Source organism: Papaver somniferum, chromosome 2, assembly GCF_003573695.1.
Source record: "Papaver somniferum cultivar HN1 chromosome 2, ASM357369v1, whole genome shotgun sequence".
Taxonomy (NCBI): Eukaryota; Viridiplantae; Streptophyta; class Magnoliopsida; order Ranunculales; family Papaveraceae; genus Papaver; species Papaver somniferum.
The window spans coordinates 29044276-29116364 of record NC_039359.1 but is presented as its reverse complement, the minus strand read 5'-3'; the positions used below and the strand labels follow the sequence as shown (position 1 = coordinate 29116364).

General features: G+C 36.8%; 3 protein-coding genes across 3 annotated transcripts; 2 read left to right on the top strand and 1 right to left on the bottom strand.

Moving 5' to 3' along the window:
- The first annotated feature begins 14382 nt into the window (after window positions 1-14382).
- Window positions 14383-51841, top strand: LOC113350794 (F-box/kelch-repeat protein At3g06240-like). Its single transcript, XM_026594913.1, has 4 exons — window positions 14383-14454; window positions 14523-14676; window positions 50382-50491; window positions 50654-51841. The coding sequence occupies exons 1-4, from the start codon at window positions 14383-14385 to the stop codon at window positions 51839-51841; spliced, it is 1524 nt and encodes a 507-aa protein (XP_026450698.1).
- Window positions 51842-52348: 507 nt separating this feature from the next.
- Window positions 52349-53386, top strand: LOC113350793 (F-box/kelch-repeat protein At3g06240-like). The gene has a single exon (XM_026594912.1). It carries the CDS (start codon window positions 52349-52351, stop codon window positions 53384-53386), a length of 1038 nt encoding a protein of 345 aa, XP_026450697.1.
- A 4801-nt stretch (window positions 53387-58187) lies between these two features.
- On the bottom strand, window positions 58188-61738 carry LOC113347232 (rRNA-processing protein efg1-like). Its single transcript, XM_026590845.1, has 8 exons — window positions 61419-61738; window positions 61151-61283; window positions 60917-61041; window positions 60575-60713; window positions 59828-59918; window positions 59235-59385; window positions 58696-59152; window positions 58188-58578 (listed from the first exon to the last, which is right to left on the bottom strand). Exons 1-7 carry the CDS (start codon window positions 61590-61592, stop codon window positions 58697-58699), a joined length of 1269 nt encoding a protein of 422 aa, XP_026446630.1. The 5' UTR covers window positions 61593-61738; the 3' UTR covers window positions 58188-58578; window position 58696.
- Between the last annotated feature and the right edge of the window lie 10351 nt (window positions 61739-72089).

Genomic DNA, 72089 nt, shown 5'->3' with positions numbered 1-72089 from the left:
ATGTTGAATCTTGGACGACAATTAGATTAAGCCTTAGGCTGAGTTCTACGGAGCTTCACGGTCCAAGCTTGTAGCTCAGCGGTTTCCCATCAACTCCACTAAGGAGGAACTCACATGGGTTTAATCCTCACAGTAAAAATTTGTATTACGGTAGTTGTATAGTTGGGTTTGGCGAGTTGAGTTTGGCAGTGGGACCAGTTCGACTGTCTGGTTAGGGTTGGGGTCGGGGCACGGTTTTTTCATATAAAAAAAAAAAACTATGGAGCTTCAAATCAAGATCCACGTTACCTTGAATTAGGTCGGGATGTCATGGTGTTGAGGTTTGAAAAAACATGAAATTATATAACATAAGAGCGTGGAACGGTTTAGCAAAAAATAAAAAATGGACCCAACATTAGACAACTGCTTGACCAGGAAATTTTAATTGACGCGCTAAACCATTTAGCGCGATACTAAAAATGCATATAAAAGAACTCGGTTTTCCTTCTTCCTGTTCGTTCCAAATCCTTTTTCTTTTCTTTCATAAAATCACAAAGATTAATTTTGTGAGATTTTTATCAATCTGTAATAAGGGTTTATTGTTCTTGTTATTGTGAAGATATATGTATGTATTTATTTATTTGGTTTCCAACCATAAATGGTTTTGAGGTAAGGTTTTGAAGCAATTCTCATTTTAATCGAATTTTAGTATTTTTATTTATGTTTTGATTCTGTTTTGCAAGAACATTATGAACATGAATGATTGTGTTGTATATAATGAACATATCTTAAATAACACTGTGAATTACATTGATTAAATAATAATGAAGTTGATAATTTGATGCAATGATAATATTAAGATTACATTGATGGGCATATAAAATATTTGTCCAAATTATTTTAAGTTCACCGTGGAGGATCTATTAAGAAGATACATGCAAGAGAAGTTTGTTATCTATCTTGGATTCGACGATGATACGGCGCGTAAGTTGTGTTATTGTATCCATTGGTGGAATAAGAAGCATTATTTACACCAACAAGTCCCAGTTGTCTTGAAGAATAAAGAACGCATTTGGAGAAATCATGGTGATTCAGATGAAAGGATCATGTAAGACTACTTCAATGTCATTTGTACTTATGGACCGAAGAAGTTTAAATGTCGGTTAGATTTGCCTCGCCTCCTACTTATGCATGTTTTAGACAAAGTCAATGATGTTGATCCAGAATTCCACAACAGAGAGATGCTGCTATGATCCAGGTCACACTCCTCACATGAAGATGTTTGTCGTGATGAAGTATTTATGTAAAGGTAATGATTATGTTCGTAAGCGTGCACCAACTATTTATAATTACGTGAGGAAGTTTATAGGGGCAGTTAATTGGAGGTTCAATGCAAGATGCATGAGTCTACTAACTACTAAATATTGTCAAACGATTATTGAGAGATAATGAAAGTCGTAATTTTTTTGGAATGCACTGGTCATATAGGAATTGTCCAACTGATCAAGTAGTCCATCCCGTGGGATAACAGGTATACCCATGGGGTATATTTATAAGATTACACATATTCAAAATGGAGCACCCTCGTGTAGGAATTACCATGCTCCAACTAATCGGAAATTTCATCTTTTTAAAAGATACTAAAAGGCAAAGATAAAGGATATAGGGCTAGTTGTGTCTAAATTTGTGCACCCCCGAAAATCGGGTTGCATATTTTGGCTACTCATATTAGTTGAAAAACTTTCAAAAACTGCTTTATCTTTTTACTTTGTTATTTCAGTTTCTTTCCCAAAAAAAACGGAAAAAACAATTACAACACATAATATTTGCACGATTCCCAGAGTTTTTTTTTCCTTATTCAAGTCTCTCCCAAAACTCAGTTGAGAGCTCAATAATCACTTATCTTGAAAGATATTAGCTTGAATCTAAACAGGTTTTCATCTGGCGGTGAATATTGAATGCTTTATTACGAAGATAACATTGATTGCAAACCCTGATTTGAAAACTATATAAAGGAGAACTCTAGCAACTGGGAAACCGATTCCCCACATCTCCTATGTGATACTAGTTGAGACTAGAGTCGATTCTCCTTTAAACTAGGTTTCTCTAAAACCATTATAGGTTAACGACTCAAAGACTTCATTGGGATTCTGAAGTCAGACCCCACTATTTTCTCTGTAGTTGCGTATTTTGATCTTACTTTGTTCTATCGTATTGGGTATTATCCTCTCTAAGATTTGCTCGAGATTTAATCTCTGATAGGTAAGATAAAAAGTAGTCACAAACATCTTCGTCTCATCGTTTGTGATTCCACAATATCTTGTTGCGCTACCATACGGTTAAGATCATTGTTAGGTGATTGATATTATTAGGCTGTTCTTCAGGAATATAAGTCCGGTGTATCAGTTCACCTTGATTTATCAAAAGACGGAACAAAAACTCGTAGGTATTTCTGTGGGAGACAGATTTATCTATTCAATAGACTTTTTTGTGTGAGACAGATTTGTTTATCAAGTCTTCGACTTTGGGTCGTAGCAACTCTTAGTTGTGGGTGAGATCAGCTAAGGGAATCAAGTGCATAGATTCCTGCTGGGATTCATAGGCGTAAGGAACGCCACTGTACCTTAATCAATGTGAGATTGGTTAGGGATCAACTACATTCCAGTCTGAAGTTAACTTGTATTATGCTAGAGTCTGTAGCGTCTTAATACAGTGTGGTGTTCAAATCTGGACTAAGTCCCGGGGGTTTTCTTCATTTTCGGTTTCCTCGTTAACAAAACTTCTGGTGTCTGTGTTATTTTTTTTCCGCATTATATTTTCAATATAACTGAAATATCACAGGTTGTGCATAGTTCAATCAATTAGATAATCCAACCTTTGATTGTTGATATAAATTGATTGACACTTGAACATTGGTCTTTTGTACCGTTCAAGTTGTTTTTCATAATAATCAGGCTCGCGGATTTCTACCTGTTTGATTTGCTAATTACATTGAGAAACAGAGATACAACTCTTGGATGTATTTCCATTGAATTGAGTCTGACTGTCTAGTTGATTCTCTTGGAATTATATTGGATTTTGTCCATACAGATTGCCTAAACGAAATATTGAGTGTGGTTGTTAGACCCCCGATTTTTTAGTAGTGTAGTAGGAAATCATGGTGTTAGAAGGAGATAGTCATGTCATTATTCATAATAACTAGCAAATTATTAATTTTATCAATGACTGCAAAATTGAAGGAACAACGGATTTAAAGAACAAATTCTTGAATCAAAACAGTTGGGGAAGGGTATATATTTTCAATCACTTGAGACCCATGCTCAGACTAATAAAGGTTTCTTATAATTTGTGTATGGATTCTTTAATTGATCAGTTAATTGAACAATGATTTTTAGTTAGCACAAGATATGTTTTTTTTTTAATACTAACGCGTTGGAAGTGCTTTCTCCAAAATATATACCAAAATAAAGAAAAGAAATTATTAACAAGTAGGTTAATTTGTTCATTCAATATCCTTCAAGTTAATAACTAGGAGGGTATAAATTTTATGAATTCATTAAATTTTGCGCCTATTGGGTTAATAAATTTTAAAGGATGGGCTGAACTCTTTTCAAGGATTAACCAAAGATGACGACGGTAGAGATTACAAATGAATCAAAAACATTAATATATTAATATACAAAGATCACAAATGAACCAGAAGATCATTTGTTCTGATTTCAATAACAATCACAGGAAAACAATCAAAATTTAAAAAGTTTTTTTTCACCATAATTAAATCCCAAACCTTCTATGAAAACATAAGCCTGATATATTAATATATCGAAATCCTTGACCAAGGAATTATAGGTGAAGGAGATCGAGGTCTGAAACGGAAAGGGATAGAGTTCTTAGTCGAGTTTTGAGGGAGAAGTTAATAACATCGAGAATCATGCGCATAATATGTGGTGTATTTTTCTTTTTGAAGATATATAGCAAAAATAAAGTAGAAAAGTTTTTGAGCGAGAAAATAAGCCCACGTCGGCTAGATAAGGTGATTCTTGAATCTTTATCAACCAATAGGGAAAGCTGGAATGTGCAACCCGGTTTGTAGGAGGTGCACAAATTTTAACTCGGGAGAACTTTGGGGGGTCTTAGGTTAAATTTGCACTAATTAGGCCCCGGTGTTATCTTTGGAAAAAACATGAATTTAATATAATCATGAAAGCGTGCATATTAATTTATAATATGTGTGTGGAATATGAATATCGTGATGAAGAATAAAGGTGCTCACAGAACTAGAAGCAAAACCTATTTGGTACTTGCCTCTGAATTATTGTGCAACCCCAGTCGACGGAAGAAACCCCAATCATTTACTGACCCAGCATTAGCTAATCAACATCCGACAAATACTTCTTGGACTGATGTGCTTTTAAATATCATTAACCTCTTGAACTTTCCTTTGCCACCTCATATATGCTTCCGTTGGATTCATCTTGTGCTTTGTAATCAATCTATTAATCTTATTTAAAACAAAATTAACATGGAGTGAGTTTACCCAAGAAAGGCATCAGCATGCTTGTTACGAAAAAGAGGTGGGAGTCAATACATGACCAACAACTCCCAAATTTATATTTGTGGAAATGTTAATAAGACATTTATAGCGGGATAAGGTGTTAGTTGAAGGTGCATCAAGGTAAAATTAACCTCTAAGCTAGAAAGCTTAGTCGACAAAGAAGAATTGATGCGAAAGCATTATTAGGCCATGTTGGATACCCGAGAAGCTTCATGATGCGTTGGCATCATTTGTGATGGGTTTCTGAACTTCGAATGTATCGTTTTGATGTATTACGAAAGAAGGATTAATGAGGCACGATTTTATGCATCTCCTATGAATGCCCCTTGGTCTATATGTATTAGCCTTTCCTTGGCCTTTAGCCTCACAGCACGAGTTGGTTTTGGTGGCTAGTTCCGAATGTGATGAACTACGTTATTTGCTTCATCTTTTCATCCTGCGGGTAAGGTATAGACGTAGGAAGCCACAATTATACGCATTTATGGTACATCACCTTTGGTAAGTCATACCATATGTCTCGGCAATACGAGGAAATAGGTGATTGTTTCCACACTTGGTGAGGAAGATGCAGTCTGTTAATTGGATGTTCATACTACCTATCAAGTTATTTTATATTGGCATACACCAATTGCGGATTTGGAAAAGCTTAGGAAAGGAAGTTAAACGAATTGAATACTCTATTTGCATCATAGGAATAGTGCACGACATGAATGACATGTGCCTGGATGTTGCACCTTTTGCATGAGCAAGATAAAACATGCATTTATAGTGTGGAGCTACATATAAAAACTATGTATAAAGCATCATGCTTGCAAAAGCATGATTGAAATGGCGAATCAACGTGCATTTTCCTGGTGAAAAGCATAGTTTTATAGCCCAATTAGTGGCGCATCGGGAAGTTTTGGCATGGAAAATTTTCGGTCTTCCACACTTACTTTTGGCTTTGATAAAATAAAAAGAGATAACGACCACCAAGGTTTGGATCAGGCCGAGGCACAGAACTAACAAGGATTTTGTTTTTTCATACAAACTTACCCTAACAATAACGATGGTTGTTGTTGCGAGGGACCAGTTTGTTGCTAGCCAGTAGTTTAAAAGAATCATGTATTGAAGACCAAAGTAAAATGCAGATGTGGATAGTAAAGACATATATCCGCTAACCTAAATACTCTGATGAATAACGTCAAACATTTGTTTCTATATTCGATTTAAAAATATTTTCGTCAAATGTGTGATGATACAAAGATGTGCTCGGAATAACTAGGTAATATCTTTATTGCATTATCGTTCGTTCGGTGAAAGTATTGCTAATTGTCCTTCTAAATCTTTATCTTCCTTGGTCACTCCCTTTTTTAAATTGATACTCCAACGTTTCAGATACATAATTGCTTCTAAAGTATGTATCAAATTCTCGAGACAAAGGCGGTCTAGATCCATATGCCTCCTAAGAATAAAATTGTCCAGTTATCACTCCCCGTTGCCATGTGTATTGCAAAATCTGCATTGCAAAATCCATGGAGGTTAAGCCCATTTGTCCAAATTGTCGTCGACTGCTCTCAGAGCAAGACATAATCCCTGCCCCACCGTATCCGAAACTAAACGCATTCAGTTGAAACAACTAAAAGAAGATTCATCAAGGAAGGCGATGGTGTTTTCTCAATTCCCCAAGATGTACCTCTAGTACAGAAAAGGATATAAGTAACGAATGAAGTCTTTTATAAACATGGTTTATCACGGTTTTCATTTGTTATTCGAACCGTTATTTATTTGGTGTGACTCTTTATAAATGAAAACTAGAGAATGTTATTAAGCATGACGAAAAAAGTTTGTGACTTAGAGTCACATACAAAATCTGTTATTAAGTATCACAGTTATTGTATGTGGTGTACAATAACAGTTGATGTATGTCATAAAGAAATCACGGTTATTATATGTAAAATATAATAACATATGAAAACCGTCAGTTTCCTGCTACTGATTCAGATTTTGGTGTTCATATTTTGCGAATATGAAATCCGTTCAGATTCAAATTGGTGTATCTGAAATTTGTTCAAATTCATATGCCTGGTATCTAAAATTGATTTTGGAATCTACAAATCATGAATTTCAAACTGAATTTAAAATTAACTTTATTAATTATTATTTTTCAAGAAATAGAGTATATGAATACAAATCGTAAGATAAAATAATAACAACCCAAAGTTACATATTGAACTTTAGCAATGAATACAATTTACTTCACCTTGTCGTTGTAATTCGTTCGCTCTCATACAAGAGTTTCATAAGATGTTGCCCACTTAATCATGTCACCTCTTGAAACATCTACAGATACTCCATCTATCTCGCATTACATAACACTTGCATCTATAAATGCATCAATGTTGCTATCATTTGACAGTTTTTCTCTATCAACATATGCACATGCAACAATTTTTTCCCCAGTACATACCATATGACGAAGGTGCTGTAATGAGCGATTAATTCTTACATATTTACTACCCAAAATATATATTGTTGGTGCTTATTTTGGTATTTATTGTGTTTTTGTAGGTAAATGAATAAAATGGGCTCTTCCAAGAAAATCGGCTAAACTACGATTCCAAGAAGAAAATATGGACTACGGAGTACATGGGCCGTGGATACTTTTGGATCTAAATGGGATAGGCCCAATTTAAGTTAGTGAAGGAGATGATGGGCTGAAGTTGGTTTAAGAAATTAACATGCTCGGGCATTTTGGTCTCGTGGATTTTAGGATGAAGGACTTGATGATTAGTTCTCGAAGGATTTAGGAGGTATCACGTAAAATGAAAAATCCTACTCAATAATTAATGTACGAGGTATGTCGACATGGTGGAGGAAGAAAGGAAACTAAATATCCTTTGCAACTAAAAAAGATTGATTTTGAGCATGAGATCACTATGTGCTCATATAATATTTTCTTTCCCATGAAAATAAAAGCAAGTGGTCGGACATGTGGCGAGTCTTTATTAGATGATATTGTATATTCTTAGACAAGTGGCACACTCCCATTGGACATGACATGTGGAAGAGAATTAAAAAAGGAAGGTTAGATTTTGTTGAAATCTATATATTGATGTCGAGAACAGGAAACTAGGGGAGTTATTGGAGAGTCGGTGAGCCGGTAGCCAGTTTCACAATTTTCTTTTATTTCTTCTATTTAGTTTTCTTTATAATAATGAGGAACTAGACCCATCACTGGGATGACAGAGGAGGCTGTGTTTCGTTCATGTGGTAATAAAAATAATTATTTTATAACTATTTGCATAAAATTTAATTGTTTTATGATTTCTATTAATTATTTGTTATTTTGTTTGATGTCGCATGCTTGGTTTTAATTACTTTTGATGCGTCATGCTCACAACTTACAACTAATGTTTTATGAAATCTACTTTGGCAAAGAATAAAGTTATTGTTTCTTTTGTTTTGAGCTACAAATGTCTAGGTTTAATTTATGAACCCCATGAACATGAAAAGCAGTGGAATCCCGAGTCCCAGTAAATTCTTCATCCCGTGACATATTTTGTATATAATTTCTTATTTTTAGTATTTTTATATTTAAGCCTAGAATCAATTCAACAAATTCCGAGTGAACGACAACCTTCTTACCACTATATAAAATTCGATCAATTTTTGGCGCCGCTGCCGGGGATTTGTTTTTAGGTTTTATTTTATTTGTTCTTTTTTACGCGTTTTGGTATTTTTGTTTGCTTTCAGATTTGGAGCAAGCTAAAGGAAGTGCTGAAAAGAAAGGAAAAACCCAAAAAGGAAAGAAAAGAGAAATCCAAAAAGGAGTGAAGAAGAAGATTTTGTAAATAATTTTATTTTTATTTTTTTAGAAACTGTAATTAAGGTTTTTATTTTTGTAATATTTTATTTTTGGACATTTTTTTCTTCTTTTCTTTTGGAAATTGAACGTTGGACTTTATTTTTAAAACCTTACGGAAGGGTAGTTTTAAATAAACTGTTTGCAGAGAAGGACGGCGATTACGATATCGCCTCGGCCCCTCGGGTTCGTACATGACATAGGAGTCGTGGCTCGAGTCGACTTCAATGGTTCATCCCCCGTCTGGAACGGGAGGTAAGAATTCTAAACACCCGCGAATTCCCTGTCAGCGGGTTTACTGGATGATTTCGTATGCTTATATGTTGAGGACCTGAAATCGGATTTAATTTTATAGTAAAGGGCAAGGCCTGGCCAAATCAAGATAAGGACTCGGATTTCATCATCGTTTCCTTCTTGCGTGCCTTAGGAACACGTAACCTACGCGAACCTAAGCCTTAAAATTTGGACTAGAACGAGATCGATAGGGTAACGAGCTTATTAGGAAAGTCGTTCGGAAAATATTGGTTACTCTTTTGAGCATACTTTGAAGTTCATGATGGTTTCTGTGAGTTGAATACGCCGCCTTTGTAACGCCGGTGAGGCCTTGGGAATCAAAGCTCCATTGAGCTTCCCTCGTCTCTATTCAACTTACTTTAACTCGGATTGATTCCAGAGAGGTTTTCTCAGATTGTAACGAATTCCTTTTCGAAAGAATAAAAGATGGTTTAGAAACAATCTAAGGGAGACATCATGCTTTTTGTTTGATAGATAAAATAGGCTTTTTATGGTCGAGTCAGCCTTCTTTGTGTTTGTTTAGAATTCCCTTGCAGTTAGGATGTCGAACTGGTATAGCCAATACAATGATTATTCGACTGAGCAACATGAATATTATTCTTTTTATGACCATAGTGTGAATAGTGGTTGGGAACACCAAACTTTTGAAGGTTATGGGTCATACCATGGTGAGCCCAATTACTATCCACATGCCCACCGGTCATACGAGCAAGATTCTTATAATTCCTCTCCTCTAGATGAAGCACGTAAGATACTTGAGTCAACGCGTAAGTTACTTGAGTCGACACATAAGTTAGCGGACACAAATGACTTAGTTATGGACGAAAGAACGGTAAAAATGAGTGAAACTTCTTTAGAAGATACCCTCAGGAAGTTAGCTGAGTCAACATGTAAGTTATCCGAGTCACCGCGTGAGTTTGTTGAGTCAACACGTAGGCTTGAATTAGAGACGAAAGAAATAAAAGAACGAATTACTCGTGATTGCCAATACATTCTTTCCTATATCACCCGTGAAAATGAGGATAATTTTTATAATAATCAAGATGAAGAGGTTAGAATTGGTAACACTACTTGTTTAGATGAGGTTCGATCATTTTCATGTTATTATAATGATGATTATGATGAGGATATTATTGATGAAGAACATAAAATATGTAGGCATAGTGATCAGGAATTTGTTACTCTGATTGAGCTTTATAATGATAGTTTTTTTTCTAGTACAAATCCAAATAATTTTAATAATTATTCACCTATTCAAAAGGATGAGGATTTGACTAGGGATACCACCGTTTTAGACGATGTAGTTCATGATCCTTTAGCATGCAGTGTGTTTGATAATCCATTATTAGATGTGCCTATCAGTGAATCGGAGGAAGTAACTTTGATTAACACCTTAGTTAATGAGCCTTTACTAAAAACTTTCTCTGATAATCCTTTATATGATTGTGATGATGGTTTAGAGGGACGAGTTTATTTTGAGTCTAGCGATTTAGAAACAACAGTCTTAGACAAAGAAAGTGAACTCGTAAAAATGAGTGAGGATGCACCTGATTACAACTTAGAAGAATCAATTGACCATTTTCAGGAATCTAATGATTTAGAAATTAGGGAAATTGTGACTAGTCTATCTAGAAACACTGAAAACTCTAAGTTTGAGGGTGATTATCACTTTCCTGGTGCCTTACCTTTAACTCTTATAAAGTTCCCTCGTGTAGGACTTGACATTTGTGCCTCAACCATCTTACAAGATTATCTTCATACACTTTTTCCTGAACCTAGTTGTGTCCATAAGAGAGCTCAGTTGTTAGAAACTCATCATCTGGTTGATGTGGTTAACCCAGGCTATGATACCAAGATTGACTTTATTTTCCCACCAAAAACTTTTCTTCCAATTGTGGGAACATATGATTTTCAGATGTGTCGGTTATTAAGTTTTGAGACTAAACCTAATTACTTTAAAAAATTAGGGTCGACACATTTTCTTAAGGAAGACCACCTCTTTCATTGTGGTCAGCTGTGTGAGTCAAATCTGATTGACTTAGAGTATCCCCAATTATTCAGGATTTTGTTATGCGCTTCTAAGTTCTTAGTTGAGTATTTCCAGACTCTTCAGCCTTATCTTTAGAATGCCTTTGAGGAAATCCAACCGATGAAATCTTTTTATTTAGACCCTTTTATAGAGCCTGAACTTGAACCACAACTAGATGTAGTCGTCTTAAACAAGGGTATGTTCGATGTCTTCTTGATTTGTTATAGTTTCCTCTTTTTGTGGTTAGCACTTTTTGATCCATATGACCCACAGTTATTCCGGCTACTGCTTTATGATTCTATGAGGTGATTAATTCCTTCCGATGTCTGGCTGAAGACTTTAAACTTATCACTTCTTGGGAGGTAACCTAATCTCATGCAACACGGTAATATCTTTCCTTAACTCTTTTGCTTCGAGTGGTAACACTTTCTCCTTGTTCATGATTTTAATTTTATCTTTCGAACATTGAGGACAATGTTAGATTTAAGTTTGGGGATATGGGAGAAACTTTTTAGTTGCAATAAATAAACTCCAAAGTCTAGAAATTTATGTTTATTAAGGATGGCACTAACCAATTTAAGTGGATGGGAACATCTTGGTTGTAGGAGTTGAGGAACCAATCTGATTAGATTGAAACATCTAAAGAGTCTATTCATAAAAGCACAGAGCTCAGGTGTTAGAATTAAAAAAAAAAACACGGTAGTTTCGCCATATCTCGTTGAATCCTAATCCTTCAGTTTTTATTTTTTTAAGTGATTTAGTGGGGCACACGATTCAAGTTGTTACCATTGCTAGGGTGAAATAGAGTGACTGAGATACCAAAAAAAAAAAAAAAAATTGAGACCAGACCATCAAACCAACCGGAATAAATTCAATAAAGTCGACCACTGGTGCCCTTGTATATGCCAGTTGTGTTGACCTAGAGTTAGGTTTATCGACCACTGGTTCCCTTGTATTTGCCAGTTGTGTTGATATCAGTCAGACCGGTATCTCATTCCATTAGGATAGGTTCATCTTGGCAGAGGCCTTCAGACAGATATGGGAAACACCGTTCTATTTAAACCATCTATTTTTCTCTTTATCCATCTTCTTAATCTTTCCATGTGATTGGTTGACTCCGGTTATGATGTCTAGAAACTATCTGAGTAGATCTATGTCACTTATTTATGAATTATAATATGCTGAGTGCAAACTCGTGTACATCAATTGGAATTTCGCATCAGGGTACTTCCTCCTATAGTCAATGTTTGTATGCCAACCAAGGAGATTCTTTAGTGCCTTTCAAGGTTCTGCGTAGATAGCTAGGGTCTGGAGTAAAGGTTTTGTGGCTACACCTCTGGTAAACCCTCCCGACATTATAAATCGGTCACTAGGGCCACCTAGTGAGTTTTTATTTTCTAGAATAAATTTACTCGAGGACTAGCAAAATATAAGTTTGGGGATGTGATGAGCGATTAATTCTTACATATTTACTACCCAAAATATATATTGTTGGTGCTTATTTTGGTATTTATTGTGTTTTTGTAGGTAAATGAATACAATGGGCTCTTCCAAGAAAATCGGCTAAACCTAAGATTCCAAGAAGAAACTATGGACTACGGAGTACATGGGTCGTGGATACTTTTGGATCTAAATGGGATAGGCCCAATTTAAGTTAGTGAAGGAGATGATGGGCTGAAGTTGGTTTAAGAAATTAACATGCTCGGGCATTTTGGTCTCGTGGATTTTAGGATGAAGGACTTGGTGATTAGTTCTCGAAGGATTTAGGAGGTATCACGTAAAATGAAAAATCCTACTCAATAATTAATGTACGAGGTATGTCGACATGGTGGAGGAAGAAAGGAAACTAAATATATTTTGCAACTAAAGAAGATTGATTTTGAGCATGAGATCAGTATGTGCTCATATAATATTTTCTTTCCCATGAAAATAAAAGCAAGTGGTCGGACATGTGGTGAGTCTTTATTAGATGATATTGTGTATTCTTAGAAAAGTGGCACACTCCCATTGGACATGACATGTGGAAGAGAATTAAAAGAGGAAGGTTAGATTTTGTTGAAATCTATATATTGATGTCGAGAACAGGAAACCAGGGGAGTTATTGGAGAGTCGGTGAGCCGGTAGCCAGTTTCACAATTTTATTTTATTTCTTATATTTAGTTTTCTTTATAATAATGAGGAACTAGACCCATCACTGGGACGACGGAGGAGGCTTTGTTTCGTTCATGTGGCAATTAAAATAATTCTTTTATAACTATTTGCATAGAATTTAATTGTTTTATGATTTCTATTAATTATTTGTTATTTTGTTTGATGTCGCATGCTTGGTTTTAATTACTTTTGATGCGTCATGCTCACAACTTACAACTAATGTTTTATGAAATCTACTTTGGCAAAGAATAGAGTTATTGTTTCTTTTGTTTTGAGATATAAATGTCTAGGTTTAATTTATGAACCCCATGAACATGAAAAGTAGTGGAATCCCGAGTCCTAGTAAATTCTTCATCCCGTGACATATTTTGTATATAATTTCTTATTTTTAGTATTTTTATATTTAAGCCTAGAGTCAATTCAACAAAGTCCGAGTGAACGACAACCTTCTTACCATTATATAAATTCGATCATGCTGCTGGGATCCTAATATCCTATAGAGAATGAAACTTATCTAATACCCAAGCTGGTGCACTACTAAGACATATAGCTTCGAGCGTGTGCACTACTAGTCTACTAAGTCACAGCTTCAACTTGTCAATACTGACCTTGTTGGGGAAAGAAGGTACCTACCAAAGCAAGGTGTCACATAGAGAATGTACATAAGCACCTGCAAACAGAGATAAACTTATATTTACACTCATCAAGCATTAACTAACCTAGTTAACAAGTGAGTGACTACGGGTACAAGTAACTAACCTTCCAAACGTCTAATTATCGTTTAAATTCTTTGATCTCTTTTTGACAACCTTTGCAAGCCTGAAATAAATGTATATACATAATCTGAGTAACAGGAAATATGTAAAAGCTTATCAAAAAACATAACTATAAACTAAATAAGATTTACATTTAATCTCACTGAAATCCAATAAGATATAAAATTTAGCATCATTAGCTCTTTAGTTTGATCTATAGATACTCGTGCATTTGATATCTAATCAAATCAAACCAAAACACATTATGTCAACAAAGCCTTATCAACGAATTGAATAAGAAAATGTTAACACTACTCTGTAAGACAATAAGGAAATGTGGCAATTATTTTAACACAAATAAGTTGTCGAAGAAACTAAGCAAACCTGGACTAAACGTCACAAATCTAGCATGAGCATTGGGGATTTTTTCATCACCATATTGTCAGAGATGCCCGGGTGCAATATGTAGATAATACATGGAAAACAATACCAACTAGAACGCAAGAAATATCAGAAGTTGTAAAGGAGGAATATAAAACTTCAAACAAAATAAAAACACTAACACCAACTTTTATACTTAAAAGCTAATGTGAGTATACCAAAAGTCGCAACCATTTTATAAAAAGGCAAGAAAATGCATGTTTTTTTAGAAAATATAGGTACAATACCTTATTTACAAGCAAGTTTCTATAGGCCATTCATCCTCGTTAAAAGATTGTAGAAATATTAGTTGGGAGTAAATAATTATGAGGAACAATTGCAAACTGGACTTATCATGGAACAAGGATTTTATTCCTTAAGATTGGGGGAGCAATATGATCATTTCAATAACATGCACCATGCAGAGGTATGGAAATGTGAGATTTGATTAGCCTTTTGTTTTCTTTTTTTGTGGTTGTTTCTCTGTACTCGCAGGATCGGTTCAGTAATATGCAGCATGCAGTCAATCTTGCTGCCTTGAATTCTCCTCCTTTTGCTGGGATTGTGGAGTATGACACTGATTTAGAGAACAGTGATCTAGAGGACAATAATTTAGAGGACAGATATTTGGACAATCTTGGACCAAATGGTATTTCTAGTCCCTTGTAATTATTATGTACTTTTAGTCCCTTATATTTGATATGGTTTTGGGATATGCATAGTTTATCATGTCTTTTTTTTATAGAATATGATAATCAATTGACAATTAATATCAATATTTGTATAAGGTCCACTTGGAACTATCAACAAAAAGTTTATGATTGTGTTGTCTATTTGTAACTATCAATAAAATGCTAATGATAGTTATGATTGTGTTGTCTATTTGGAACTATCAACTGTAACTAAGATACGTTGGATATATGACTTTAACAATTGACTGATCCATGTGCTTCTGGATCGTTTCTTAGCAAATTTTTGAAAACAATAACTATCTTATCATAATCTTTTACACTATTATATGTTAACGTATAAGAGACTTCCAAAACTCTTAGAAGATATATAGTATACATGCAGAGAAGAATAACAAAGAGATAGGACTTGGACTTGGAGTTGGAGTTTCTCTTGATCATCATGATTTCTATGGTTTTCTTATTTGATCTCTTTCATGTTTTTCAAGGATTTATCAAAATCCACGATGAGCTAAATCTTTCTTATTGGTTACAGACTCTTAAGTTGGAAAACATATTATAAGAGACTTCTAGAACTCTTACAAGATATATAATATACACGCAGAGAAGAAGAACAAAGAGCTAGGACTTGGAATTGGAGTTTCTCTTGATTATCATGATTTCTATGGTTTTCTTATTTGATCTCTTTCATGTTTTCAAGGATTTCTCAAAATCCATGATGAGCTAAATCTTTCTTATTGGTTACAGATACGGTCTTAAGTTGGAAAACATGTTATTTATTGAAGTTTGCATTCTCAAATGTTCGTAATCTGTTTAATATTTTTTATGTTCTACCATTTGTAACTTCATGTATGATTGATTGCTTTGTTTAAGTTGCAAATTAAACTATCATTCATTCATATCTATAGGTAAACTAGGGTTTGAGATTCATATTTCGAATTATCCTTGTTACTAGTAGCATAACATAGTTGTTAATGACGGGATGTAATTATGTATAGAAGCATGACCTAGGTTAAATATGTGTGGATCTTGCGTCGGATTGCTTATAATAACCTCAACTCATAAAAAATATTGTTTACAGTGGGTTAAACTTGAATGACTCTTACGCTTTGTTATTTAATGAAAAAGTTTGACTCTTGCGCCTTTGATGATATTATGAATTTTGCTGGAGTAAGCCTGCGATACGACGATCTATCTAGGGTTATTAATATTAAAAGAAGATGAATATTGAGATTGATTCAATTGATACCATGTTGGAAGATGGATGATGAAAACTCTAACCAAGACTATTAATCTATGATATTCGTATTAGTTAGATCACACATAAAAAAAAAATCTCATGTTTCTGTAAGTAATTAATATAATTTGACAACACGTAGCTCCATGTGGATCAAATTTTTTTTTATTGCTATACTCTTATTTACTATAGTGAAGTGAAAGAACTTTAAATAATTTTGCTTGGCTGACAACCGACCAGTTTAGTATCAGAATTTACCGAATAGTCCTTGAAAGTTGAAGACTGAAGATCATGCAAATACAGTAATGAGAATTTCATCAACAAAGGTACCTGAATACTGGTTTCTTTTGGACTCTTGTTTATTGTACCTTTTTATCTAATGAAACAAAGTGCTCACTCTTTGGAACAATTCTTATGACAAAAATATACATTTATGCATACATCCGAGGAGAATTAAACCTAAGACTTTAGTGAGAATAACCAACAACCTTGGAAAGGTATCTATGTTGTGAATGAAAATGTGAAGTCAACGAGCCAAGAATCAATCAATTTAATTGTAAAACGAAAAAGTTATGAGTAAACTACTAGCTGAAAAAGTGTGGCTAAAGTTGATTTCGGGATTTAAGAGAGAGAATGGTTCATGAACCTTTTTTTTTGTCACATTTCGCGAACTTAAAACACACGGTTCGCTAATTAAACTCAAAAGCGTGACTTAAGTCTTTTTTTAATTAAGCTTTTGATATTTGCTCTCCTAGTCAACTTGGTTACTCTTTCACAGGCAATCTACTGCCATATTTTGGCTAGTTTCTAAACCATGTGAAGATTTTTGTTCCTTCATAAGCCAAGTTGTAGTTGATCTTATTTTGTTAAGAAAAAATTAAAAAAATATTATTTATGCTAGTAATAATTCATTTAATTATCTAAGCTAATACTGTATAAGTTACGAAGGAATGTGGATGATAAAAAGGTTTAAACTTCTAACTAAGGAAACAAAATTATTTTGTATCTAAGGAAAGAACTTTCTCTAGGAAACATTGAGATTGCTTGGTATCAGAGTAATTTATGAATAAGGAAGCTAGTTCGCGAACTTGCTTTGAAAGCGAGCAACCTAGCCTTGGTTATTCATTATATAAAGAGGATTCATGTAGCTACACAAACCATCCCTTGGAAAATTATGTTTGTGCTGCATAATGTCGTTTTCCACTAGTTTTGTTCTTCACGAATATGGGTGAGACTTTAAAGACTTTAATTGAGGAATGTAAAACACATGTTAGCTATTTTCTTCTTTGATGGTTACGGAACCTGTATCTAAGTGATTACATTAATCATTGTCTATACTAAGGTCATTATCTTATGTTATAAGGGCATTGAAGGATTATTATTATAAAGCCTAGATTTGATAGATTCCAATATAAGATCGTACAAACACTTGTTGGTTGACATCTAGATTATAAGGGGAACTTTGTCTAAGGCATATCTCAAAGATCCTTCATAAGTTCTACAAGATATCTCTAGAATTTTTCTAGTTGATTTTATTAATCAATTCGGTATCTTTATAAGTCTCGAAGAGTATAAACCCTAATTATACAAGTTTGTTTTAATATCTACTTTTTACCTAGTAGTTCTTAAGCAAACACAAGATTCCAAACCCTTGATTCATATCTAAAGGGAAATTAAATAGGTGTTCATCTGGAGGCAGGAGGCTAAAAGTCTTCACTTCGGTTAAAACAACTCATATATATATAAAGGACGTCAACTAGGTAAATCAAGTGTGCGGAGTATTGCAAGATCCAGGAGACAACTGAAGGAGCACAACTGAAGCTGAGTTCTCGTATGGTTAATTCGGTCTCAACTACATTCCAGTCCGGATTCTGATAATAGGATAGTGTATGTAACTTCTTAATACAATATGGTATTCAAAATGGATGAGGTCCGTGGTTTTTCTATTATATTGCACTTTTCCTCTTTCATAAAATTCTTTATGTCGTGCATTACTTTTTACTTCCGCATTATAATCGAGTTTGTTATCACAATTGCTAAAGGCGGGTAATAGCATTAGCGGGGATGATACCCTTTCATATAAGAAAAAAATGTTATAAATGATCCTGGCTTTTGGATCATTCAAATGGCACCATCCTTTAGCAATCATAGTATATTATAACTAAATTAAAATCAAGTGATCTGATAATCAAACTTGTTGAATTCCCTTCTTGAAAAATATAACAAACAAGACTTGTTCTTGTTGAAATTTGGAATTTGAAAGAGATCATTCTAGGTTATCCTTGGATATTGATTTTTGAGATCATCAAAGGAATTTTCCTTATAGGTTCACGCACGAAAATTAGTGATGTACTTGGTACCCTGTTCTTTTTAAATGTAATTGTTCTATTTTTATTAATAAAATCATCTTAGAATTAATGTTCAAATCCATATCGACTTTGTTAGATCATTTCTCGGTTGAATCCACCAATGTTTGTTGGAGCACTGCTCAGTCGAACTCACAAGCGTTGCTATCTCAAACTTGTTTGTCAATATTAGTGATCAAAACTATAAGTCTTGATTTCTAGTCTACTTATAGTAATGTCTAGGACTAGGATAGATTGTGTAGTTGAGCATTAGACTTCACGACGTTCATCAATTGAAGATGAAGAACTACTAAGGAGAGCTTGTGGAACTTCATCAACAAAAGGTATGTGGAGACTAAAACTCATCTATCACTTGGAAATTCTATTTCTACTTTATCTCTTATATTGAGACAAAAGTCGTATTAGTATATAGTATTCGATTATGCAAATTTGAGATTTCGAGCTGAGTTTAACTCGCTTACATATTTCTTGAAATATGTGTTGGTAAGCTTTCGCTTCAACCAAGTTCATCTTATATTCTTGAAGAAAGTCAAAAGATGATCATGTGAAAATTGTCGAGTAACATCTTACGTGGTTTGTGTGATACAATTGATAGCCACATTTTTGTGTCTGAATTATCCTCGATGTCTGTATTGCTAGAACTATATTTTTGTACTAATATTGTGTTTTTATGTATTTTTAGGTATTTTTGGAAATAAACATTTACGGAAAAATTGGCTCGAAATTAAAAAAAAAAAGTTTTGGGGGGATACTGCAGAGAGCTAAGGCCGGAGAAAGGAAAGTTGTAGAAGCCATTGATGCACTTTCAGGTGAATAAGAAGACGAAGAATAGATCACCGTTTTCACATGCCTGTCATCTTTTCTTTGCAACAATTATTCAATTGTGACAGTAGATTATGTAACATCCACAAAGCGTTACGATTCTCTGTACTATTATAATTCTTCAATAAAAACACCTTTTTGAGCAATGAATTATTTTTTAGAGTGTATTTTCACCATGCGGAGCTAGACCCTAACACTGAGACGACAGAGGAAGCTGTTTTTCACCCATGTGGTAATTAAATTTAATTCTTTTATAACTATTTGCATAGAATTTAATTGTTTTATGATTTCTATTAATTATTTGTTATTTTGTATGATGTCGCATGCTTAGTTTTAATTACTTTTGATGCGTCATGCTCACAACTTACAAATAATGTTTTATGAAATCTACTTTGGCAAAGAATAGAGTTAATATTTCTTTTATTTTGAGCTATAATTGCCTATGATTAATTTCTGAACCACTTGAATATGAAAAACAGTGAAATCCTGAGTCCCAGTAAATTCTTCATTCTGTGACATATTTTGTATATATTTTATTTATTTCTAGTATTTTCGTTTATTAAATATGAAATCAATCTCATCAAGTCCGAGTGAATGACAACCTATTTACCACTATATAAAATTCGATCAACAATCATTTGGTATAGACTTGAAATGTTTCGTTATGAATATTTCAATAACTTGAAAATTGCTTTGATGCTAATAGTGTGTGATCACGTGGTTGTTATCCTCTAAGAAAGTTTCAATGATTGAAATAGAGTTTAGAACACTTAACCATCATTGGATTATAAACATAGTATGTGATCCATGACCGGAACTATAATATGCATACCCGTATGCGTACTTGTAGTTGTGAAATTCCAGGTACCAAGTACATATACCGGTACGCATACTTGCGTAAGGTATAGGTCCGAGAATTTTTGCTGGGTTTTGGAAGTGTACTAAGGTATGCGTACCCGTTTGCATACTGGCGAACCCAAACTCAGACCGGCTACTTAGGTATGCGTACTTGTATGCATACTTGAGTGGTTAAAGTTCTAAAATCGGTTTGTTCATGAACTAGTAAATTTATATATTAAGGAATGCATTCTTTGCAAACCATGGCTATAATGTTCATGAATTGATTCGAGTGAATCAAACCGATATTGCTTCAATTGTGTTCTTGTGGACTTCAATGAGAATATAGCAATTGAACAACTCTATAACTAGTTTCATTTCATTCATTTGAATTAGTTGTGATTAAGATGAATAAGGTTGATATGAGAGTGTTCATATAGATAACCTCGGTTAACTACTGTTGAGCCAACACGGTCTACACGTTTAGGTATGGTTACTAGAACCTAAATCAGGGTACATTTCATTTGTGTATAACAAGCTAAGTTCTATCTAACGGTTGAAAGATATTAGCTTGAGTCTAATCAGGTTTTCATCTGATGGTGAATATTGAATGCTTTGTTACCAATATAAGTTAGATTACAAACCCTGATTTGAAACTATATAAGGGAGAACTATAGCAAATGAGAAACCTAATCCCCACACCTCATGTGTGATAATAGTTGCGACTAGAGTCGATTCTCCTTTAACCTCAGGTTTTTCACGAAACCCTGTAGGTTAACGACTTAAATACTTCATTGGGATTGTGAAGCAAGACCCGACTATTTTTTCTGTAGTTAGCATGTTCTGATCTTACTTCTACTATCTTGAGTATTATGTTTGCTAAGATTTGCTTGAGATTTATCTCCGATAAGTAAGATTAAAAGTAGTCACAAACATCTTCGTCTCATCGTTTGTGATTCCACAATATCTTGTTTCGCTACCATATGATTAAGATTATTATGAGGTGATTGATAATACTAGGATGTTCTTCGGGAATATAAGTCCGGTTTTTCAATTGATTCCCGTGCACCTTGATTTATCAAAAGACGGAACAAAACTCGTAGGTATTTCTGTGGGAGACAGATTTATCTATTCCGATAGACTTTTCTGTGTGAGACAGATTTGTTTATCAAGTCTTCGACTTTGGGCCGCAACAACTCTTGGTTGTGGGTGATATCAGCTAAGGGAATCAAGTGCGTAGAATCAGAAACGTAAGGAGCGCAACCGTACCTTAATGTGTGTGAGATTGATTAGGTCTCAACTACATTTCAGTCTGAAGTTCATTAGTAGTAGGCTAGTGTCTGTAGCGTATTAATACAGTGCGGTGTTCAAAGATGGACTAGGTCTCGGGTTTTTTCTGCATTTGCGGTTTTTCTCATTAACAAAATTCTGGTGTCTGTATTATTTCTTTTCCGCATTATATTTTGCTATATAATAGAGATATCAAAGGTTATGCATTGAATCAATGAATTGGTGAATCCAACCTTTGGTTGTTGATTGAAACTGATTGATCCTTAAACATTGGTCTTTGGTACCATTCAAGTTATTTCTCTTATATTCAATCGGGCTCGCAAATTCCCATTTGCTGATTGCAGATTGAATTGAGAGATAGAGATATAAAACTCTTTGATATACTTTTCTCTAGATTGAGTCTGATTGTCTAGTTGATTCTCTTGAAAGTATATTGGAGTTTGTCTATTCAGATTGCCGAACGAAATATTGGGTGTGGTTGTTAGACCCCCGCTTTTTCTATTGGTATAAGAGCAGGCAAACACGTTTAAAGACCTAATGAGTCTGTGTTTGCAGCGATCTGAATATGTACATAAGTGATATCTCTATAAACGTACCACCAGTCTTCGATGGCTCAAATTACTTATAGTGGAAAATTTCTATGCGTGCCTTTCTTCAAGGCGTGATTTTCAATCATGGGTTTATGTGGTTAATGCCTATGATCCTCCGGAAGTTACAGAAGGCGATGTAACAGTTCCAAAGGTTATTGGTAAATATGATGCTGCCGAGATTCTTGCTGCAAAGCAAAATTCTGAAGGATTAAATGCTATCATCCATGCCATTACCCTAGAGCTCCAGCATCATGTGACTACTTGCATAACGTCTAAAGATGCTTGGGATATCTTAGAAACCGTATTTGAAGGGAATACATGCGAAAAGGAAGCTAGGCCTTCAAACCTAAATTCTAATTGGGAAAACTTCGTATGGCAGATGAATATTCATTTGATGAGTTTAATCACAAAGTGTCTGAAATTGTTAATGCATATTTTGCATTGGGAAAGACTATTCCTGAAAAGGACACTGTGATGAAAATTCTCAGATCTTTGCCATCCAGATACGATTCTAAGAATCATGCCATCGTTGAGGAAAATAACCTTGCGACTCTTTCCAGAAATACTCTGGTTGGGAAGCTGAAGATCTTTGATCATGAGCATACATCCAAATTTGGAAAGGATGTTGCTTTCAAAGAACAAAAGAACACTAAATTACTTGACAAAATTAAAGGTATTTGCATCTCTGAAGATGATCTTTTTGAGGCTGATTCATTAGATGAATATCTTGACAAGTCAGTCACCTTGATCACAAGACAGTTTAGGGATCTTCTTTTGAAGAGAAGTAAACGGTTCACTAGAGATAAACCTAGGTCATCAGTTAAACCTCATAATCGTGTTCCTCCTAATAACAGGGATATTGGTGAAAATGATGACGAGGATATGCCACGGTGCTTTAAGTGTAAAGGTTTTGGTAATTTTGCAAATGAGTGTCCAAATCGAAAAAAATACACTGGGAACAAAGGTCTAGCTGCAATTCTTGATGAAGTGTCGGACAACTATGATTCTAATGAAGATGAAAAGTCAAGTGTTGCACTTCTTTGTGAAAATATTGATTTTGATAATTGTAGCAATACATACATCAATCTTGATATTCTTTCAGAAGAATTCTCAACCGGTCTGGAAGAAAAAATGGATCTATCTGTTTCTACTGGAAACTCTCTTTCTGATTTTTCAGGTTCCACTATGTGTCTAGCTGCTTACACATCTCGGGCATCTGAATCATCTCCCATGTTGACATGCTCTTATTGTTCTCTCAAAGGTCATGAACTTTTAAAGTGTTTCAAGTACAAACACAAAGCAATATATGTCAACAAACTTCAACAAAGAGCGAATTGATTAGCAAACAAGCTCAAACTTGTTCAAAAATCATCAGAGGTACGTAAACTCATCTATTCTTCTAAGAAGTTAGTTTCCAAAGAAAAGACTAGATCAATATAGAGAAAGTTGTGGTCTAAACATTCTGTGAAACAGGGTTCTATGAATTCCTTTCTAAAAGGTTACGGTGGACAAATTATTATTCACCACAGCACAACTTGATTGTGTTGGTTGGTGCATCTTGTCTCATGTGCCTGTTCAAAAGAGACAAGATTGTGCACACCTCAGGCTTTAGAGAAGTGTTTTATTTTTTTGTTCTCTTGTTAGTTTTGCTTTGCAAGTCTGGAATTCGTCATTCTTTTCATATATAATTGATATTGGAATGGACTTCCCTGTTTAATAAATAAAAGAGGGTTATTCTCGACAATTCTACCCTCTTTAGGGTTGAGAGTTGTGCGTGCGTGAATTTGTATGTTTAAAGGTTCCGTAACCCTACATTCTTTTTTCCTCCTCTTGAAACTCTTTTTATCATAAGACTGCTTGTTGAGATTACCTTGTGATTTCCTCTCACAATTCCGTACGTATGGATACTCCAAGCATTATGTCTTCTGATGGAAAAGATATTAATATGATTGTTAATCCATCAATCATGAAGGAAAAGGATAAATCTCCGTTACCTCCAACTTTGAAAAGAAAAAGAAAGAATTTGAGGAAGCCAAGAGCTGTTCCTTCAAATCCTCAGAAGTTTTCTGGTGTTCTTGAAGAGTTGAAGAAAACAAGGAAGGAGATTCAACAAATAAAGGCTATTGTTTTGAGAAATCTTGAAATTCAGAAGGCCCTGGTTCGGCATCAGTTCAAAAGGTTTGTTGGAATTGACTCCTTCCTTCATGAACCTTATGTTCCCATGGTTGTTGACGACAAGGAGTTCGGGGACATAGGTCTCAATGTCTAGGAAACTTCTTATGAGAATTTATTCTTGTGTTTTTAAGAAGGATAACTAGGGTTTGGAATATCCATTATTGTGAGTACACATAGCTATTGCCAATGTTTTCATCTTGCAATGTTTTTAGATTTATTAATTTAAATTCTAAAGTTTATTTAGAAGATGATTTTTGCAGTATTAATCTTTATGGTTTTATATATTGCAAATTGTTATGGGTTATGTTGTTTACATCCGTGAACCTTGACTGTCCCATATTTGTTCAAAAGTTAATTCTATTATATGTCGGTATGAAAGTATTGTTAAAAGATAGAATGAACTTTTGACTACAAAAGTTAAGCTTATTATGTCATTATGCAAATATTGATGGAAGATAGGATAAAATTTTGTTTATAAATATTAAGTATACTATATGGCATTATGCAAATAGTGATGAAAAATAGAATGAATCTTTGTTTATTCCTCAGTATTGGTCTTTCCCTGATCCACATCTTTGTGTATGTACTGTGCGGCTCTGTAAGTTCTCTTATGTTGAGCATGGCCAATTGAATTGATCATTTTCCTTGCGGTTAATCCAATTTAGATTTTTGGATACAAATTCATGTTTCATGTTATTTTTAATGTCCAAAGAAATCCTTCTTTTCTTGTAAAAGTAAGGTCGCTCTTGTTGTTCTTTCGGGAATGACATTTTATGGGAGAGAGTTCTTATTTGAACTTGTGCTTAATTTCCAAAATCTTTGCGGGGAATGCGACTTTGGAATATTGTAGGAGTTATCTTGTATCTTTATAAAGTCCAATATACTTTCAAGAGAATCAACTAGATAGTTAGACTCAATCTTAAGAAAAGTATATCAAAGAGTTATATCTCAAATAAGAATTTGCGAGCCTGATTGAATATAAGAGAAATAACTTGAACGGTACCAAAGGCCAATGTTCAAGGATCAATCAACAACCAAAGGTTGGATTTACCAATTGATCGATTCAACGCACAACCTGTGATATTTCAATTATATAACAAAATATAATGCGGAAAAGAAATAACACAAACACCAGAAGTTTTGTTAACGAGGAAACCGCAAATGCAGAAAAACCTAAGACCTAGTCCAGATTTGAACACAACACTTTATTAAGACGCTAAAGACAATAGCCTACTACAAAGCTAACTTCGGTCTGGAATGTAGTTGAGCCCTAATCAATCTCACACTGATCAAGGTACAGTCGCGTTCCTTACTCCTCTTGAACCACGTCGGATTCTGCGCACTTGATTCCCTTAGATGATATCACCTACAACTAAGAGTTGCTACGACCCAAATTCGAAGACTTAATAAACAAATATGTATCACGCAGAAAAGTCTATCGAATAGATAAATTTGTCTCCCACAGATATACCTACAATTTTTTGTTCCGTCTTTTGATAAATCAAGGTGAACATGAACCAATTGATAACCCGGACTTATATTCCCGAAGAACAACCTAGTATTATCAATCACCTTACAATAATCTTAATCGATTAATGAAATAAGATATTGTGGAATCACAAACGATGAGACGAAGATGTTTGTGACGAATTTTCAATCTTGCCTATCGGAGATATAAATCTCAAGCCAATCTTACGATTGTACTCAATCATTATAGAAAACAGCAAGATCGGATCACACAACTACAGAGAAAATAGTCGGGCATGGCTTCACAATCCCAATGAAGTCTTTTAATTCGTTAACCTACAAGGTTTCGTGAAAAACCTAAGGTTAAAGGAGAATCGACTCTAGCTTATACAACTAGTATTACACGGGAGGTGTGGGGATTAGGTTTCCTAGTTGCTAGAGTTCTCCTTTATATAGATTTCAAATCAGGGTTTGCAATCTAAGTTACCTTGGTAACAAAGCATTAAATATTCACCGTTAGATGAAAACCTGATTAGATTCAATCTAATATCTTTCAACCGTTAGATTGAACTTAGATTGTTATACAAAAATGAAATGTACTTTCATTTAGGTTTGAGTAACCATACCCAAACATGTACACTTAGTCGGTTCAACAGTAGTTAACCAATGGTTATCCATATGAGCACTTTCATATCAACCTTATTCATCTTTACCATAACTAGTTCAAATGACTCAAATGAAACTAGTTAGAGAGTTGTTCAATTGCTTAGATCTCATAGAAGTATATAAGACACAATCGAAGAAAAATCAATTTTGATTCACTCGAATCAATTCACGAACATTATAGCCACGGTTTGCAAAGATTGTGTTCCTTATTAAATAAATGTTTTAGTTCATGAACAAACCGATTTTAGAAAGTAACCTGCTTAAGTACGCGTACGGGTGCGCATACTTTAGGTTCCCGGTTTTGGAATTTTACACAAATCTGAAAACACACTATGTTTATATCCGAACATGGTTACTTTTTCTAAACTCTCATTTCAATCATTGAAACTTTCTTAGAGGATGTTAAAATAGTTTTTATTCACAAACTATTAGCATCGAAGCGATTTTCAAGTTATTGAAATAATTAACATGACTTTCGTCACGAGTAAAGATGAACTTGGCTAAAGCGAAAGATTACCAACACATATTTCGAGAAATAGATAAGCGAGGTAAACTCGGCTCGAAATAGCAAATGTGTATAATTCAAGTCTATCTTGCAATTCGACTTTTGTCTCAAATAGGAGATAGAGTAGATAGACTTTTGAGTGATAGATAAGTTCAAGTCTCCACATACCTTTTGTTGATGAAGTTCCACAAGTTCCCTTGAGTAGTTCTTCGTCTTCATTCGATGAACGCCGTGGAGTCTAAAGCTCAACTACACTTACTATCCTAATCCAAGACTTAGCTATAAGTAGACTAGAAATCAAGACTTATAATTTTGGTAACTAAACTTGACAAACAAGCTTGAGATAGCAACGTACGCTTGCGAGTTCGATCGAGCAATGCTCTAACAAATATGTAATGGTGAACGACGATTCATGCACGCGATGGAATATAACGTGCTCGGAGGATCATTAACGTTTTATAGATTTGCGAGATTCATGAAAACACATACTAAATTATCACATGTAATGCAATAATCTTTTAAACAATGTAATGTGATGATTTCCCAAAACTATAAATGAATATTTTCTTTATGAAAATATCTACATGTACATCCACAATAACCGATTCTTACAATAGGTCTATATGTCAAGTAGTATCCACCGATTCTTAGTTAGGTACTGTAGTGTGAAGCATTTGATGGAGTTAGGTACTGTAGTGTGAAGCAGATATATCAAACTTTGATGAACAGCAAGGGAGCGACCGTATGATGTTTCTGAGAATAAATCTGACGGTTGAAATCCGAGACGGGTATGGATATAGGAAATGGATTTGGGTGAGGGTTTTGGGCCTTGGGTATGCCAAGCCCATATCTTCTTTAAGAACAATTCTTCCTCTTCAAGCCCACTTCTAATTGATCCGGCTCTTGCAAACATCATTCTTCGCTTCCTCCTAGCGGGAGTCTTTGCCGTTCCTTTGCTCTTTTCGCACCGCTATTCATCCAAACTTTTTTTATTACCTAAAAATGCAAAATTAATTAATAAAAATATTTATTCTTGAAAACAATGAAAATACAGAATATGGGATAAAATGTAGAATTAATGCACAAAAGATGAGTTAAATGCCAAGAAAAATATATAGAAATATGCACTTTTTAGCACTCATCAAATACCCCCAAACCTGAATTTTACTTGTCCTCAAGTAAAAAAAAACTAAGGAAATCCTACCTATACCACTGTCGCTGGTCTCTCGAATGCATTTAGCGTATGCACTAAGCCTTTTAAACCACTAAGTGTCCCTAGTGGACGAGTGAAGTCTCGTGAAGGTTTGCTTAGAACGTACCTACAAAGTTCTAGGTGAAAATATAAGCTCATATTCCATCAAATGTGACATGTGCAAGACAGTTTAAGCTCACAACAAAATGGAGATGTCAATCTAGCTATCAAAGGCACAATCCTAGCACTGATAACAAAAAAAGACATGTGATAAGAGTGTAAAGTGTATCTACACATGTGTAAAGAAAGATCTGAAGTTATGACTACTAATCACCAAGAGATAGTTTCTCAGGCTAAGAACCAAGGTCGAAATCTAGCTAGCTGTCCGGACTTTACGAGAATTGTGAATGAGTTGGAGGTATTTCACAATTACTCGCGTTGTACATCAATGGCATACACCCTTCCTTGCTTATTACAATGAAACAACAAAATGACTCTTTACATTGACTACTCTCTTTTTATTTTTGGAACAAGAGATGATGGAATTGATAAATACTTGATTTTTTTTTTGTATTTTTCTGATATTTTTTTTCTGAATATATACATCGTTTTTTTTTTTTTTTTTTTTTTTTTTTTTTTTTTTTTTTTTTTTTTTTTTTGAATAAGGAAACACTTTTGATACATATACAAAAGGAAACAAAAGATTACATGACACTTTGCAAGAGGTAGCCCTTTTTGATGCACCCAGTTAAATTCGATGGTTGTCTTTCTTAATGTAACCTCCACCTTCTATCCCAACCAACCAAAGAACAAGCTAGTCAAGTTTCGTTCAGTATTCTAAAGTGATTGGCAATCGTGACTTCCTATCGAACACCTTGAAGATCGAGGCTATACATGTATTGGTAGATCGTGCGCGTGCAAATTTCTTATCACTATGTGAATTGTGCTAGAATCAGGGTGCCTAAATATCTAGACTAAGACTCCTAATAATTACATATATGCACAAGTGTCAACATTTCAAGGTAAATGAGCTCCATTTTTATGATTTTTCATTTTTTAATTTTTTTGAATTTTTTTCGATTTTTTCAAAAGAAGAAGGAGTTCGTTTTCAATTATGGCATATTATCAAAGTATCTACTTTTCACCCCCAAACCTAAACTAAACATTGTCCTCAATGTTTCAAAATATGAACAAAATTATAATACAACATATGAAGAGGATCATGTTGAGTATAGAAAAAGGAAAGAGAATACCCGATTTCGGCGAAAGCAAGATTAGAACTCCGTTATTCAAGGCAAGAATCCAACATATGTCAGCCGAGATCATATTGGATTAGCAAAATATATACAAAAGGAACAAAATGGGTTTTAAGAAATTTTATCTACTGGATTATATACAAAAAATTCACCATACACTAACAATCTAAAGAGTTGAGGATCAACCCAAAAGACAAAGTGTTGAAACATAGACAGTTTCAAAACACTAAAATTGGACTGAAATGAGAGCGAGAGTGAAAAACCGGATGAATCACCCCTAAACCTAAATTTTTCAACAGGTTTACTTTTAAGCACAAAATCTAACAATTTTAGGGGTGCAGGATTCACAAGGTCTAACTGAAAATGGACTTTGTTTGGGATGGACAAACATGCATATTCCAACTGTGGCTCCTTAAAAGTATTGTATTTAGATGCAAAATAGTCCAAGAGGACTTGAGAGGCACACAGTTCCAATCCTAGGTTGGGAATCTTCAGAAAAGTTGGTTTAAAATTTTTGTTACAAACCAAATCTAGGTTGGGTGGAATGATCTCAATCTGTGACTTAGGCAAGAAGGTGACATCTAAGTTTCTCACATGCATGAGATCAAAAGTACCAATATTATCAGTCACATCAGCATTTTCTAAATCATAATAAAGTTGTGTAGCATGCTCATCATCACAACACAATTTCACAAGTCCAAATTCAGAATCATGGTTATCCGAAATATCCAAATTAACATCAAAAGAAGCAATATATTGTGGCTTAAGTATGGAATCAGACACATCAACTATATTTTCATGCATAGGATCATTAGTGTCAACAGAAGATTCAACATTACCTAAGTCATGCTCTTCACAGGATAACTGCACAATATCTAAATCAGTAGCCTCATCACATGTATATGGAATACTAGAAGAAACATCATTCATGAAGGTCGGGGCAGAAAAGCCTAATGTATTTGAACCCAAAGGTTTCATAACATTTTCAGCATAGACATGTTCTTGTAATATAACATCATCATAATCATCATCATCACAAATACATGAAAATCCTACTTTGTCAAAACCATTAGTGTTTTTCGTCCATACATCTGCCTCTAAAATAGGTGAATATGGATTGACATTTTCAGCAATAGGGTATGAAACACTATATCCAGAATTAAGCTCATTGGGAAAATCAACATCTGACTCATGGTGATTACCCATATCATGTGGCATGGTCCTAGTTTCCCTATAGGTTTCCCACTGATGGGTTTTCTCTGCAACTTCAGCTAGAAATAACCATGCATCGTCCACAGTTTTATCAATGAATTCACCATTACACATAGATTCAACCAAGGCTCGAGACTTAAAGTCTAGTCCCTCATAAAGAATGGCGACCAGTCTCCACTTCTCGAGGCCATGATGAGGACACTCAAACAACAAATCATTAAATCGTTCAAAATAATGAAAAAGTGTTTCTCCATCTAACTGGACAAAACAATTAATACTTCGACGAATAGAGATGGTCCTATGATGTGGAAAGAACTTTCCGACAAATTGATTTGTGAGTTGGTCCCAAGTGGTGATTGACTGCGGTCTCAAACCGTAAAACCATGTTTTGGCCTTTTCCTTTAAAGAAAAAGTAAACAAACGCAATTTCAAAGAGTCTTCGGATATATGGTCAGGTTGTAAAGCCCGGACAATTTGTTCAAACTCTCTTACATGGTTATAGGGATTCTCAGAATCGAACCCTCAAAATATAGGAAGTATTTGTATCATGCTTGCGTTTAGTTCAAATGGGCCATCAGTCTGGGGTAAGACGATACATGATAACTGACTTATTATGTTAGGGTACATGTATTCATGGAGACTACGGAGTTTATTCACACACTCGCCCATTTTTTCAAAAAAATTTGGTTTTAATGGGTTTTGAAAATTTGGTTTGAAAGGGTTTTGAAAAGAAAATTTGGTTTTGCTTGGGATAAAATTTTGGTTTTTGAAATAAGGAGCAAAGTTTTTTTTTTTTTTTTTGGGTTGGGTTTTGAAGCCCAAATTTTAGTTTAAAAGAAACTACAAGCCTAACAAACAACTAAATTACAAGCCCAAATAAAGAAAGAAATAAAAATAAAACTAATTATTACAAACCCACAAAAAAAAAGAAAATAAAAATAAAACTAAAATTATTACAATCCCAAATAAAGAAAGAAATAAAATTAAAATTAAAAAAATTATTACAAGCCCACAGATTAAAAATGGAAGCCCACAGGTTGGGTTCTCTTAATGGGTTTAGGCTTACCTTTGAAGCACAGCCCAGCTGCTCAGTTTGGTTGCAAAAGCCCAGTTGGGCTTTGGATCATCCTAAGCTTTGGCTTCAACACTCAAGGCCCAGTTGGGATTTGGTCTTTCTTCTCCTTCTGCAGCTTACAGCCCAGTTGGGCTTGGTTCAAATCAGTTCACTTCACAAGCCCAGTTGGGCTTTATCTTACACCAGCTGCAGCAGCTTCAGCAGAGATTGCAGCAGACTTGGCCTGGCACCAGCAGGAGCACCACAGCAGCACAAGTTCTAGCAACAATAGTGCAGCCCCAGCTCCACAGCAGCAGCACCACAAGTTCAGAGGCACACAAGGCACAGAGCAGGACTTCAGTTGTACCTGCAGATCACAGAAGAAAGTGAGGCACAGCAACAAAATAGTAAGAACAACAAGATGTAATTGCAAGTGAGTATGCAAAGACAAGAGATGAATATGCAAGTTATGATGCAATAATGCAAAAAATGTTACACTGAAACAGGGAAGATGCAAATGCAATGGTTATGCAAGTTACACTAAGATGCAGTTAACCTAAGATGCAATGCAAAACAGTAAGATGCACAGCAAGTTATGCAAAAACAGCAAACTAAGATACAAGAAAAAAAACTTCAACACAACAGCAGCCAAGTCCCCGGCAGCGGCGCCAAAAACTTGGTAGGCTTTTAAAGGAGTAAGAAAATAAGACAAAGGATAAGGGGAGACAGAAAGGCCTACATGTTAAACTGCAAGTGCATAGTTGTCATTGTAGTGTGTATGTGAAAGAACAGGTCATCTCCACATGGACTAGGGTGTATAGTTGAAGCTTTATGTTTTCCTAAGCTAGTTCTCTAAGTGCAAGGCAGTGAAGTAAATGTGACAGTGAAGTAGAATAAAGACAATGAAGCAAAGGTAACAGTGGCAGTTAACAGGAAACAAAGCCAAATAAACCAAGGCTGTTAGCCAAGGGAAGGGAGGAGATTGCAGCTGTGGCTAAGCTAAGGCTTAGAATCCACCTTGTGTCCTAGCTAAACAATGCAATTCTAGGTTTAAAAACTTAAGCATCCAACTAGAATGGGAAGAAAATGAGCTTGCTCACTGATTTGCCCCTAGCATTGACTGTCTTTTGAAAGCACAGTCAATCACAGGCATATCAGAGCACCAACTTCTTCCCATTACTCAAGCAAAACAGGCCTTCCTAGCAATTCATCATTCAATAGTGCACTAAGGTTTCATCAAATCCCTAGCAAATGGAATTAAAACATCATGAACATAATTGACAGTGCAAAACAATTGAAAATATCACAAAAAAGTTGAACTAAAAACAGGACAGTTGAGGAACTGGCTAGTCCAGTCCTCTTGGGTGAAGCTCTGGCTAGCCCAGGCATAACCCCTTTTCATGCACATCACAACTCTTATTATAATTACACCCAATTCTCAAAATACCTAATTTACAAAATTAGGGTTTATCCCCAAAAAAATCCAAAACAGTGAATTTAGGGTTTCGAATTCACCTAATTTGATGGGTCAAATCTTACCCACAACGTCGACCCAATCTTCCTCTGACTTCACTGCTTCATTCCCACGCTTCAATTTCTTCTCTAGCTTCACCTAATTCATCAATCTCTAACCTAGGGTTTCAGAGATAGTAAAGGTGCGAGATTGATGAAGTAGGAGGATAGAAAGATGGGGGAAATGATGGGTTTCGCTTTTAGGGTGGAATAGAGTGGTTTGGTGGTGTCAGAGAATGGTGGTGGTGAAGGCAGAGCAGGTGGAGAAGGTGGGGGTGGTCTGCAACATGCATGGAGGGGGAGAGGTCGATGGAAGAAGGAGAAGGGGGTATTTGGTAGGGGTATATGGCTCGGATGTTAGGGTGTTGGGCAGTTTCAGCGAGTGAAGATGTTATGCGATCCGGGCCGTAGGATGAGAAGATGGTAGGTAGATCTGACGGCGATTCAGAGGCAGGCGAGGAGCGACCGTCGGATGAAGATATACAATGAAACGAACGGCATTTGATGGAGTTAGGTACTGTAGTGTGAAGCAGATATATCAAACTTTGATGAACAGCAAGGGAGCGACCGTATGATGTTTCTGAGAATAAATCTGACGGTTGAAATCCGAGACGGGTATGGATATAGGAAATGGATTTGGGTGAGGGTTTTGGGCCTTGGGTATGCCAAGACCATATCTTCTTTAAGAACAATTCTTCCTCTTCAAGCCCACTTCTAATTGATCCGGCTCTTGCAAACATCATTCTTCGCTTCCTCCTAGCGGGAGTCTTTGCCGTTCCTTTTCTCTTTTCGCACCGCTATTCATCCAAACTTTATTTATTACCTAAAAATGCAAAATTAATTAATAAAAATATTTATTCTTGAAAACAATGAAAATACAGAATATGGGATAAAATGTAGAATTAATGCATAAAAGATGAGTTAAATGCCAAGAAAAATATATAGAAATATGCACTTTTTAGCACTCATCAGCTAGTGTCTGTAGCGGCTTAATACAGTGTGTATTCAATCTGGACTAGGTCCCAGGGTTTTTCTGCATTTGCGGTTTCCTCGTTAACAAAATTTCTGGTGTCTGTGTTATTTCAGTTTCCGCATTATATTGTTTATCTTTATAATTGAAATAATACAGGTTGTGTGTTATATCATCAATTAGAGTAATCCAACCTTTGGTTGTTGATTGTCATTGATTGATCCTTGGATATTCATCTTTGGTGCCATCCAAGTTATTCCTTGTATTTGATTAGTACTCGCAGTTTCTGTTTGAGGAAATCAAATCAAGAGAGAGAGATATAAACTTGTTGATGTACTTTTAATTGATTGAGTCTTGTTGATTCTCTTAAAAAATATATTCGAGTTTGTCCATACAGATTGCTAAGAGAAATATTGGGTGGTGTTGTTAGACCCCCGCTTTTTCAATTGGTGTCAGAGCATGCAAACACGTTCAAGACCTCAAAAGTCTGTGTTTGTAGCGATCTGACTATATGGACCATAAAGTCTCAATTGACGCCTCACCAGGTTTGAAAACCAATCGTAGGAAAAAGTCTGATAAACTGGTTACTCTTCAAAAAGAGTTGGATGGAAAAATCCGGATCAACTCTGGTCTTGTTGCAGAAACTGCACTTCTTAAGGATTTGACTCCTGGTAATAGTCCCTTGATGGATCTGAGTAACTCCAGTTTTTTCTCTCTTGAGATTAGTCGTAAATCAGATGGTAAACAACGATCAAATGTTGTGAAAACTGATATGACTAGGAACCACTCAGAAAAACTTCAAAGCATTGTCCTGTGTTGGTATTGTGATTCTTTCGATCACATTCAACAATTTTGTACGTCTTTTGAAAAGAGTCTGAATGTTGCAAGTGATCCTTGTAAGAAAACTAAACAACTCTGTGTTACTCTAAAAAGACATACAAAACTATCAGGAAATTCTAAACAGAAAAGTATTGATAGTATGGGTACCTTTGCTTTAAGTCCTACATCTCCCTTTCAATGGTTCCTTGACAGTAGATGTAGTACTTTATTACATACGATATGTGCAAGTTTGGTTGTTATCTTTCACAAGTAGAACCAAGAAATTCTGATGAAACTCTGAACGATCCCCTTTGGGTTAATGCAATGCATGAAGAGTTAAATCAATTTCAAAAACAAGACGTGTGGGATCTTGTACCATGTATTTCCAATATCAATATTATTGGTTTCAAATGGGTATTCAAGAATAAGTCTGATAAATTAGGCACAACGGTCAGAAACAAAGCCAGACTTGTCACTCAAGGATATTCATGGATTGAAGAATTTGAGTTTGACGAAACACCTGTTCCTGTGGGATGCCCTGAGTCTACTATATTTTTGTTATCTCATGCTTGTTTTCCTAAGGACAAGCTGTCTCGAATGGATAATCGTCATAGGTCCCATGAGACTAGTATTTCCAGAATTAAAAGGAGGAGGATTTCTTCTTACACAACTGTTTGAGGGTGAAAACAGTTTCTGCTGGTTTCGGTAATCTCGTGTGTTGTGGGTGAGAAACGAGTCTAAACCCTAAACAATGTATTGCAAGGGAGTACTTTAGATTCGAGAGATTAATCTATACAAATCCGGCCTAAACCAAGAAATGGACGTTCCAGACTTTCTTAGGTCACAAAGTGAAGGAGAAGGGTTGGTTTTGGGGAGGGAAGCGAAGAGAGTGTTGAGACCAGAATAGTTGATTCTGGAAGAGTAGTTGTTTGACTTGTATCAGAAAGTGAAAGCTAACAGATGGGAAAGCTAACAAGTGATATCTGAGTGTTGTATGCTCCTGACCAAAACTTTTCGTTCGGTGGTAATAGGTAAGACCTATTTATACAAGTCGAAGTGAAACGTACTCTGATCTCGTAAGAAATAGAAACAGATGAGTAAATGGGAGGAGGTGGTAACCGGTAACGCCTGGAATTGATGTTCCATAATGAAGGAAAGCGTTTCACCATTATGATGTGATTTTTAATTTGTTGTAGTAATAGGTTCGTTGAGACTTGTGAAAGTAATAGATTTTAGATTTAATTTTTAAGACTAAAAATATAGCAAACTTAAATAAAAATGATATGAAAAATATGGAGAAGACTGAGGCTATGGAATCCACTATTTACCAAAATCAAAGTGATTTATATTCTCTAATTATAATCATGCAAATCATGCATTCAAATTGATTCTTAATATTGCAATAATTGATTTTTTAGAAATAACAATTGTAGATCGAAAGTATGGGACATCAAAACCCTAGGCTAGCATGCTCCACCAATTGAATTGACATTTGTTTAACAAAAACCATTTTATCAATTTATTTATCTAAGCAAATAATCATATAATAATTGCATAAATTAGAGATTACCACTTTTCGTTGGTGAATTAGCTTCCTCTTTCACCCCAGAGGATGGGGTTTAGCTCATCATTAGGAAAACACGCTCAAAATTCATTTCTTATTGCTCAAAGGTGGTGTACAAATGATGAAATGGGAGAAACAATGATAACCGGGTTTGCAACAGTTATAAGTGTTGCAAACCCGGGTATATAAGTGTTACAAACTGGAAAGAACGATATACAGGATGTGTCACTGTTACTGTAGCTCTAAGACTGTCGTTGAGCAGTCGCAAATACTGTAGGAAAACGACTGCTTCTGTGGGTCTATGTTCTTTGTGTTCTTCAATGGTAGCAGCATTTTTCTCTGGTGATCGTGTTTCGCCTTTGTGATGTTCCAAATCCTTCCCCAACTCTCCATTCCCCTCTCTGCTAATCCAAGAGCCTTTTTATACTCCACAACGACAGGATTCTTCCCTCATAAATCCCAAATATCTCCGTAGTAATAACATATATTTTCATAGGATTATTTCCTTCTATTCCTCATTCTTCATGTTATCTCGTGGCTTCTTGCATCTGGCATAGTATAAACACGTTGAGTACGTGTTTTAAATTCTCCAAACACACATATATTCCAAAAGTATCTCGGAATAATCCCGAGAATACTTCACCCTCTGTTTCGTGGGAAAAACACGTAACTTTCCTTGGTATTCGATTCCAGCTCACTTAACAGTCTTGTTTCAGTGAAACAGGTCTATCAAATCCCGCGTCGAACTGCGGTTAAATCTCCCTCCAATCCTTACCATAAAACCCGAGAAAACTATCCTCCCATGTTTCATCGAGCTCCCGATCATCCAGCCCAACTTAGTTGAATTCTTCACGTATACCGACCTTGTTGAATCGAATCAAGTCTATCCCAGTCAAAACTAGCGATTGAATCTCGCTACAATTCCTCCAAATCTGATACAGAAAGTTATGCAGGTGGTAAATATTTGAATGTGACTTTCCCGCCAAAAACATATTCCCGTGAAGAAGAAGATGGTTTCCCCATAAACAAAACTGGGGTGCCCTTAGCAGGTGCCCAACTGAGGTACCCCTTAACCGAAATGAGAGTCCGCATAACACATGTCCTCCGGGGTGCTCCGCATAATTTTTCGAGCCGATTTTTCCAAAAATGTTTATTTCCCAAAAATACCTACAAACACACAAAACACCAAAATAAGAACAAATTCGAGTACCAACAATACAGAAAATTGAGGACAACTTAGACACAAAAAATGTGTCTATCAAATACCCCCAAACTTATTATTTGCTACTCCTCGAGAAAATCTAATCTAGAAAATAAAAGGACTACACCTAACATGTGCAGAAAGCCGTTAAACCGCTAGGTGGCCCTAGCGGCGGAGTGTTGTCTCCGGAGGGTTTACCAGAGGTGTACCCATAAAACCTTTACTCCAGACCCTAGCTATCTACGCAGAACCTTGGAAGGCACTAAAGAATCTCCTTTGTTGGCATACAATCATTGACTATAGGAGGAAGTACCCTGATGCGAAATTCCAATTGGTGTACACGAGTTTGCACTCAACATACTAAAATTCATATATAAGTGACAGAGCTCTACTCAGATAGTTTCTAGACATCATAACCGGAGTCAACCAATCACATGGAAAGATAAGAAGATGGATAAAGAGAAAAATAGATGGTTCAAAGTGAACGGTGTTTCCCGTATCTGTCTGAAGGCCTCTGCCAAGTTGAACCTATCCTAATGGACCGAGATACCGGTCTGACTAATATCAACACAACTGGCATATACAAGGGCACCAGTGGTCGGTAAACCTAACTCTAGGTCAACACAACTGGCATATACAAGGGCACCAATGGTCGACTTTATTGAATTTATTCCGGTTGGTCTGATGGTCTGGTCCCAAACTTTTTTTTTTTTATATCTCAATCACCCTATTTCACCTAGCAATGGTAACAACTTGAGTCGTGTGCCCCACCAAATCACTTAAGAAATAAAAACAGAAGGGATTAGGATTCAACGTGTTATTGCGAAACTACCATGTTTTCTTTTTAATTATAACACCTGAGCTCTGTGCTTTTATGAATAGACTCTTTAGATGTTTCCATCTAATCAGATTGGTTCATCAACTCCTACAACCAAGATGTTTCCATCCACTTAGATTGGTTAGTGCCAACCTTAATAAGCATAAATTTCTAGGCTCTGGAGTTTATTTATTACAACTAAAAGCTAACAAAAAGTTTCTTCCCCACCCCCAAACTTAAATCTAACATTGTCCTCAATGTTTCTAGTGAAAGAGCAATACTAAAAAGCAAAGTAACTGAGGAATCAGTAAAGAGAGAAGTCGGAAAGATAGTACCTAGGTGAAGAGAGAAATCAAAAACTAATATAGAACATGCAATTGCCTCGATGGTCAATCAAGGGTAAACAGGATCCTCCAGAGGGACCTCCTCAACATCACTTGTAGGAAAGGGCTCTAAAAAGGGTTTCAATCTCTGACCGTTAACCTTCGAAGAACTGCTACCATCTGGTGTCTTGATCTCAACAGCTCCATGAGGAAAGACAGTGCGAACAATAAAAGGACCCGTCCACCAAGAACATAACTTCCCAGGGAAAAGATGCAAGCGGGTATCATACAGAAGAACTTTTTTACTTGGAGAAAATGACTTTCTAAAAATATTCTTATCTTGCACAAGTTTCATTTTGTTCTTATACTCCTTCGCACTATCGTAAGCATCTATACGAATCTCTTCCAACTCATTGAGATGGAGTTTCCTATGGGCTCCTGCCTTGTCAAGTGAAAAATTTAGCTGTTTAACAGCCCAATAAGCTCTATATTCTAACTCAACAGGTAAATGACATGCCTTTCCATACACAAGCCGATAAGGCGACATTCCAATGGGGGTCTTAAACGCAGTACGGTAAGCCCATAAGGCATCAGTAAGCCTAGACGACCAGTCTTTCCGATTAGGATTAACTGTTTTCTCTAATATACGCTTTATCTCCCTATTATAAACCTCTACCTGACCACTAATCTGTGGATAATATGGGGTAGCTATCTTATGTGTAATACCATATTTCTTCATCAAAAGCCTAAAAGGTCCATTATAGCTCGCGGTGTACCAAAACGTGTAAGTATATTATTTTTCAAGAAATCAATCACAACCCTATGGTCATTGGGTTTACACGCAACCTCCTCAATCCACTTAGAGACATAGCTTACAACGACAAGGATGTAAAGGTTACCAAAAGAATTAGGAAACGGACCCATAAAGTCAATACCCCATACATCAAAGACCTCAACAACTAAAATAGGGTTCAAGGGCATCATGTTCCTACGGGAAATGGTTCATAATTTCTGGAAACACTCACAAGTAACACAATGACTATGGGAGTCTTTAAACAACGAAGGCCAATAGAATCCACACTGCAATATCTTAGCAGCTGTCTTCTTGGCACTAAAGTGACCCCCACAAGCATGATCATGACAAAAGGAAATAATACTGGACTGGTCACTCTCAGGTATACATCTCCTAATAATCTGGTCTGGACAATACTTAAACAGATAAGGATCATCCCAAAAGAAGTGCTTCACCTCGGCTAAAAACCTAGAACAATCTTGTTTACCCCAATGTTGGGGCATTCGACCAGTAACAAGATAATTCACTATATTCGCATACCAAGGTGCTTGGGTAACAAAGAACAGTTGTTCATCAGGAAAACTATCCCTAACAGGAGAAGAATCATTAAGGGTATCCACAACAAGCCTAGACAAGCGGTCTGCTACTACATTTTCTGCACCTTTTTTGTCTCTAATGTCTAAGGAAAATTCCTGCAACAATAGGATCCATCTAATCAATCTACGTTTAGTATCCTTCTTGGAAAAAAGATACTTGAAAGCAGCATGATCAGTAAAGATTATGACCTTATAACCTAAGAGGTAGGATCTAAACTTTTCTAAGGCAAACACAATAGCTAATAGTTCCTTCTCCGTAGTGGTATAGTTCAACTGGGCATCATTCAGATTTTTGCTAGCATAGTAAATCACATGAAGTAACTTATTTTCTCGCTGACCTAGCACAACACCAATAGCATAATCTGAAGCATCACACATGATCTCAAAGGGTAGGTTCCAGTTGGGTGCCTGGACTATGGGGGCGGTAGTGAGTAAATTCTTAAGCTTCTCAAAAGCCTTTAAACAAGCATCATCAAAGACAAACTTAACGTCTTTTGCAAGAAAATTGCAAAGAGGTCTAGAAATTATGCTAAAATACTTAATGAATCGACGATAAAAACCTGCATGCCCTAAGAATGACCTAATGTCTCTTAAAGTTTTTGGGACCTGTAAAGTTTTAATGAGGTCAACTTTGGCTCTATCTACCTCTATATCCTTCGAAGATACGATATACCCTAGAACAATTCCTGAACGAACCATGAAGTGACATTTCTCCCAATTAAGCACTAAATTCTTTTCCTTCCACCTAGTCAAAACTAATGACAATTGATGCAAGCACTCATCGAAAGACGAACCAAAAACTGAAAAATCATCCATAAAGACCTCTAAGAACCGTTCTACCATGTCAGAAAATATGCTCAACATACAACGCTGAAAGGTCGCAGGGGCATTACATAGCCCGAAAGGCATGCGTCTATACGCAAAGGTACCAAAGGGACAGGTAAAAGTGGTTTTCTCTTGGTCTTCTGCGGCTATGAAAATCTGATTATAACCGCAATATCCATCTAAAAAGCAATAGTGGATACGTCCAGCTAATCTCTCTAGCATTTGGTCGATGAAGGGAAGGGGAAAGTGGTCCTTCCTAATGACTTTGTTCAATTTCCTATAGTCAATACACACACGCCAACCCGTGGTCACCCGGGTTGGGATTAACTCATTGCTATCATTCTGGACTACGGTAATACCGGATTTCTTGGGAACAACCTGAACGGGGCTGACCCACTTACTGTCTGAAATGGGGTAGATAATTCTTGCATCTAACATTAAGAACCTCGGTTCGAACTACTTTTTTCATATTAGGGTTCAGTCGATGTTGCATCTCCCTAGAAGGTTTGGTGTCACTCTATAAATAGATATGATGCATACCATCAGTAGGACTTATACCCTTAATGTCTACCATGGTCCACCCTAACGCTTCCTTGTTGTTCTGAAGGACGGTTACTAGCCTACTTTCCTGATCATTATCCAAGTCGGATGCTACAATCACAAGCAAATTCTCAGACGGGCCTAAAAAAAAATATTTCAGGGTATTTGGTAATGGTTTTAGGTCCAACTTAGGAGGCTTTTCTAACGAAGGAACTAGGGTAGACTTAGAAACTGGTAGTGGTTCGAACTTAGGTTTCCATCCATTATTAGTGTCTAAAAAAGGGGTTGAGTCTAACAAAGCATTCACCTCATTAATCACATTATCATCATCAAAATCAATCCCAAAGTGAGCTAGGCATTTCTCTAATGGATCTTCTAACAAAGTGTTTGGTAATGACTCGTCGACTAATGTTCCTATCATGTTCACCTCCTCTATGTTCGAGTCATCAAGTTCAGAGGGTAGCTTACTAATATTAAAAAATTTCAGCTCAATAGTCATATTAACAAAAGACAAATTCATAATTCCATTTCGACAGTTAATGATCGCATTGGATGTAGCTAAAAACGGGCGACCTAAAATCACTGGTATTTGGTTCTCTGGGTCAGGGACAGGTTGGGTATCTAGGATAACAAAATCCATTGGATAAATAAACTTGTCGACCTCAATAAGAACGTCCTCGATCACACCACGAGGAATTTTAACGGACCTATCAGCTAATTGAAGTGTCATCTGGGTAGGTTTCATCTCACCAAGTCCTAGCTTAAGGTACACATGGTATGGCAGTAAGTTCACACTGGCTCCTAAGTCAAGCAAAGCTTTCTCGACACGGTGTTTACCTATTGTGCAAGAAATAGTAGGGGACCCTGGGTCTTTATACTTAGGAGTAGTGGTATTCTGAATAATAAAACTCACATGACTATCTAGGAAGGCTTTCTTCTGGACACTATGTTTTCGCTTTCGCGTACACATATCCTTAAGAAACTTGGCATAAGCGGGAATCTGCTTAATCGCATCTAACAAGGGGAGGTTGACAGTAACCTGCTTAAAAACCTCCAATATATCATTAAAGTTGGACTCCCTATTAGCTGGAACTAGCAGCTGGGGGAACGGGGCTCTGGGAACAAAGCCGGGCCCAGCATGACCCTCATTGGTCTCTTTGGAGACTCTATCAGTCTCCTCATTTTCTGGCTCAGCAGGGTGAACTACAACATGTTCACTATCAGGCATGGCAACCTTATTGTCAACTTTCTTCCCACTCCTAAGGGTTGTTATAGAATTCACATGATTGTACGATTTCTCTCCTTTAGGGTTAGGATCAGTTTGACTAGGGAATCTTCCATCTTCTCTTTCACTAAGAAACTTAGCTATTTGACCGACTTGAAGTTCTAAGTTAGCAAGAGACTGGGAATTATTCTTAAAATTCTGCCTGGTTTCTTCTTGAAAACCACAGTGGTTCTTTGACAACATCTCTTGGTTCTTTGCTAATAGAGTAAGGGTTTCTTCTAAAGTGGAGATCTTTTTCTCATTCTGAAATTGGGGTTGACCTGAAAAGTTCTTAGCATAACCAAAACCTGGGGGGGCTGAGAATTACTAGAATGTCCTTGATTCTGACCCTTAGACCAAGAAAAATTAGGATGGTTTCTCCAACCAGGGTTGTAAGTCTTTGAGTATAGGTCAAACTTCTGACGGTTCTCAAACCTAGCATTGTTATAGACAGCATGGTCTTGCTCTTCACTAACCTGACCTTCCCAAAACGAGTTATTGGGTTCTACTCCACAACTAGACACTTGAGAGGCTCTAAACCTATCATCAGGTTCAACAAGAGACCTATATTTAGGATGATTCAATTAAAAAGCTTTTATCCTTCTAGACAAAGCAGCAAACTTAGCACCATACCCGAAGCTTGTATCTACCACATTGGTGCTACTTCTATTGACCAAGAGTCTTTTAGGGGGTTCAACACAAGACTTCCACTGTTGGGATTTTTCAGCGGCAGCTCCTAAGAAGGTGAAAGCATCATCAACACTTTTACTAGTGAACTCACGAGCGCACATAGACTCAACCATGGCTTTAGTTGAATAGTCTGAACTATCATAAATAATCTCTACGAGTTTCATCTTATCAAATCCATGGTGAGGACACTGGGATAGGAGATCATTGAATCTCTCTAAGAACCTATAAAGAGACTCTCCCTCTTGTTGCACACTAGTATTAATTTTCTGCCTAACAGACGCAGTTTTATGCTTAGGGTAGAATTTCATATAGAAAGCAGCAATAAGTTCCTGCCATATTTCATTGGATTCAGATGGTAGGTTGTTCAGCCAGGTCTTGGCTTTATCTCTCAAGGAAAAGGGAAACATCTTAAGTTTAAAGACTTCATCAGTAAGGTCTTTTATTCTAATTGTCCCACAAATTTCCTCAAAGTCCCTAATATGAAAATAAGGGTTCTCATCATCTTTCCCTAAGAATATAGGGATCATCTGAAGAATACTAGGATTTATCTCGAAATTAGCCGTAGTGGCTGGCAATTTAATGCACAAATCTCGGGTGGACCTAGTTGGGAACATGTAATCTTTCAAAGTTGCCATTGCTGGCACAGCTGAAGTACTAGGGGTATTTTCCTCACGAAGAGAAAAATTCTCAAAACTGAATTTTTCAAAAACGGGGCTCTCAAAAGAAGAGTCTTCGAGCTCCCCGCCTTCACAAGAAGAACTACTAGGTTTATCACTAATCAAACGACCTAGAGTGTTTTTTTTCCAAGCCTGCTCTTTAATAACCTTGGGCATATACTAGAAAAACATAAGAAAAAAAAATCCTAAAAGGAAGGGAAGTTCTATGCAAACACAAAGCAGGCTGACTCCACCAAAACAAACCTAAATATTTCTAGCAAACAAAAAGCATGATGGCTCCACTTAGATTGTTTCTAGACCAACTTCTAATTCTTCGAAAGGGAATTCGTTACAATTTAAGCAAACCCCTCTGGAATCAATCCAAGTTTAAGTAAGTTGAATCGAGACGAGGGAAGCTCAATGGAGCTTTGATACCCAAGGCCTCACCGACGTTACAAGGCGGCGTATTCAACTCGCAGAAACCATCATGAACTTTGAAGCATGCTTAAAAGAATAACCAATATTTTTCGAATGACTTTCCTATTAAGCTATTTACCCTATAGGTCTCGTTCTAGTCAAATTTTAGGCTTAGGTTCGCGTTTGGTTTCGTTTTCCTAAGGCGGGCAAGAAGGGAACGTGATGAAATCCGAACTCTTATCTTGTATGGCCAGTCCTTGCCCTTTACTAGGAAATTAAAGCAGCTGTTTTCAAATCCTCAGCATATATGCAAACGAAGGAATACAGTAACTCACTGACAGGAGATTCGCGAGTGATTCGACAAACTTACCTCCCGTACCAAACGGGGGATGAACCGCTGAAATCGACTCGGGCCACGACTCCTATGTCATGTACGAACCCGAGGGGCCGAGGAGATATCGTAATCGCCGTCCTTCTCTGCAAACAATTTATAATTAAACTACCCTTCCGTAGGGTTTAAAAAAAAAGTCCCAAAGTCCACAGTCCAAAGTCCGAATATAAAGTCCAAAAGAAAAAGATAATCTAAAAGAAATTCTAAAAAAATATATATATATTATCTCTCTCTCTTTTTTTTTAATTAATTTTTATTCTCCTTTTCTTTCGCTCCTTTCGCTTTGCTATTACTTCAAAACTTTAAGTATTCACCAAAAGCTTTGGCAAATTTTTCTTTCGCTCCAAATTCCAAAATCTGTAAGGAAAATACAAAAACCCAGAAACGTAAAGAAGAACAAATAAAATAAAAATGAAAAACAAATAAAAACAAATAAAAACCTAAAAAAAAAAACTCTAGCCTAAAGACAAGTCCGCGTCGGCGGTGCCAAAAATTGATGTGATTTTTAATTTGTTGTAGTAATAGGTTCATTGAGACTTGTGAAAGAAATAGATTTTAGATTTAATTTTTAAGACTAAAAATATAGCAAACTTAAATAAAAGTGATATGAAAAATATGGAGAAGACTGGGGCTATGGAATCCACTATTTACCAAAATCAAAGTGATTTATATTCTCTAATTATAATCATGCATTCAAATTGATTCTTAATATTGCAATAGTTGATTTTTTAAAAATAACAATTGTAGATCGAAAGTATGGGACATCAAAACCCTAGGCTAGCATGCTCCATCAATTGAAATGACAATTGTTTAACAAAAACCGTTTTATCAATTTATTTATCTAGGCAAATAATCATATAATAATTGCATAAATTAGAGATTACCACTTTTCATTGGTGAATTAGCTTCCTCATTCGCCCCAGAGGATGAGGATTATCTCATCACTAGGAAAACATGCTCAAAATTCATTTCTTATTGCTCAAAAGTGGTGTACAAATGATGAAATGGGAGAAACAATGATAACCGGGTTTGCAACAGTTATAAGTGTTACAAACTGGAAAGAACGATACAGAGGATGTGTCACTGTTACTGTAGCTCTAAGACTGTCGCTGAGCAGTCGCAAATATTGTAGGAAAAACGACTGCTTCTTTAGGTCAATGTTCTTCGTGTTCTTCAATGGCAGCAGCATCAGTAGTTTTCTATGGTGATCGTGTTTCGCCTCTGTGATGTTCCAAAGCCTTCCCCAACTCTCCGTCCCCCTCTCTGCTAATCCAAGATCCTTTTTATACTCCACAGCGACAGGATTCTTCCCTCATAATCCCAAATATCTCCGTAGTAATAACATATATTTTCACTGGATTATTTCCTTCTATTCCTCATTCTTCATGTTATCTCGTGGATTCTTGCATCTGGCATAGTATAAACACGTTGAGTACGTGTTTTCAATTTTCCAAACACATAGATATTCCAAAAGTATCTCGGAATAATCCCGAGAATACTTCATCCTCTGTTTCGTGGGAAAAACACGTAACTTTCCTTGGTATTCGATTCCAGCTCACTTAACAGTCTTGTTTCAGTGAAACAGGTTTATCAAATCCCGCGTCGAACTCCGGTTAAATCTCCCTCCAATCCATAAAACCCGAGAAAACTATCCTCCCATGTTTCATCGAGATCCCGATCATCCAGCCCAACTTGGTTGATTTCTTCACATATACCGACCCTGTTGAATCGAATCAAGTCTATCCCAGTCAAAACTAGCGATTGAATGTCGCTACGATTCCTCCAAATAAGATACAGAAAGTTATGCAGGAGGTAAATATTTGAATGTGACTTTCCCGCCAAAAACATATTCCCGTGAAGAAGAAGATGGTTTCCCCATAAACAAAACTGGGGTGCCCTTAGCAGGTGCCCAACTGAGGTACCCTTTAACCGAAATGAGAGTCCGCATAACACATGTCCTCTAGGTGCTCCGCATAATTTTTCGAGCCGATTTTTCCAAAAATGTTTATTTTCCAAAAATACCTACAAACACACAAAACACCAAAATAAGCACAAATTCGAGTACCAACAATATAGAAAATTGAGGACAACTTAAACACAAAAAATGTGTCTATCACATAACTCCCCGTATTTACTAACCGCCTCATTCTTATGACCCTGTCTTGTAACGGGCGTAGTGTACGCCGCACGCTGTAAACCGCCAAACCAAGACCCTAATGAGCATCCCCCAGTTTATGACATGTGTTGATGTCTCGAGTGTTTTCGTAGAAAACATGTAGCATGTTGCTGCTGTTTGGCAAATTGAGCTTGGGAGACTTGCCGGCTCAGTGGTGACCCTCAACGGTCGAGATTTTATATCTTGAGAGGAAGAGTAGCCGTTGATTATTGCAACCCTTCGTTTGGTATCCAGCGGCATGAAAGCATGGCCGTCATGGCTTTGACATGCTTAGGCGTGGCCAAGCTTGGATTTTGGCATAGTTTAGGCGCAACCAAGAACTAGGGTTTTGGCATAGTTTGTGCGCGGCCAAAGGGCTTGGCGTTGGGCCAAAGGTTTCCACGCGTTAGCTGGTGACCTTGGACGGCTAAGATATGCATCTTAAATGGAAGGGTGGTCGTTGATTGTCGCAATCCTTCGTTTTGGCAGCCAACGGCGTGGAGGAAAGGCTGGCATGGTTTTGGCACAGTGGTGCGGCTGGCACGACATGCCATTGGCACATGTGGCATGGTTGGCATGCCTTGGCGCGGAGATATGGCTGGTACGGCATGCCATTGGCACATGTGGCATGGTTGGCATGCTTTGGCGCGAAGATGTGGCACGGCATGCTATTGGCACATGCGGCATGGTTGGCATGCCTTGGCGCGGAGATGTGGCTGGCACGGTATGCCATTGGCACATGTGGCATGGTTGGCATGCCTTGGCACGAAAAGGTTGCACGGCATGCCATTGGCACATATGATGCGGCTGGAATGGTTGGCATATGTTAGGCGCGACCAAGCTAGGATTTTGGCGTAGTTTAGGCGCGGCCAAAATTAGGGCTTGGTGTTGGGCCAAAGGTTACCATGCGTTAGCTGGCGACCTTGGAGGGCTAAGATCTGCATCTCAGGTGGAAGGGTGGCCGTTGATTGTTGCAACCCTTCGTTTTGGCGGCCAGCGACATGAAGGCATGGCCGGCATGGCTTTGGCACGGTTTAGGCGTGGCCAAGCTAGGATTTTGGCGTAGTTTAGGCGCGACCAAAAACTAGGGTTTTGGCATAGTTTGGGCGCGGCCAAAATTAGTGCTTAGCGTTGGGCCAAAGGTTAGCACGCGTTAGATGGTGGCCTTGGACGGTTAAGATCTGCATCTCATCTCAGGTGGAAGGGTGGCCATTAATTGTTGCAACCCTTCGTTTTGGGCAGCCAGTGGCATGAAGGTATGGCCGACATGGCTTTGGCACGGTTTAGGCGTGGCCAAGCTAGGATTTTGGTGTAGCTTAGGCGCGGCCAAAAAGGCATAGTTTGGGCGCGGCCAAAATTAGGGCTTGGCGTTGGGCCAAAGGTTACCACGCGTTAGTTGGTGGCCTTGTAAGGTTAAGATCTGCATTTCAGGTGGAAGGGTGGCCGTTGATTGTTGCAACCCTTCGTTTTGGCAGCCAGCGGCATGAAGGCATGGCCGGCATGGAGACGTGGCTCGCATGGTTTGCCATTGGCACGGTGGCGCGGATTGTATGGTTGGCATGCCTTGGCGCGGAGATGTAGCTGGCATGGCATGCCATTGGCACATGTGGTGCGGGTGGCATGGTTGGCATGCCTTGGCGCGGAGATGTGGATGGCACGGCATGCCATTGGCACATGTGGTGCGGCTGGCATGGTTGGCATGCCTTCGCGCAGAGATGTGGCTGGAACGACATGCCATTGGCACATGTGGTGCGGCTGGCATGGTTGGCATGCCTTGGCGCGGAGATGTGGCTGGCACGGCATGCCATTGGCACATGTGGTGCGGCTGGAATGGTTGGCATGCCTTGGCGCGGAGATGTGGCTGGCATGGTTGGCATGCCTTGGCGCGGAGACATGGCGGGCATGGTTTTCCATTGGCACGGTGGTGCGGCGGCATGGTTGGCATGCCTTGGCACGGTGGTGCGGCTGGCATGGTTGGCATGCCTTGGCGCGGAGACGTGGCTGGCATGGCTTGCCATTGGCACGTGTGGTGCGGCTGGCATGGTTGGCATGCCTTGGCACGGAGACGTGGCTGGCATCGTTTGCCATTGGCACGGTGGTGCAGCTGGCATGGTTGGCATGCCTTGGCGCGGAGACATGGCTGGCATGGTTTTCCATTGGCACGGTGGCGTAAGAATTAGGGTTTAGTACGGTCAATACTAAGGGTTCTGTCGTGGAACATGACACATGTATAAAAAAAAGGTACCCTGGTAATTCTTACGTAGGCATGTTGAATGATTCAATAAATGCGCTAGTGGTTGTAGTGACGTCATGTCAGATGTAAGGTTTTACGATTTTAACCCTAAGCTAAAAACGACCATCAACAACAACAAACCTTGAAATTTCACGATGTGATAAACAAGGGGATCTTTTGGCTCACAACGTCTCTACCTAACTTCATAGACGTTCACATCCTCATCTTTAACTTGAGAACTTAATGCGATTGGATTTCCCAACCATAAACCAATCCTACGGTATGAAACATATAAAACTCCAAACCGTAGAAAATTTGTACGGTTGGGAAAACATGAACTCTATATCTTAAATTTTAATTTTTTCTTTAAAATATTTCCTGGATAAGCGTATGGTTGGTAACTCCCAACCATATTTTCAAAATATTTCCTGGATAAGCGTATGGTTGGATAAGCGTATGGTTTACGATTAGAAAACCCAACCATATTTCAATTTTTCAGTTTTTTTTCAAAATTTTCCAACCACAAGTTTTCTTGGATTTTTGTACAGTGGGGAAACTATGAACTCCCAAATCGTATATTAAATTTGCGATTAGATTTTTCAACCGTAAGTTAAATTTTCGGAAGAAAAAAAATCAAAACTTTTTTCTTCTTTTTTTCTCTTTTGATGTTTAAATTTTATCAAAATAACTCTTTCATTTAATTAATCGCTCATTAGTCGGTCAATTGATCATTGATGGTAATTGATACTATTTTAGGCATCAACAAAAACAGTAAAATAAGGGGTTTTGTATAGACTTCCTTTATACGATTTCAGTAATTGATACGATTTTATATCTTATGAAATCTCAAAACCAAATGTTTGGATCCCTATAATAGGCTTGTTTTATTGCACGATAACTAAATTACGTCTTTATATATAGTTTAACGTCAAAAGAAGCTACACATACATATACGAAAGACTTACTTGCACCTCCGGCTTTAAAAATCATGGGTTGACTGGAAGCGATCATCCAGTAAATACAGTAGAACTTCGATAAATTAATCCTCAATAAATTAATTACTTTGCTAAAATAATAAAATTTTCTGATCCCAACTAGGTTTGGATAACCCAAATTTTAATTCCATAAAATAATAAATTCGCTAAAATAACAATATTCTTTGGTCCCGACGCTATTAATTTATCGAAGTTTTACTGTATAAATAATATTCTTTGATTTTTTTTTTTATAGAATATAGCGGAAGAAAAAAACTTGGGGATAAAGGGTTGAGACTTGAGAGAAACAGAAAGACACGTCTTAAAAGACCAAGTCTCATTCAAAACAAAAAACTTGGTGATCAAGTAAGTTTCAAATAAATCAACAACCCTTGGTGATAAGGAAGTTTCTATATTTTGATACTGCTCTTGTATGAATGTGGAAAATTTTCCATATATATTGAAGAGGTGCCCAATTAATTACTTTGTTTTCAGATTTTTATTTCTTTCTTTGACATTGTCTCACAGTACAAGTTGGAAGTCAGTACAGGAAAAAAAAACATCCAAGGAGAAGAGATGTCATATACTCCAAGGAAAAAAAAACTTCCAAGGAGTATTCAATTTCTTCCCGATGAAATCATTACGAATATATTATCTAGGTTAACAGCAAAAGACATTGCTCGCTTAAGATATGTATGCAAGTTGTGGTACACGTTATGTAGTAATCCTAGTTTTGTTCAATTGCATCTTAACCATGCTACTGAAAACAATAACTTCAGCCTGATGATCGAAGGGTCAAAAGGATTGTACTCGGTGGATAATTACTGCGACTCATTATCATCAACGCCATGTTACGAGGCTTCTCGGGTTGATTACCCGTTCAAATCTTCGAAGTACGCCGTTAGTATTTTGGGTTCAGCGAATGGCTTGTTATGTATAAATCCAGCAGAAAACGTGATTTGCATTTGGAACCCATCTACTCAAGAAAGCAAGATATTACCATCCGAAGTCTCGGGGAATTTAAACACAGATGCCTTGTGTAGCTTTTCCGCCCCCACATATGGTTTTGGTTATGACCGCGGAACTGTGGATTACAAATTGGTTAAAGTTGTGCGATTTCTGACTTGTAAGCATGGAGATGGTTACAATGTCTCGGTTTATTCTTTAAAATCGAATTCATGGAAAAGCATAGTAAACACCCTTTCTTACCGTCGATTCAGTACGCTGCCAGGTGTGTTTGTAAATGGTGCTCTTCACTGGATAGCTACTACGCGACGATCAACTGCTTCTATAGTTTCTTTTGATATTAGGGATGAGATATTCGCTGAAGTACCACTGCCTCCACGTCTGGATCACGACGGGAATGCTGTAAGTGTGGGTGTATTGGGAGGGTGTCTTTCGATGCTCAGTGATAATTGTTTTCTTGACAGAATTGGTGTGTGGGTGATGAAGGACTATCAGGTTAAGGAGTCTTGGACTAAACTCTACAGCATCAGTGTCCAGAAAACAGTTCTCTTCCGTTCTTTTCATGACTTGAAGCTGATAAGTTATGTCAAAACCGGGGAATTCCTATTTGAGAAGGATTGCTCTGTCTTTGTACTGTATAATCCAACTGCAGAAAGTGCTAGAATCTTGAAGATTTATGGTGCCCGGAAAGAGTTCGTAACAGAGACTTACATTGGCAGTTTAATTTCACCCAACTTAATCGATTCATGACACAGCCCTCATGTGTGAATGTTGTATAAAATGAATTAAACATTATGTAATCAATGTAAGACTTCAAGATATAAGTACCATCTATAATAATATTCTGATAGACAGGAGTAACATGGAAATAGTTAAGGCATATCTTTTAAGATCAGTACATATTAGTATATAATAATAAAATCAGATGCCTTGAACAAATAATTCATTTAGTACTGTCTATTAATCCAAACTTGCTAGGACCTAGGAGTATAAACAATGGATCGAGAAACTGATATCACTATCTTACACATCTCACTCTCCTTCTTTGCTCCACTTCTATCACCTTAGAATTTGAAGGCTCAGGTCAGGAGTATCAAGAAGTTGCTGAAGAATTGGTAGACGGCACCAGAGATGACAAGCATCCCAAACGATGTCATTGTTAATATATTTTCAAGGTTACCCGTAAAAGACGTTTTACGATTCAGGTCCGTATGCAAACCTTGGTGTAAGTTATTTAGTACTTCTGACTTTGTGGAAATGCATCTAAATTATGCTATTGGAAAAAGATGCTTTAATCTTTTGATGAAAAAATCCAACCACATGTACCCCTTAGATGATTCATTGAAGTCTGCATTATCATCTTCGTGGTCACCATGTTTTCTTAGATTGTTCCCAGCAATCGATTACCCATTTGGGCCGTTCAAGTCTTCCAAGACCAAGGTTCAGACTTTGGGGTCATGTAATGGCTTAACTTGTATGATTTTCAATGAGAAATTCATTTGTATTTGGAATCTATCTACTAAAGATCACAAGAAAATACCGACACTAGCTGTACCAATCGAACTTTCAAGCACCAGATCGTCCGTCAGATATGGCTTTGGTTATGGTTGCACCACCAAAGATTACAAGTTGTTAAAAATTGTGGGCTTCTCTGAATATGATGATAACGGTACCTATAGTCGTGATGGTTTTAAAGTCGACATCTATTCATTACGGTCAAATTCATGGAGGAGCATAACTAACACCCCATATTATGTCAAAAACATAGTTTCCCATGAACGAGGAATCGCTGGATTGTTGGTTAACGGAGCTCTTCATTGGATAGTTTATTTGGAAATGGAGAACCGACATGTTATAGCATCATTTGACATTGATGATGAGACATTCACTGAATTGCCGAAACCAAAGCATTTTGTGGAAGATGAGTTCCGTACAACAAAAGTGGGTTTGCTGGGAGGATACCTTTGCTTATTGGTTGGCAAGTGTTTCAGTGAAGGCGGTGGTGGTGATATATGGGTCATGAAGAATTATGAGGTAATAGAGTCGTGGACTCTGTTATTCACCATTTGTGCCCAACAAGTACCTATTTTTCAACATTTTAGTAGCTTCAGGCCGATAAAGTGTTTCAAGCATGCAATTCTATTTCAACAAAACGATAATATACTGGTTTCATATGACCTGAATCGTAAAAGAGCTAGAACAATAAAAGTCCAAGGTTCTAGGGGTAAATTTTCGACCGAGATTTATGTGGGAAGTTTGGTGTCACCTAGTTCTTTTACTCTCATGAGCTGTTGATGCATGTCACATAGTTCTTTTACTCTGCTGATGATGCAAGATGATCTGGAGACAAAATGGAATCTTCGGTTGTATTTTGTGATTTTAAAAAGTTCATTTTATTGCACAGTACTGATTTTATGTTATTATGACATAAAAAACAAAACATAAAACAAGGATATTGGAAAGGCTAAGTTACAGGTTGCACTTGCAGTATAGAGCGTCTCATTTAACTTCTGATAATAATTAATGGTACTTCTAAGTTATTATATCAGTTCTGATATTATCTGACTAATGCTCAAGCTTTGCAATGACATGTTTTCACTATAGTCTGCTCGTTCGTCCATTGGGCATCACTCAGTAATGGAGTGAAGGCTAAGGAGAGTCTTAACGTCCACGGCCAGGCAACCACTTCACTGACTAGAAGAAGCTTGAGTAATTGCTTCTTCCAAGTACGGTAGTTATGTATCATGTTTCCTGGCTCTCAGTGCCATTTTGACAAATTAAAAAAAAAATGGCATAGGCAACAACACAAAAGCATTTGTTTGTTTGTTTGTTTAACACCACGACAAAGTAAATAGCCAAAAATCCAAAAATGTACTCCGTTATAAATGGCTTACAAAGCTGACAGAAAAGAAAAGTTCACATCATACTCCAATGTATTACGCTTTAGTTCGCTACCTACTAGTCAGAAGTGCAGAGAATTTCCAACCTTGTTCAGGATATGCAGAAACTGAATTGAGATTACTAAGTGATATATCACCATCTAGGTTTTCATCACCTACAACTCGCAACCAAATTACCTGCAATGAAAATTGGGATTCATTAAGCATACTTCGTTCTAGTGAAAAGAAGGACAGGTACTCTTAAGATAAACTGGATGTTACAGAGTGAACGTTCTGTGCACAAAACATACAAACACGCGCAAAAAAAAATAAAAAAAAATACAACAAAGACCCACAGAACTAACAGATGTAAAGCCTCTAAAACATTTGTGAATAAATGTATAATTGAAATGGTGAATTTGTATGATACATCAACAATATTTTTGCAAGGATAGGGGTTGTTTTAACAAAGGATTATGGCATCCAATACGCACTGGGCTCGTGCATCTAAATCATCTTAGAGAGTTCTGTACACTAAAATACTTAAAAGCGGATCTTTGGTCACTAAGGTTTTTAGTTTGATAGTTGGTGTGTTTTTGTTAATCAACTGTCCTGCAACTAGTTATCTGATGCTTTTTGGGGCTTGACTACGGTTCACTAAATGTTCGTTTGAGAACGAAACCCAAGCAATCCAACTATAATCTGTTTACCATCACATTTACAAAATGAAACTTCAAAATCTATTAAACTCCAAAAAGTATGAACTATGTTGTTAGCTAATAATAAAAAAGCCAAGGAACGCAGAACATACAAGAATCTATCTAAAGACAATGTCATTTAGGCTACAAAAAAGACGTTCCAGTGACCAGACTAATATATCAGCAACTAACAGTGTTAACTCGGGTATCCAAAAGAAAAATAGCAAAATCGAGTACATCAGAGATTACATGCGGTGCTCAAAGTTCAGTAGAAAATATAAAATTAAAAACGTTAAGCAAATTCTAAAAGAGTGTACCTACTTTCTGCACTGCAGCTCTAGCGCTTCTGTTACTATTTAAAACAGACAAGGACCAACTTCACCCCTGAAACATAACAAAGATAATTTATGAGTGTCATTTAAGAATACAAGAAGCATAACCCTGAAGTGTCATTTAAGAATACAAGAAGCATAACCCAGGTGCTCTTCCATAAGACAGATGATAAGGAATAAACCCCAGGCTTTTCCATGAATCATTCCCCAACGTATAAACCCTAACTTCACAACTATCATCCTCATCAGCAAAATTCACAACTCTAATCATTTTATAATCATCAATCCTGGAGTCATAACCAAACCCATAAGACATTTTGTGAACGAAAGTGAACTTCTCCGGAAACGTGATATCCGTAGTTGGTAACTTCTTATACTCTCCGGTACATGGACCGAAGATACAAAACACATCTTCATCCGGTGTTAAAGTCCAACGGCATCCAACTCGAAACCAATCGGCGATGAGTGGACCGGTCCTTTCATATTATATTTTAAGTTAATTAAGCGGATTATAACGATGTGGGACTATTGTCCTTTCACACGCCCCCTCACGTGTAAGGCTAGTCACTGGGCCTCACACGTGGACCTACGTACGAGTTACCAGTCCATCGGTAACAGGTGTACACAGGTGAGTAACTAAATCAGGAGGTAACACCTCGGTCGGTATCGGCACTGGCCTATATCCCGGGTGTACAAGTGACAAAATCGGTTAAACACTTCGGCCAGTAACTCGGCCTACACCTGGCATACACAAGTCTGGGTCTGGGACTTAGCTCTGATACCATATTAGAATACGGGCATCCAACTCAAAATCAATTGGCAATGAGTGGAGTGGCCCTTCCATATTATATTTAAGTTAATTGTGTAATTACTAGCAATGTGGGACTATTATCCTTCCACACGTCCCCTCACGTGTAAGGCACGTGCACCTACCTACGTCATTCGGTCACAGAGACCACAATCGGACCTACCTCTGATACCATGTTAAAATCTGCGGGCATCCAACTCAAAACCAATTGGCAATGAGTGGAGCGGCCCTTCGCTATCATATTTTAAGTTAATTATGCGGCCCTTCCCTTGTTAATTATATTTCCACATAATTAAAAACTAGGGATGTGGAAATGCAAACTAAGTCATTAGAAGTACCAAATAATTCGACACCCCAACTTCGAGTTTTGAATGGGTAACTGTAGCATCATTCAATAAGAATGATGACGATGAATCAAAATCCATCGAGTAAAGATAACAATCTCTAAGCATGAGAGCAATTTGGTTGCTATCAGTAGCATGTTTCAAATGGGTTTTGATAAACTTAGGGTTTCGGATTAGTTTGCACCATCCTTAATTTGGATACGCACTTAAACCGTGAGAGAGATTTCACTGGTAACCTAGAAAGTATGTTGACGATGATCTCCTCTGGGAAATTCGCCATCGCTTCTTCACACGGAAAATACAACAGGGAGATAGTTTTAAAACTCACACAATTCCGAATCTGATCTGACTATAATACGATCGACTGAAAATCAGTTTATGGAAAACGAAATAAAGGAATCCTACTTTTTATGCCACTAGGCCCATTACTACTAGTACTAAGTACTAACCAGTAAAACATAGGCCACTGCCACTAAGTGGCACTAACAAACACCACTAAATGACCGACTCATACTAACAGACACCTAAAGGACAGGAACATGATGTGGCACCACTCCACAAGTTGCACTACATCCCAACAGGCATGCCTAATGGCTATGTATGACCGGTCAGGCAAGTGACGCACAATGATTACGCGTTACAACTTAGCCGACCAAGTCAGTGAAGCGCGAAGGTTGTGCGTTACTACATAGATTATAAAGCGCTAAGGTAGCGCTATCCTGAAGGGCCAATAAAGCGCAAAGATTGCGCTTGACTATAAAGTCAGTGGCTAAGTAATGGAACTTATTGGCCGGCACAATGAAACTTCATTGAGGGAAAGACAAGACAAGGCCAAGTTGACAAATACAACATGCGATGTTGGCATTGAGGCATATCCATAGAATTGAGTTGGCCCTAACTCAAGGATGATGCAAGAGTGTAGCATAGGCCAAGAGTTGGCTTATGCGTTAGTCTAAGGCTGGCCAAAGCTTGGACAGTGCAAACAAGCTAGTAATGCGAGAGTGTGCATTACTATTATCATGCAAGTTGGCTAAGTAAAGCATATGACGCAAAAATAACCAAAATGAGCTAAGGAAGTGGCCAAGATGATTGAGGCGCAAAGATTGTTGTACATTGATTAGGCCAAGAAGACTGCAGGCCATGTTGGCCGTGCATTGGATGAAGGCCAAGTCAGTAATGCGCAACAATTGTGCAATATGGCTCAAGTGACGGTTAGGAGTTGGTTATTGGCTTTACAAGCATGCCAATGGTGTGAGACAAGATAGAATGGGTATAGAAGGAGTTTATAACCATGTGGGAGTGTTCATAACCACCAAAAACAGGTGTTGCACCAATTGGCTTGACAACACAAAAGGTGGCAGTTGAAGTTGACGGTTGTGGAAACTACTTGGACACTTCGTTGTATGGCTTGTGCAAGCGGTTGCGCAGAAGTTTTGGCCTGATCTTTAGCATTATAAATGGCCTAGAGATTAATAATGTTGGTGTTGTTCATTTGAGAGAAGAACCACTAATGTAGAGAGAGTTGGGCATTCATCAAGAGGGTGAATGACCTGTTTTGGTCCATGTGGTGGACTTGTTTATGTAATCTTCCTTAATGCAATGAAATGGATTTATTGTTTTATATATTTGTGTTCTTGTGTTGTTGATGTTGTGAGTTGATCAATTGGTTTGAGGCATGGCAAAACTCTTATGTTTATGGGGGCATAAAGAGTTAGAGAGAAAAGAAGATGAAGACTTCCGTTGCGTAAAGCCTTAAGAATGAAGACAGATGCATACTTTGATGCAAGTGTGCAAGGCTGAATACTTGTGGGTGAAGTTGATTCACTGACTTACAAGTATTGCCGGTCATGTCCCATGAAAAATTTTAGGCCGTCAAACGGGCATGTGACACCATGGAAGAAGATGATCAAGAATCATTAGGCGAGCGATGGAAGAGAAATTTTCAGGCAGAGAGCCTCTCGGAGATGCCCTCAAATAAAAATGATTATACATCTCCCCAAGACAATCGGAGTTTTCTCTGTTGGAATCTTTCATGTAAGTTTGTAACAGTCATGAATCATTGAATTTAACATTTGGCAAAGCAAGGGTGAAATTTCGTCCACGAGAATATCCCCAGTTGAGGAGCCTAAACAACAATTTGATGATTTGGCATCAGAATAAGAAACAAGAGACCAGTGAAAGAAATGGAAGCATTACATGAAAATTACAAAAAGAAAAGAAAAGAAAAAAAAGGAAAAGAAGATGAAACTAAAGGTTGACAAAATTGATTGAGCGCGTAAGGAACAGAGTAGGGAAGGTAGTCAGGCGCTCAAACTGTGTGCTACATTCAACTTCCAGTTCCTATCCAACCAAGGTAGACTCTGTTGGACCTAAATGCAGCCTACCACCCTGTTACATGACTTTTGGTGCCCCAGAATCAGATAAACCTGAAGATGTCAACCAACAAATATCAGAAACCGAGAAACAGAAGATTATTAACAAAGCATTCTGTTTGATCAGACAAATTATGAATTAGTGACATGCTAATGCGGAAAAATACAAACCTTATGCTTTCTTCTTCTTTGGTCTCCTTTTCCTTTTAGGTTTATGCGGTGCTTCAGTATTTGAATTCACATTATTATTACTTTCAATCCTGGTAGTATTTTGAAATTGATTATCTTTTCTAAAAGAAGAGAAACTGCCACTCTGTGATGCCATCACTGGAACCCTCTCTTTCAGTGCTTTTTTGTTTGATAGGAATTCAAATCTTGTCTGACTAGTTTCAGAATAATTTGACCTTTTGGATGTACCTTTTGAAGGTCTAGATGCAGGCTCTACAGCTTGAGTAGACTTCCAGTTCTTACTCGTCTCAGTATACTTTGAACTTCTTGAAGGCCTAGATGAAGGCTCTACAGCTTGAGTAGACTTCCAGCTCTTACTTGTCTCAGTATAATTTGAACTTTTGAATGAAATTTTTGATGGCCTAGATGCAGGTTCTACATCTTGAATAGACTTCCGCTTCTGCATAGTTAGGCAAGCAAGAGTTTAGCAACGCAAACATCAACCAAATGTGAGGAAATAAAACCCATTGTACAAGACAAACCTGATTCTTATTGGCACCATAATTGTCAAAAGCTGCATTTCCAAAGTTTCTTGGAGGCTTTTTGCCAAAACCCCCAATTAGGCCAGAATCCTTTGGAAATTGTTTCCTTGGCGCAGTTGATACCTCTTTTTTAAAACTTGGAGCTTGCTTCCTACAATAGACATGGCAAACAATTTTTCATGAATAAGCTTGCAAGCGTATTAACGCATATGGGTGTCAGACCCAATTTTAGTTAGCCTTCTTCTGCCTGTCGACCCAATTAAGTAATTGTAGCTACTCATGCAAGTTTTGACCTCAACTTGGCACACACTTAGTAACCAGGTACTTAAAATTGTTCCTCGTTATTGCTAAGGGAACTACATTTTTTGTAGGTTTAAATCTTGTCAACACAAAATCCATGTGAATACGCAAAGGCTAACACTTAGCCCTTGACAAATCTAACGCACTTCCACAAAAACAAAAATAACTTTTTCTAAAGCCAACGCTTCATTGCATGCTCTTGAGCTAACAAGGCTTAACAAGTTCCTAGGCCTCTTCAGGTTAAACAAAGCTTTGAATTTCAACATTGCTCTGTCAATGGTTTAATATTGTACCTGAAATTTCTCTTTGTAGATTCATCACCTGCTTCTGCTTCATCGCTGGAGCTTCCGTTCAGAAAGAAGTCATCCTCAGCATCTCCTGTTTCTGTAATGCAAGGTTATCATAAATATAAAGCATGTATGTAATTACGGGAAAGCTAAGCTTAAGAATTCAAAACAAAAAAATGACAGCTTACAGGCAAGTTGAAATATGTGACAAAAGAGTGATGATATATGGAGCAGAATAGGCACCGACCAACTGGAAGCACGTGTCTAATCATGGGAAAGCTAAGCTTCGAAATTAAAAAAATGACAGCTTACAGGCGACTAGGCAAGTTAAAATATGTGACATAAACGAGTGATATATGAAGCACAATAGGCACTGACCAACTGGAAGAAAAACATTATAGCGACAAATGTAAAGAACTATTGTAACAAGAAAGAAATTCAAATGTAAACAAAGTAGTTGAACTACTAATGGATATAGATCAGTTTGAGAATTGATCTTCAAGAAACTGAATGATTATTAGCTGGTAAATGTTTCTACACTGCTTACATCATCTGTCTAAAATCTTAAAAAGTCTCAGTATCAATGAATCAAATATTTATGTACTTTGCACATACTCTATACACCAGAGTTGCCCTGGCATAAAAAATTAGGTTGATGATTGAAAGATATAAAGGAACTTGCCCAGGTTAGAATGTTTTTGTGATAATTTTGAAACAAAAAAGACCTCATATGAGTATGAGAAGTAAATGTACCTTCTAAATCCCTTCCACTAGCGGCTGCATCTACAATATTGCCTTTAATCTGTTGGCGCAACACATTCCTCCTTTCAACCACATCTGGGTCATTACCCCCACTGAACAAAGGTACATATTTTTCAGTCTTTGGGAAGAACTGAAAGGTACAAAAGAAAACAATTCAATGTCAGCAAAGCCAATGCAGTTCTACATAATCATGCAATTCATCATCAACGGTAGTCATCCACCTTATGCACACATGTAGTGAACTAATATCAGAAACTGCGACAAAGATTCAAAAATCATGCACAACCCAAAACAGCAGGAATTCAAATAGATAGAATTTGCACTTTGGCTTACCTTAACATACTCGAGATCCTCTTTCAATTTTGCAATCTGGTCTTTAATTCCTGCCCGGGTTTCATCTGACACTGTTTCTAAAGCTCTCTCCAATTTTTTAATCCCCCTATCCAATTTTCTTCTTTCTGATATCCATACAAATTGCACCAATAAATAAGAATAATAGTTGCGCCCCAGTCCAAACAACAGAAATGCATTTCCAATAACACACTATATGATAAAACTAAACCATACCAAAAAATTTGGGCTTCTTGTTCTTAAGAATTGTAACACGGTTTTCCGCCAACTGAATTAGAAGTTCTTGTTTCTTCTTGATATCCTCTAACTTCTTTTCTTGAGCTTGTCTTACTTCAGGTGGTAAATCCGTCTGAAAATAAAAAAATTCCTGATGTTATCAACTTATAATTCACTTTGAATAAATAAAAACATAAAAAATTACAAGCACAAATGGGAGATTAAAACCCTAAACCATAGAAATTCCAAATGGAGCTATTTAAATTACCTTTCTGAGTATTCGTTCGGTTGATCGAATCTGGTTCTTGTAAGACACTGTTTTAGTCTTCTTCTCAACTACAGATGGTTTCTTTGTGACATTTTTCACAACTCCTGTACTGTTCTTCTTCTTAACATGATTCATGGCGGCTGCTTTGCCCTTAACGTTGCCTCCGTGCACCATTTTTAATCGAGTAATTGAAACCAACAGCAACAAGCTCTAAAGGTATAAGCCTATCAAGGGTTTTTGTTTTCTTTCTAGCTCGTCTTGCAGTTTTAGGGTTTTAGGCCATCTCTTCCTCTCGACTAGTGAGATAGGTAAATACTCTCTGTCTTCTGATACGGCTACTCTATGGTGTTCCATCGGTTCGGGTTCCTGTGTTCCATCGGGTCGGGTTCCTTAAACCGTGCAGGGATGTACTAAATAAGTAAGAGAAATTTCCTGTTTGGTCCAAAGATCCGACTCGGGAGTAGTGTCTAGTCCAGCGGGATAGAACAATTATCCGCTAGTTCAAAAAGGTTTAAAATCCTAAAAAATTACTAGCCTACCCTCAACATTCATGCGTGGGTTAAAACTGTCTCCTCCCACTTCTTCTTCTTCTGCCTTGTTAAAACTGTCTCCTCCCACTTCTTCTTCTTCTGCCTTGAAGAAAAAATCGACTGCAACTCCTTCATCTGAAAAACGATTTCGGAAATCATTAATTACAGAAAAATCATCAGTTCCTGACCTAATCAATTACATAAATCATCAGTTCCTGACCTAATCAATTACATAAATCATCAGTTCTTGACCTAATCAATTACATAATCATCAGTTCCTAACCTAATTTTTATTCATTCAATTAAAGAGAAAAAATGGTTAGAACTATCAAGCGGACAATTACAGAAGAAATTGTAGAAGAAACCCAGGTAAAAAGAAGAAGAAAAAATGTTGATGATTCACCAACACAATCCTCCCCTGCGGCTAAATCTCCGACAACAAGGAGTATGAGTAAAGTTGGTACTCCGTCACGAACAAATGTTCCTCAGGTAGAAGGTAAGCAAAAATCAGAAGAAAGTAAAGCCTAATTTTGTACTTCATATTGACATGCAATACTTAGAAAACTGTTGTTGAATTTCATATTGACATGCAATACATATCAATATTTAATGCTGATGAAAAACTGTAGATATGTAGTAATGTTCAACTAATATACTACATATGCTCAATAGAATCACTACATCTCTGTATGTAGTGTTTGTTTTACATGTTTTCAATGGAATCACTAAATATTTGTATGTAGTGTCTGGTATACATGTTTTCATATGTTGTATATGTAACTTGAGACAACATATTGACATGCAATGTGTGATTCATATGTTTTTTGTTCAATAGAAACACAACATCTCTGTGAGTCATATGTTTTACATGTTTTTCATCTGTTGTATATGTAATTTGACACAACATATTGACATGCAGTGTGTGATTCATATGTTTTATATCTGTACTACATATCAATATGTTGTCTTCAATTTGTAGTTATTGATATGTAATGATAGCATCTCAAATTGATATGTGTGCTACATATTATTATCTGCCTGTAATATGTAATGTGTACAAAACTTTTGGTTTACAAAAACAGCAAAAACCAAAGGAAAGAAAGCAGCTGCTGCTCTTGAAGCAAAAAGCAAAAGAAAAACAGCAGCGGCAACTACTAAAGCAAAAGGAAAAACAGCGACAACGGCTGCTACTCCTTCACCAACAACAAAGGGGGACAAAGCACTTGTCCTGAGAGCTGCTACTCCTTCTCCAAAAGGAAAGGGAAAAGAAAAAAGGGGGAAAGCAAAAGCGCTCCTGAAAGAAGGTTTGTAATGTTAAAACTGAAGATAATTCTTAATAACATATGTTTATGAGTATGTAATGATGCATTGTTGTGCTTGTTTTTGGTATTAAGTGTTTTCTGAAGACTTGGTAGATATTACAACTACATATTGATGATGTAACTACATATTTGATATACCATATTGATATGTACTGTATTAGTTTTTGGTTCTTGTTATTGTGTAGGTGCTAATAAGCGTAAGAAAGGAGCTGGAAAACCACGAAGTTTATACCGTGGCGGTTTCAGGGGCTTGTGGGGGCTTGCGAAGACTATTAGGACCACTAAGAAGGCTATTGCGAAGTCCACTGAAAACCTTGAGTTGAGTGAGTTGCAGCTGAAGATGATTTCTGAAGCATCATTCGGTAACCTGTTCCTAATGTTCTGGTACACAAGATTTGAGTTGGAACATTGGTTGAAGATTGAAGATGCAATGACGAAAATGTTACGCTGTTACGTTAGGGGTCAAGATCCAAACAAGCTTAGATTTGTCTTTAAAAGGCATGGCCAACCGAATGAGCTAGTATCCACACCAGAAGAAATGGCACTTATTTATGGGATGCCGAGAATTCCAAATAGGGAATATCTTGATTATAGGCTTACACAAGTCAATAAAAAAAGTGGATGGCGTGAAACAGAATTTTTCAAAAGGACTTTTCCTACTGATATGAAAGCTGGTGATAAAGTGACTAGGCCAATGATTGTGAAGGCAATCTTGAATATCCTTAAACGAACACCAATTAATCTGAAAAAGAAGAAGTCTGATGAAGAGTCTCTGCAAAGCGTGGGTGATCAATCAAATGAAGATTCTGAAGAAGACGAGGAAGACGAGGAAGATGCCGAAGATCTTGTTAGGCTTATCTGCTTGTATATGTGCACTTCATTATTTTTCGCTACAAGTGATGCAAACGCTTTGACTGAAAAATATATTGGTTTCGTTCTTGATCTTGAGAAGGCTAAGAATATTTCATGGCCTGACCTCATCCATTCTCATTTAGAGAAAGAGCTGAATGAAAACGTGGAATCCGTAGAACGCACAAATGGTTGTGCTATTTATTTGTTGGTAAGAATCTATTTATTTGTTTATTCTACTTCAAAATGTTTTTGTTTTATGTGTTTTCTACATTTTGATAGTATATCTAATACTGCATATCAATATTTTGCAGCCATGGTTTGCGGAGCATACCCATTTGGTGGCGCCCGAGGATATAGTGACAGAACCTGCAGGAATGTATGTGCCAAGAGTGTCTAGGTGGAATCATACAAAGATATGTGCTGAGTTCCTAAAGGATATTGATCTTTCTGAGTATCAGGTAAACTTGCCTTACATATTTTGTCATAATAAAAATATATATTGATAAGTACACGTAGTTCGACATATTGATATGTAATAATTAGCATATCAATATGTAGTAGTTATTAGCATATCAATGCTGCTTAGGTACAGTGTAGAAACTTCAATTTCCCATTTCTTTTCTTCATTTCAATTTCATGAATCATGATCAATTAGGGCTTCTACTTTCTTCTCACAAACCCTAGTTCCTTTTCTTCTCTTCTCCATATGTGTTTCCTCATACGACTGATCTTAATCTAGCCATCCAGGTAATCTTCTAAATACAAACAATTAAATTTGCTCTGTTTTGATCATATTATCTGTTTTCATTTTACATTTACTATTCATCTTCATCATACTACATAGAAATGGCTCCTAGAAAAAAGAAAACCAAAACTACATCAAGTTCGCTCTACCTAAATCATGCTTATAAGAAAACCCATGATTTTTTTTACTCAGATAAGAATGTAATCTCTGAGAGATACATAGATTATTAGTTATTAGCATATCAATTTGTGGTGATACATATTGATATGTAGTTATTAGCATATCAATATGTAGTTCTCCCTGTGTATCTAATAGAGAAAGAACTACGACATGTTTTTTTTTTGGTAATATCTAATATGTAGTTGCTTCTTTACATTTATTTGATTTGTACCAGTTCCATGTTGATTTCAAAGATGAGATAACACACGAAGAAAGACAAATCCTTAATCGTATTTCAAGAAGGATTCAACAGGAAGCAAATGATGATGCTTTTTGTTTAGATGAGAATTCCGAATCGGAAGAAGAGAAAGAAGAAGGAAGAAGAGAAGGAAGAAGAGAAAGAAGAAGAGGACTCAGTATTAGGGGAGAAGATTGGAAGTAAATACGATGATTTGAGGAATACAATATCTTCCAAATGGAGTGAATTCAACACAATGCAGCAAGAGGGCGAACCGGTTGACGCTTCAAAGCTTGAGTTCATGTTGCATGATATTTACCGGAAAGCTTTCCCTTTGCAGAGAGAAGCCAGCCAGGAAGATTATGTTAGCTTGGGATGTACACCTACTCCAAGAAACCCCAATGAAGAGTTGAATGTGGACCAAATAGTTGAGAACGAAATGCAAGGTTCTCCGGAAGATCAAACAGATGCTAATGTCAACATTCCTGAAGTTGGTTTGTCAACACCGAAAGATCAAACTCATGTTAATGCCACCTCTGAGGTTGAATTGTCAACAACTTCAGTATTGAAGTTCCATGATGTTGAAGTTCCGCGTTCTGAGGTTAAAAATTGGGCTAAATCTAATTTGGAGGAAAAAGTCAAAGAGATACAAGAGAAAAAGGGAAAAGAAAACACACAGGTAAGTAGCATATTAATATCTATCTGTGACATATCAATATGTAGTGGTATCTACCATTACATATTGATATGTAACAGTACATTCTTGTATACCACTATCTATCTGTTACATATCAATATCTATCTGTTACTTATCAATATGTAGTGGTATCTACCATTACATATTGATATGTAACAGTACATTCTTGTAGTGGAACATATTTATATGTAACAGTACATTCTTGTGGTGGTATACATAGCAAAAACTCAAGCTAAGTAGGTTTTTGTTGACAGTTTCAATTGATTTTTGCAGGTTGATCAACTTGAAGTTAGGCAGGAAGCAGCAAAGGAGTTGCTTACAACTATGCTAGAAACGAAGTCTTCAATTGTAGTTAATTCGCAGAAATTTCCAGAGTATAACGCCGGATTGGCGGCGGAAGAGTTTCATTTGCTGGATGTACCTTTGTTTACTATGATGTCGAGTTTGGAACACATTGAAAAGCTGTCTATGCCAGACTTTATAGAAATGGCAAACTCTGGCATTGGTGTTTATGTCGAAGAGTTTGCAGACCTCCTTCCAGATAACAACGAAGGTCTTTTTGGTATTAACTTACGAGAACAATTTGATAATCTGTTTGGAAGAGATTTGCGGCCTTTACAAATTCCACAAGAAACAACTGAGCAACAAGAACCCATTGAACCGAAAGATGCAGGTGAAGTTACAGGTAAGCAACAAGAATACATACCTACAACCAGTTCAAAAAGTCATTTGGAGGTTGCATCACAAGATCCTTTGGATGTTTCATCACAAGATGTTCTGGATGTCCCCTCGCAAGATGTTTTGGAGGTTCCATCACAGGTGAATGATATGTACTAAAAATCTCATTTTGTGTAGTTAATATTACACTACAAATCACTACATACTGATATGTATATCAGTATGGTAGCACTAGAAATCACTATACCATACAATCATATACCACTACATGCTTTCAAAAATGATTAGGTGATGTAACTATGTTTTATGCAATATAGATATTTACATATTTTTTTATGTTGATTAAAAATGCAGGAACAGTTTAGCACAAGAAGCCAGAAACAAAAAATGGTAAAAGTGAACAAAAAGCGTGCTACAAAGCCCGAAAAGCAGCAGGTAACAACACCCACCAGACCTGTTACTCGTTCCCATCCTGCAAAGAAGGTAGATGATATATATGAGAGTGGAAGTAAGTTCTCACCATCATATAAAGGACCGAAAGCTGCAGCTGCAGAAGCACTACCACTAAACAAAAAGAGAAAGCTTAAATTGCGCAAGTATTTCCGGAAACTGACTAAATCACCATTCTATAATGACATGAACGATGAACAAAAGAGTACTCTTTCCACATACATCAATAATGCAAAAAATCTTAGGTGAGTTCTCAATTGACACTTTTATATTGATATGTACTATTAGTTTGTGTATGTACTTTTGATATACATACATATTTGTATAAAAAATACTGAGAAAGACATATCAGTATGTACTGTTACACAAAGAATACTAACCTTTACGTCGTTTATTTTCTAGCTCAATTGCTTGGAGAGTGGGAGAAGGTGGTCTTTGTGTAAGTGGAACTACAGTTGATGACTTGGTGCAGAACGATTTATTAGAACAAGATCTTCTCAACTACGCACAATACAAGCTTAACACCAAATTTCAGAATGAGCAACCGATGCACGAAGTATACAGGAAATACTTGCCTGTGTTGCATCTGGATCCATCCGCTTGGGTAAGTTGTTATCTTACACTGCATATTTACTACAACACATATTCAAAAATTAAAAAAGTATGTAGGGGTAGGTATACTACATATCAATATTGCATAAAACAAAATTAGATATAAACTATTTCAAGTACATCCATGTTTTCAGTACAATGTCGAGTTCCCGGATAACCTCAAAGGAGCAGCACATGATTCTGTTTACAAACCAATATTGGCGATGGATGAAAGTATCAAGAAGATTCTTGTACCAATGTGCCACCACAATCTTCATTGGACGCTACTTGAGTATGACTGCGAAAAAATGGTGTTCAACCACTACAATTCTTCTAAGGCTGAATGGGGAGGTATTTGTTATCCACACGCCTGCAAAATGGCAGATTACATGTACGTACCTATCAACGTGTACTTGATGGAGAAGGACAAAGTAACAATGAAGAATGTAATAGTGAATGAATGTGAAGCACCTCAACAAGGGGGATCGCCAGACTGTCTACTGTTTGTGATGCATTTTATGAAGATGATGTCAAAAAGAAAATATGTGGGAGTGCCTTTGGGAGATGATGAAGAAGTGCAAGCGAAGATTCGTAACAAAAGGGTCCCGTTAGCATGCAAATTGCTGAAAGCATCTCCACCGGAAATCAGTTGGCAGATGACATAAAAATAGTCTTACTTGCTAAAAGTAATCTGACAGTACATATCACTATTTAACTATTTTCTTTTCTTTTTATTCTTGGTTTCATTTCATTTCATGAGTTCAAGAATGTTCAAAAACATATATCTAATATGTAGTGATTTTTAATTTGAATTTGGGTTTAACTTTAATGTAGTGATATTTCAATTGTGTTACTTAAACATGATTTTGTGTTGTTGATACGAGGGGGCGCTGCCCCCTCGACCCCCGTGAAGATGGTGAATCAGCTGGAAAACCAAAAGATGTTCTAAATAATCTTAGTGGAAGATGGTTAAACCACAAACCAGTACATATTTAATTGTTTTCTTGTTACAAACATCTAGTATGGTTACACTACAACCACTACATATCAGTATGTAGTGGTAGATACTAACACTACAATACTGACATGTAATTTCAGTATGTAAATACTTCACTACTGCTGATAGATAATGACATTTTGATAGACTTAAAAACATATTTCATTATTCGAAAATAACTACAATAACTACATTTTGATAGACTTATAATGTTTCAAAAACCAAAAGATGTTCTAAGAAACAACAAAAACAGTATTTTCAGTACACTTGTAATGTATGTACTGTAAATGAAATACTTATTAACCAAATTCAGTTGGTACTGACAAAATCAAAAAGAAAAACGGTAGAATAGAACAAGGGCTAGAGGAAAGAATTGTGGAAAAGGAATCTGGCAACATCATCGATATAACATTCTGCTGCACGTTCAAGCCTGTGATAAAAGAAAAAGAGAAATCAGAACACTACTTGCTTAAAAGTACATTGTATTGTATCAAACTTACTTAATTAAGACATTAATATGTATCTGACTGAAATACATACCTGACACAAAATCATTCTTCAGAAAGTTCATACTGTCGGATAAGATTGCATGTTGCCTTGTTGTGATGAGTCTTCAAATTACAGTTTGAACACTTGACAGATTTTCTACTAGTCTCAAATGCAGACTTAAAACGTTTCCCCTTTTTCCTGCCTGGTGGAGACCTAATTACTTCTGCTGGGAGAACGATATCATCTACGTGATACTCATCGGGCCTGTGAGAAAAAAACAGTATCATATAAATGGAATGAACCACAACTACATATGAATATGTACACGGTATATTGTTCCTGAAAAACAAATATAAAAAAATGTAGTGGTATCTAACATTACATATCAGTATGTAACATCCATATGTAAGTAGGTTTATGTTGACAGTTTCCTCCAGATCTAGTAATAGCTGACAAAATGTACTGATTAAAGACACATACCTGTCGTGGTTAGGAACGGGTCTAATAGCTATTGAATATAGCTTACGAAAAGTGGTAACTTTGAAATAATCTTCAACGTAATAAAGAATCCTTCCTCCAGATCTAGTAATAGCTGCAGTAGCGTGCGAGCATGGAAAACCATAAACGCGCCATCGTTGGCAAGTACAAGTTTTTCTCTCTAGATCTACCATATGAGATCTGCACAGTACATATTCATGTGTTATTTTTCAGTACACCTAATATACACAGTACATATTTATATGTTCTCACAGAAACATGGTACTTAAAAAAAAGAAAGAGAAAGTAAATAACATTCAGATGATAGAGATTAGGGGTAAACGCTAACCTTGGAGAATGCACTTCATAACGATTAGCATCTGACTGGCTAACTTTCCAGGGACGGCCAATTTGGATGTGTAGTTCAAGCAAGGCTTGATACGTAGGGGTTAGCAGTTCTGGGTCCATCAAGAGACTCTCTTCACGACGTTCTGACATCATTTCCATCATACGTATCCTACACGACAAGGGGATAGCAAAGTCTGTTATACTAAAATATACGTAGATTAACAGAACATATATGCTAATACTGTTACAAAAAGAAAACTAATATAAGCTTGTACTGTGACTAAGGAAACTGATACAAACCTGATCGAGTCAACGAACGCACACGCAGGTAATTTCTTCTCTTTGTTAATCCAGCTATTGAACGATTCAGCAACGCTAGATGAAGTGTAACCATAACTACAACCCTTGAAGAAAGCATTGGACCACTTTTCTTTTGGAATGTTGCGGCAGTAGTCAGCAACCCAAGGCCTTCCCAAATTAACCATTTCTTGAAGACCTTCCTCGTATGTTGCAGGAGAAAGAGCATATGTCGCCTTTCGGAAAGCATCAGTCACTTCCTTATACTTTTCGTCAGACTTTGCGATAGGTAAGTTTTTGTCCAAATGGAAGTAACAATATCTTTGATGAGAATCAGGGAACTCTTTGGGAATATATTTAACCAACCCTTCACCTCGGTCAGTCATAAAAGTGATTGGGCGATCATCATTCAAAGCCTCCTTCAGTTTCTTGAAAAACCATTCCCAGCTGATATTGTCTTCACCAGGTACTAAAGCAAACGCAAGCGGATAAAATCCTGCAAAAAGGAATTACTAGTTATGTTAAGCAACTAATATTGACACTACATATTGACATGCAGTTGGTTTACCTCTTTGTTGATATGTGAAAACCTGACACTACATAATAACATGTTAAGCAACTGATTGACACTACATTTTCACATGCAGTATGGTTTATCTCATACTCAGTAAGGTCAATATGTAGTATGTAGTATGGTCAATACTCATTGTCAGATAGTGAAGTAAGATCAATATGAGTGATCTAACTACCAGACACTACATATCAAAAAAAAAAAGAACCAGTTACCTTGATTACCATTAAGACATGTTGCTGCCATGAGACCTCCTTTAAAAGTTCCAGTGAGAAATGTACAGTCACAGAAAATCATGGGACGACATAGTTTATATCCCTCTATACAAGCTCCAAAGCAAACAAAAAGTCTATTGAATCTTTTTGTAGCATCATTGAAATCGAAATCAATAAATGACCCAGGGTTTGTTTCCCTAACAGCATTCACCCACCAAGCAAGATCAGTGTACGACTTAACATCATTACCAAAAATCTGTTTATGCGACAACTCAATTGCATGATATGCGTGGTGATACTGGATTTCAATGCCACCACTAACTTTAAGATAATCTATGATCTCTGCTGGTGTTATGCGAGGGTTGTGCCTGACCATCTCATGAATTAGACTGTTCATGAGTTTTTTTGTAACTCTTGGATTCTTCAACATATAACCACCGCCACAGGTGTGCCTTCCCACATATTCCTTTATCTTAAAAACATCAATAGAACTACCAATGGCAGTTGCGTGAAGCTTCCATGAACAACCTTTCACACTACATACGGCGGTGAATCTCTCAAGGTCATTCTTCTTCTTAATTACCTCATATCCAGTTCTCATGCAGTATTTTTGGCATGCTATACGTACGGCATCAACACCACCATAGAATAATTGATCTGTATCATCAAAAATCTTATCCCAACCATCTGAAAAAAACACTCTTGGGGCTTCTTTACCTTCTTTCAAATAACTATTCTTTGCACTGACAACTAAGTCTGCATTACTGTCAACTTCCATACGCCTAGACGCGCCATTTGAAATTACATCCACGTGCAAATCAAAGAAAGCTGATTGCTTTGAAGAATGTAATGCAGAGATGCCCTGGAGTGTTACATCGGCAAGAATAGGAACTATCGCTTGATTCTGGAAATAGTTAACCAGAATAGTCGATGGAGTCAACCAGCTCCACATATTACAGATGCAAAATTTCAAATCCTCTAAAGTTGAAAACGATGTAACCTCATATGCAAAATG

Bases quoted from the DNA above. Each gene is read 5' to 3' on its own strand.
- LOC113350794 (XM_026594913.1), top strand. From the start codon at position 14,383: ATGGAACAAGGATTTTATTCCTTAAGATTGGGGGAGCAATATGATCAT. The intron at 14,677-50,381 runs GTATTTCTAGTC...TTTTTTTTATAG, and splicing joins GGACAATCTTGGACCAAATG to AATATAGCGGAAGAAAAAAA. The intron at 50,492-50,653 runs GTAAGTTTCAAA...ATTGTCTCACAG, and splicing joins ACAAAAAACTTGGTGATCAA to TACAAGTTGGAAGTCAGTAC.
- LOC113350793 (XM_026594912.1), top strand. From the start codon at position 52,349: ATGCATCTAAATTATGCTATTGGAAAAAGATGCTTTAATCTTTTGATG.
- LOC113347232 (XM_026590845.1), bottom strand. From the start codon at position 61,592: ATGGTGCACGGAGGCAACGTTAAGGGCAAAGCAGCCGCCATGAATCAT. The intron at 60,714-60,916 runs GTAAGCCAAAGT...TGTACCTTTCAG, and splicing joins AGGATCTCGAGTATGTTAAG to TTCTTCCCAAAGACTGAAAA. The intron at 59,919-60,574 runs GTACATTTACTT...CTTGCATTACAG, and splicing joins TAGTGGAAGGGATTTAGAAG to AAACAGGAGATGCTGAGGAT.